Genomic DNA, 72,089 nt, shown 5'->3' on the forward strand with positions numbered 1-72,089 from the left:
CCACCGGAAACTGTGCCACCTACCGCTTCCGTACCAAGCTCTGCCCCTTACTCACAATGCAACTCGGAATGCCCAGAGTGCCTGCGCATACACTCCCTGGTGACGCCTACTGCCATGTGATTGGTTCCCACCACGAGGACCCTAGAGCCCAGGAAGGCTATCTAGCCAATGGGCTCTCCCTCACAATTTCCGCCCTTAGAAAACGTCATAGCCCTAGTGCGCCTGCACAGACAGGAATGCAGGTCTCGTCCAGCCAGGCTCGAGGCGGGAGCTGTAGCGAGCCCTGGGCACCCTTAGGCTGCCTAGCCACGAGCCCGTGACTCCACCCCAGTGCACTTGCACAGAGAGACCCCCGCACGCCAGCTCCCTGCAAGGTCATGCTGCCTCAACTCCCAAGACCATATGGGCCACGAAAACTGTGGGAATCCAGAACAGCACACCCTTTAGTGTGTGGTGCACCGCGGGCTCCTGTGCAGACAGGCCCTGCTGCCTGCCCCTGGAGACCCTGGTGAGGCCCCGTGGTGACTGGATCCCACCAAGCCTGTCCTGCCCGAAGCGTGCCCATGGGCCTGGAAGACTGTGCCCCTGCTGGCCTGGAAGGCTGTGCCCTGCTGGTATGGCCAATGCCACACGCAATCAGCTGGCTGACCAACAGTGCCCTGTCATCAGGTTCTAGGAGGGACTCGGGCACCTCTGGGCCAAGCCCATCCTGTCCCGTCCCTCTGGTTTCTGCACATGGCCCAGCCCTGGGGACAGGAGGTCAGGGATGTGGGGCCAACACTTCCGGGCCCTACCTGTCCTACGGGAGCACCCAGGATGGAATTGTCACCCGGTACACCAGAGGGCTGGGCCTTGGACACCGGTGACCGTGTGGGGTGCCACCTCCCCTTTCTGGGCACTTCCCAGACTCGTGTCCCGTTTTGCCACAGCCTCTTCACCCCTCTCCATTCCACCCTGCTCTTTCCATCAGGGACCTAGAGGCGTGGTCTTGGCATAACTTCCTGGCCGGGGTCCCTCCTTCAGGGCCTTCTGGAAAGCACAGTTCGTCTGGTTGCATGGGGAGCACAGGGCTGCCTCTGCACTGAGGCCTGGCTTAAGGGACTGACCCCAAAGCCCCCCAAAATGTGCCACTGGGTGACCAGGGCCCGCTCAGCTGCCCACAACATACACATGGGCTTCTCTCCTCGGTGGCAACTCTGCCCTGCTCCTCTGCCAGGAAAGTGGTTTTGCTCAGTCCCCAGTCCCTGAGGAAAGGAAGGCCTGTGCCAGTGGGCATTCCTGCTGCAGGTTACAGCCCCTGCCCAGGAGGCTTCTTTTGCTTCCTTCTGGAGCTCATGGTCATGTCCATTGTCTCCCCTTCTTGGAGCCCCTGCCCCACCTATAAGTCTCCCTCCTGTAGTCTCTTTGGGACGAGGCCGCCATCCTACTCAAATATATGCCAAGTCCCTCTCCAGCTCATCCACCAGCCACTGGGATGGAGAGCAGTCCGCCTTCCCTGGACGGGGGTCACTTTCTCCTGTCCACACACAAAGTCCTCCGTGCGTTTGAAGACTCCCCTAGGAGCTGCGGGCACGCAACAGACTCCAGTCTGCTGCACGGTCCAGGTTAACTGAGAGCGTGAGCTCTACACATGCACGCACTCACACACACACGCGCAGCTCTAACTGCGTGTGACAAATGTGCACACATCATACACGTGTGAGCACACGCATACTTGCACACTAATGTACACCACAAAACTGGAGGTGTGCAGCAGGGTGAAGGCAGTGAGAAGACGCCAGCAGCACTGTTGGAAGAATGAAAACGGAGAAGCTTCAGGGACTCCTAGGACCTTGGGAACGCAATTCCCAGAACTACTTGCTTGACACAAACTGTGTAATTGGCCTTCGGGAAGGAGAATTCTGTCCACGTTTTCTGGTCTACTTCTTCCCATCCCACTGCCAAGCAGGGCTTCAAATGAGACTGTACTTAGGAAAAGTATTTCCCATTACAAGCACTGGTTTGAAAGGACACTGAGAGGTGCCTTGGGGCAGGCTCACCTTCAACTATCCAACAAAGTCAGAAAATGCCCCTCTTTCTCATACATCCACTGGCTCAGCGATCAGATTGAATAAAGAAGTAAAAGGAGGCCACTTGAGTGAGTTGATTTCCTAGCAGAGGATGGTTAGCCTCACTCTATTCCCCATTCACGTACCTCATCTCCAACCAGTTTTTCTCACAGTGGGGTCCACGTACCAGAACTGCTGGTATCATTAGCTAAATCTTAGTGCGGACAGTGAGCTTTGTGGCATATTAACTTTTTTTTTCCTAGCCCCTTCTCCCCAACTCTGCAGTAGCCTTGCAAACAAGCAGCCTGCTATCATGGTGAAAACCAGGAGCCTAGTAGCCACTGGAAGTGGAAGAACAGGTTTGCAGCTCCTTCAAAGCCCCATTCTGAAACAATCGTCATTATCTGATCTGTCTGTTGGTTCCCCAGAAAAGCCGACCCGAAGGCTGTCTTTACGTGACCTGAGTCAGAGCTCACCCGGTGCAAACAGCCTTTCTCTGGGGGCTGGGTGGAGGGTGCCAAAAAATAGTCAGAGGCAATTGTTTAACATTGTGACCACCTCAGGCTTTGGATAACAGTTGAGACAAACAACAGGCTAACCTAAAAGCTTAAAGGGAAAAGCTGGGGAATGAGATGTCCACTGGGAGCTTTGAAAAGCTCTGACACATTCCTGGGAGTCTAGAAAGCCTGGAACACTCATAAGGCTGGGCTCCTGCTCAGAAAAGAGCTGAGGAGGCCCTAAGCTCTCAATTCTGGCTAAATTTGGAGCTCTGCCCAAGGAGGAAGTGAAGGCTAAGGCAGAGTTGTGAACTGCAAGGCTGAGAGGTGAAGGTTTGCCCCAACACACACACACACACAGACACAGACACACACACACACACACACACACACACAGAGCCCATCAGCAAAGACTTGGAGACAAATTGGTTCCAGTTATTGGAGGAAATATCAGTGCAGTCATTATCTGACCACTCAACTAACCAACCACAGACTCCAGTGGCCACACACAAGAAAGAATACAGATTTTACAAGGTTAGTTTGGAAAACTCATGAAACAAACAGCAACAAAAACAAATCTAGTGGAGGGGGCAGAATCTGATTTCTGAGTCGCCACATTATAATATTTAGAATGTCAAGTTTTCAACAAAATGCTATGAGACATGCAAATACACAGAAAAATTATGTGAAAGTAACTATAGAGGTAAACATAAAAGACAGCATAATTGCGTTTATGTTTATAATGTTTTTTTCCTCCTATCTGATTCCAGAAAACCCTTTATAATGTGATAATCATAAACCTGTATTGATGGGCTTATAATGTATAAATATGTGATGCATGTGATAAAAAGAGCACAAAAGAGGGGGCAGGGAAGGAAAGGAGCTTTATAGGAGCAAAATTTTATATGCTATTCAAATTAAATTGGCATAAGTCTGAAATAGAATGTTAGAAGTTAAGGTGCTCTTTGTAATCACCAGGGTAACGCCTTAAAAATAAAACTCAGAAAATCTGGTAAAAGAAAAAATGAGAGAATTCGAACGGTCACTAGAAAATACCTATTTAACACAAAATAAACAGTAATGGAGGAATAGAGGAACAAAAAAGATGCAACATACAGGAAACAAATAGCAAAATGGCAGATGTGAATACTACCTAGTCAAAGTGAATGTAAAAGATTAAACACTCCAGTTAAAAGGCACAGAGTGACAGAATGAAGTTTTAAAAGCACACGATCCAACTATATACCATCTACAAGAGACACACTTTAGAATTCAAGGACACAAAGAGGTTGGAAGTAAAAGAACAGAAAAAGATATACCATGCAAAGAGCAACCAAAGAGAGCTAGAGTGGATGTATTCATATCAGGCAAAATAGACCTTAAAATAAAAATTGTTCATACAGACCAAGAAAGACATTTTATAATGATAAAGAACTGAAACTATATGGCTGCAATAAAACATGTACTTAAATGTTTATAGCAGCATTATTCATAATAGCCCCCCCAAAAAGTGCAATCGATCCATATAATGGAATATTATTGTATTATTTGTCCATAAAACATGAACGGTGACAATCAGCTTTGTACCCCGTGAATAGTGGTAAGCAATAAAAAACTAAATAAATAAAGTTATATTCTAGCAGTGGGGGGGGGGGGGGAAGGAATGAAGTACTGTTACATGCTACCAAATGGATGAACTTTGAAAATCTTGTGCTCAGCCAAAGGAACCAGTCACAAAAGGCCACATACCGCTTTATTCCTTTCATATGAAAAGCTCATAATACGCAGATCCAATGAGACGGGAAGCGCTGAGTGAGGACCAGGGGCCGGGGGTGCGGGTTATGGGGAGTGACTGCGAATGGATATGGGGTTTCTTTTTAGGGTGATGGAAATGTTCTGGAACTAACTGGTGGTAATGGTCGCGCAACTCTGTGAATTTTATGTTATGTGGATTATATGTCAATTTTTAAAATCTCAGGAGGAAAGTTCTATTACTAAAAGGAAGGAGCAAAGAAGATACATGGAATATGCCATCTCTGCCAGATCGTGCCTCTCTAGCCAAGCAACTCCACCAAGGACACACTAGAATACAGTCAGAAGATGAAAGTGAACTTGTCCAGTGGCAGCGAGTAGGCAGGCGGACCCTGGCAGGTGGGAACCTCTGATTAACGAGGTCATGCAGAGAAGCAGGCCGATGGAGTGGCTGTGCCATACCTGACATGAGACTTCCACCCCCAGCTCCAAGACAGCTTCAGCTGTGGCTGTTTTCCCACCAATGGCGGGAAGGAAGGGGACGGAAGGGGCAGGTGCAGCAAACAGCAGAAGACAAGCATTTTCCTTTATAAGGAATATGAGCCAGCAATTGCACATATCGCTTATGCTCCTACCCCTCTGGTAGAACTTAATCACACGCAGGGCTGGCTGCATAACTTGGAGGGCCCAGTGCAAGATGAAAATGTGGGACTCTTTGTCAAACAGCCAGCGGCGGGGGGATGCAGTTAAAGGCACTAAAATAGGTGGTTTTAAAAATGTTTTATCACCCATAAAACAAATAAGAGAACTTGGTTGATCATGAGTAACGACATAGGCATAGAAATTGCAGAGAATAATATTGTGGTGTCTCCTAATTGTAGGTAATAAGAGAAAAGAGAACGCCCTCACTTAAGATGTGATTGACTCCCTAGGCTAAGACTTCGACGCTGTCTTGAAAGGCCATATCTTGAGGGGCTAACCCAGCAGGCTGCTGTGTGGTTGAATAAGTTCGGCAGAGGCTTTCCAACCGGGGTTCCTGGCTGCTGAGACGTCCAGGCAAGTTCTGACCTGGGGAAGAAGGCTAGCACCGGGGCGCTGCCCCGGGAGGCGCAAGGCCACTGGTCCTCAGGGCGGGGATGGCCAGAAGCAGGATCACAACCCTTGCATAGAGTGACATTGCTGTACATGTGCACCACGGTCTGTGGCTCAGCACGAGCTTTCCAGTCCCAGAAGCTGGCCAGGCTGTGGACGAAATGGGACTTTCATACGTTGCTGGGTGGGGCGCAAAATGTTGCAGCTCACTTGTTTCTTAAAAGGTTAAACATACCTTGCCAAATAAGCTAGCTACACCATGCCTAGGTATTTATCTAAGAGAGAGAAAACCTGTACTGTCCACACCAGAACTTGGACATGAATGCACACAGGAGCTTCATTCACAGTAGCCAAGAACTGCAAACAGTCCTAATGTGACATGCTCACATGGCAGCAATAAAAAGAACAAGCTACTGATGCATATTGTCAACCAAAATTCAGGCTGTTGAGGCAAAATAATTTTATAAGGTTTACTAGATGCCAAATGGGAGGATCGGCCCAGCAAAGGCCAGCCAACAGAGTTGGGAAGTGCTCTGGGAGTCTGTTACGACTAACAAAGATTTTACAGGGAAGGTGACAGAGGAGCGGGGACCACGTCCGGGTGGAGTAATTCCATTCTCGTTGGTGGACCAAATACAGAAATGACAATCACCGGTTACAAGTGACATCAGAAAGTGAACAATGTCTATGTGCAGTTTCAAGCAGAAAATCTTCATGCTTCAGCTGTTTAAAACAATGATGTGACTGCTTTCAGTCAGCAAATTTACACTAATCGTGTGTTCCAGCTGACCACTTTCTATCCTTAGATTAAGAAAAAAATGTCGACCCTGAGAACATGACACTTGACACACGGCAGAGATTGCTTGTGAACCTGCTTCAGTTGCTCCATCAGTACAAAGACATGGACGAAGTTTAAAGTCATTATGCCAAGTGAAAGTAGACAGACACAGAAGACGACATGCTACGTAATTATATAAAACGCAAAGTAATCTAGAGTGACAGAAAGAAGGTCAGGGGGTGCCCTGGTTGGGGGTAGTGAGAAAGAGCGACCGCAAAGAGCCACGTGGGATCTTTTGGGGATGATGAAAATGTTCTACTGTTATCCTGGTGGTGGTTTCACAGGTGGGTGAAATTTCCAGAACTCACTGATGGACGATTTCAATGGATGCAGTTCCTCGAATGTGAATTATTCCTCAGTAAAGCTGCTAAGATTAAACTGTTGCCTCCCAGGGACCTTGTAAGGCAGAAGACATGCTGTCCAATGCCAAAGTGCTGGGGGAAATGGTAGAAAGAATCAAAATGTTGGGGAAGAACTTCGGCGAGAGCTAGCAGTCTGCAAGCAGAGCTGGGAGGGAATGCCGTTCTTCTGAGGGTGGTGCTCTCTGCCTGAGACCCGCAGTCCTTGTTCAGTGATGGCCTGGTCATTTAGAATTTTACACGTTGAGAGAGCTGACCACTTCTGCAGCCCCAATTCCAGCAGTTTGTGATGGTCGCTTGGAATCAGCCTCCTGAGGAAGAGACAGAGACTGCAGGAGTCCACCGAGCCGTTAAGGCCAGTTTCTTTTCTTTTTCTGTTTGTCTTTTTCTTTCTTGTTTTTCTTTTGTTTGTTTGTTTGTTTTTTGTCAGCTGGCCAGTACGGGGATCCGAACCCTCGACCTTGGTGTATCAGCACCACATTCTAACCAACTGAGCTAACCGGCCAGCGCAAGGCCAACTTAAGAGTGTTGCATCCCCATCTGAGCCCAACGTTTAAGATGAGGCAGATGGCCTCAAGACAGGTGCCATTCATTGTCAGAGAGGGGCACAGGCCAGCGGGGAGGCCACTAAGTGAAAGGTAAGAGACTTCATGCTTCAGAACCAAGTCTAATCATCAATTTTTGTATGTGGAACTGGCTGGAAGCCAACTAATCTTTTGAGGGAATCATACTGGCAAAGACAGTGCAAGCTGGGCCTGCCAAAGCCAGTGACTGCTCCAGCCCTCAAGCCACCCTCCAGGGGCCCCCAAACCTGTACCAGTACGTAGCAGGCTGATAATGCCATGTGGCCTCCAAGAAGGGCATACTCCCCAATTGTCACTTCAGGAGTGGCCCAGGGGGACAAATGGATAAGGACAGGCCCCCGGATGGCAAGGCCACTGGCTATAGAGGGCAGTGTGAGAACAAGTGAGTCTTTCCTCTTTCTCAGAGGACAGATCTGCAGGCTGCCTGCTGGGCCAGCCACGGGCTTTGCTCCGCTGCTGGGGCTGGTGCTCGTATTACTCCTGCCTGGAGCGATTTGTTCCATTGCTGTGGACCAGAGACTGCCGTGTGTCCCCCGTTCTCCACTTCTGGCCAACTTTGAATTGTCCTCCAGTAGTTAGTCTCCCCTCTCTCCTTTTAGCAATAAAATTCTTTCAAGTTTTATCTGTGCACATTCCCATCGTGCTAGAGACTTACACCCAGCCTCCCTTGTAGTTACATGGCATTAGATTTGACCAGAGCCAGCTTCCTGGGCGTGTGACCGCTGCACGGGGCCTTGCTCTCAGAAGGGCCTCATACTTGCTCCCAATGCTCTCCTGTCACAGTCTAAACTCCTTAAATCACTTTATATCTGCACTTCTGCTACATAAGTGAAGTCCATTGGGACAGCACGGCATGTGCGTGAGCAAAGATGATACACAGGTCTCGGCCTGTGAACATGCGGACCCAAGCCCACAGGCACGTGGGCAGCGTGTGTGCCATGCCTGGTGAAGTCTGGGGGTGACACGAGGCCCTGAGAGCGTGGCCAGGGTGAGACCTGGGCCCAGATTGGCAGAGGCAGTGGAGGCTGGGACACGAATGCTGCAAAACCCCACCCACTTGATCATGCCAGTTCTTACTGTCTGTGGGCAATTTCCCACAAGTTGGCCCCAAGTCAGCAGAAAGGATTAATGTCCCCCCTTTTGATCCACAACCCACTGTTCTGTGACTCCTTCCTCCACCCTTCTACCGAAACTAAGGCAGGAGAAGTGGCAGGTGAGGGCAAAAGAGGAACTGAGGACAGCGCACAGATTCCGGCTGAGGTGTCCATGTGCACAGTGGCCCCAGTGACAGACAGTGACTCCAGAGAGAGAAGTGGGCCCGAGAAGGAGATGAGCTCCCTCGTGTGCTGTGATCGCTGTGGAAGTCAACGCGGAGGACAGGCTGACCGACGTCGAGCCAGGGGGGAAATGCAGGGGAAAGAGGAGAGAACTAGGGTGAAGCGCCCGGGGAGGGGAGGGAAGATGGGCCGAAGCTCTGGAAGGGCTAATTGGCTCCTGCTTAGGGGCTGGGGAGCTAGTGCTGATGCACGGGAGCCACGAGGACACGGAAAGAGCAGACGAGGGCAGAACGGCTTCGTGCATGGAGGGGCAGAGCCACATGGTCCCCAGACCCAGGTCACTACGGCCAGTGGACTGCAGGGCTCTTGCTCAGAGGGTGGCCCGGACTCCCCGACAGAGAAAAGGCAGCCAGAGAGTCTGAGAAGGATTTTAATTACAACCCGCAGCGAACTGAGGGACAAAGCTGTGCTAAGCTTCAGGAAAGAAAGGGTGCCCTGGCAGGGCAGCGCAGCAGGGCCTTCAGATGAGATGCACACAAGGCAGGGAGAAGCGGTGCGGCCGCAGCTCCTCGTCTCAGCGGGGACCAGCTGCTTCTGTACGTGCTCCACGCAGCCTGTCAAAGACAGGAGAGTCAGGCAGGAGCCTCCCGTTGGGGCCAGCCCCCGACCTCCCTGATGGCCGAGACTGTGACTAGGGCTATGAGATGTGTACCACTGACTTCAAAGCATCCGGAACGTGTCAGTCAGGCACTGCACGGCCACCGAAACACAGAGAGGCATCACTGGGCACTCCAGGCACACAGAGATAGAAACTCTCCTCTCACCCACGGGACAGGCCCAACCCAGCAACCCAAACACCCCATCCAAACCTGGCAGTACCCAGCCCTGGGACTGGCCCACCCACCTGTCACCCTAATTAAGTGCAGACGTGTTTTCTAAATGGGAACACAACGTACGAGTAGTTCTTAAACCGGTGCGGATCAGAACCATTCACAACCTATTAAAACATGTACACTCCCTGCCCAGCAGCGGCTGAGGAGAAACGCAGTGTCTCCACATGTGCTAAATCAGATCTTCAGGGCCTACTGGCAAAGTGGTTCAAACAATGTATTATCTACATGGAGACAGATGGGTGAATGGGTGGATGGGTAGGTGGATGGATACAGAGATTAGATAAGTTAGACAGGTAGACTGGATGACGGATGGATGGGTGGGTGGACGGATGCACGGACAGATAGCCAGACAGACAGACAGATACGTAAATGCACAGAAGGCTCCAGGGCCAGGCCTGCCAGACTCTCTCTCCCACAGAGATGGTGGTCCCTGAGCGGCTGCCTGCACCCCCAGCCCCAGCCCCACAGTGTCGCAGGTTCTACACTAAGACACCCAGGTCCTCCCCCGCCCCAGCCTACCACGTTGACCTCTAAGGTTGTCAATTTCTTTCGGCTGCACACGACACTAGCACAGCAGGTAAGAGGGAGAGTGAAATGGTTACACGTCCTTGCCTCCTCTCCCTCCTCAGCCCTCTCTGGCCCTGCCCACAAATCCCAAAGCCCAGTGGCTCGACTGGAAGGGAATGTGCAGTGGGAAGGAGACACCCTCCCTCCAAGTGGGTGGGAGGCGGACAACACGAGTCAGTGTAACTGACTGAGTCAGTGTCACTGCTGAGCTTGGAGGGCAACACTTGAGGGCAGCACCGCACTCCAGGCGGTGGCTGCTGGCTTTCTTGTCGTGGAAGACGGAGAGGTGTCTGTGCTCCACTACAACTTTATCGGCAGGCTGGGTGGCGGCCACAGGCCGTAGTTTGCTAACCCCCGAGTGAATTCAAAGGACAGGGAATTCCAGTGCTCACCATTGCTAATCTGGAAATGCAAACTGAAACCAGAAGTAATTTATCCCACATCATATTTGCAACACTTAAAGAAGATAACATTCCAAGGTTATGAGGAAACCAGTATTTGTGCACATGGCTGGTGGGCGTGGAAACTGGGACAGCCACTTGGCAGGGTAATCTGGCAGAATCTGTGGACAGCAAATTATACACTTAATTAGGCTCCTGGCACTCTTGTAAATGCTGCAGAGAAGTATTACCTGATCCCCACAACAGTCCTCAAATTAAAATATGTACTATTATCGCCACCTGTAGGTGAGGAAATGGGTGTAGAGAGGGCCCACGGCTGGCCCAGGCCCCTTCCACTTGTCAGCAGGAATGAAATGAAGCAGTCTGGCTCCAGGTCCTTGCTTTGAATTGGAAGTATTAAGAGTTTCAATGCCCATACTCTCGGTGCCCCAGCAGATCCATTGCCAGGTCATCTCCTGGAGAAACATGGGTACGTGATGTACATAAGGATACATGCCCAGGGATGTTGATGGCAGGAAAAACCGGGAACAATCGAAATTCCCATCAGTAAGGAAATGGACAGATGCAATGAGGCCTGTTAATCCAGCAGATTAAAATGCAGCAGTAAAAAGGAACGAACGAGCCTCTGTTCACGTAAATGTCAAAAGCATTCCGATCACTGTATAAAACTAGGTGCAGAGCAAGATACAGAACAGGCTACAATTTGCAAGTTCACAGCCCCTGCCCCCCCAAGTCCTGTATGCGGTGTGTGGATACATATATACATGTATGTAAACATCTACACATACTTTTAAAACATCTGGAAGGACACACACCAAGCACCTGACACTGGTTGGGGAACGGCAAGGGGTTGGGTGGGGTGGGGATGCCAGTTGTTCGTAGTTCTTTCCCCTGAGCTTACGGGTTCCAAGCTTCCCAGAGCTCAGTGCCCTGACATCTGAGGAGCGGCCCTTTCCTGGGTTTCTGTAAGGCCCTCGAGTGTTAGAATTTCTCATCCCCAACAGGCCTCCACCCTTTACATACCTCCCTTCCTTTCTTTCCCATTCACACTCCTGTCCTCCCTTGCCTCTCCCCCACACATCCTGTCCGGGCTGATTTTGCAGAACAGAGGACCGCAGTGTCTGAAGACCTCTTGCCTGCAGGAAGTCGATGTCTGATTTCCCCGGGCCTGCACCCGAGAAGCCTACGCTGCTGCCGAAGATTACAGAGCAGGGCACATGGGGTGCAGCATCGATTCACACTTTCCCATCATGGGCCAAGTCTGGCGAACTCCCTCGTGTCCCTCGATGTCAGGCATACCGGAAGCGATAAAGGAGGAGATGGCAAAGTCAGTGGCGTTGGTGACGTACCTCTCCTTTGCCATGCCCTCCTTCCCCTCGCCTCACCTCAGGCCCCATCTCTTGCTGCCCTCGCTGCTGACTACCTTCCCCTCCTGGACACTTAGCCTCTCCCGTTCAACCACATCCTTCCCGTTGTTTCAAAACAAGAGAGGATTTTTAATTTTTACCTTTGTAAGAGTGACGTGTGCACATGGTAAAAATAACCTGCAGACCTACGCGAAGGTGCACAGTGGAAAGTGACTCTCCCTCTTACCCTTCACCTGCAGTCTTCCTCCCCAGGCCATTAACCAGGTTGCTCTGTATCCTTCCAAAGTCATGCCATGGAGATATAAGCAGGTAGGAATAGACATCCTTTTTTGCTTTGCACAAGCATAGCAAACTATATTTGCTGTCTTGCACCTTGCTTTTAAACGACATACCTCAGAGCGTGTCCCATACAGTCACATGTAGGTCTAATGAGTTATGTGTCACATCCATCCCGCCGAGGACACACTGCCCGCCATTTCAGGACAAAAGGGGCCCAGTGTAGTTGACTGGCACTGAATGTCCAGTCGGTCGCTTCAGGGAGTCCACGTCGGGGACTCAGCGTCAGTCCCTCTTGCTGGCAGGTTGGACATCCACAGGCAGCAGTAGACGGATTAGCCTCAGTAAAGGGAAACCTTTACTCTTGGAGCTTCACCTGGGCCTCCTGGGCCACTCCGTGCATGTGCCCACAGGTCATTTTGGGGTCACCCACGGCAAAGGTTGGCTAACATCAACTGACCAAGTCATTTTGTCTACTTGCTTGTTCAGCGCCTCTTCCATGGTGGGTACTTTCTGCTGGGTGTTTGCACGTGGTTCAAGTCTTTACACTTCATGCCCACTCCCAGATGTCCACCCACAAGCCTCCACTCCAGACCTCCTCCTTGTTCATGACCTTCCAGTCCTTTCCCTCCAGGCCACTGACCAAATGACCAGGCCATGCTTGACAGTGTCAACTCAGACCTTGAGCCCAATAATCCTCAAGATGTCTAGGTAGAGTCCCCTCTCCACAGCATACCGTCGCCTGAGTCAATGGCCGCAGTCCCTTTGGAGAAGAGTTGGGAATATCATCGTATGGTTTGCTTGCCACGGTGTTACAGTGTCCTTCCTCTGAGGGACCCAGCCACCTCTTCAGTGAATGGGTTAGGGCTCTGAAAATTCGGCTCAGGACTAGGAACTGGGCCAGGGATAGAGACTTTGTGTGCTGGTGGCTACTCCGCCATCCTTGCCTTCTTTAAGTGGTATATGCCACAGCTCGTTCATTGGCTGCCTGTGTATGGTGCCCCTAGGGATGCCAGGTTCTCTCATCCATCTCCACAACTCCCTGCAGCTCAAGCTCCCTCCACTGGCCATCCAAACTTGACAGTCATTACGGGAACAGCAGCCTCCTGACTTCCGGTGTCTATGGTCTGCCGCCTCGCCTCTATGAAGCCTGGGCCCATCATCCCCACGGATCCTTGACCCTCTGCCCTGCAGTTGAACATGGCCTGCAGAGGAGGCCACGGCTGGGCTTCTGAGTGATGCCGGTGCCCTCTCACCGGCGCAGTCCTGACAACCTTCATGAAGTGGAACGCAGTCCTCTGGCAGAGACGTCTCAGCCTCGTATAATACACACATTCCAGCCCATGGTGTTGTCTTAGACAGAAGCAGCCAGTTCTGGGATGGGGCCTGACATTAGCATCGGCTGCCGTCTAGAAGATAAACACCCTAACCCAGCTGTTTCAAGCTCTCAACATGACACTTGAACTTGGAGGTGGGAAGTGACGTTTTCAGTCGCCGCCAGGCTAGGCAGTTCCCACACCACTGATTCCAGTACACCCACGGTCCTTGGCCTCTTTACACCTTTCTCTACCACCTGCTGGGGCAATTTCAGTATTTCCATGTCATTCGACACAGGCCATGGCTTTCTCCAGGCTTCTAACAGCCACCCTGGCAGCAAGTCTGCCCCAGCCCCTAGGGTCTTTGCCAAGATATTCAATCCCGTGTCCTGAAAAACAGCCCCCCAAATCAGTCAGTTATTGCTTGTCCGGTGCACGCTAGCTAATTCCTGCCACTCTTCCTGTGCACCTCTTTCCTCACTTACCAGGCCTGTGCCAAGCAGGGGATGCAGCTAGTGAACCCTGGCTACTGGCCTCTCAGCCAGGAGAGGCAGTGGGGGCAGCTCGTCTAAGTGTGCATCTGTTGCCTCGCAGGGGGGAGGCCGCTGGAGCATCTTCCAGCATGGAAGAAATGCTAGCTCTACTGGGAAAGGGCAGCCCCAAGGAGCCCAGGACTCTGCAGGGCCAACACCCTCGGGGCCGTCCCTTCATGTAGCTCCATCTCGAATATTAGAGTCCCAGGTTTTCCAACCAGGCCTCTACCTGAGCATGATAGACCTGCCCTGGCTGAGCAGTTCCCACGGCCTGGAGTCCTGCCACTCTGATCGTCCTCTTCCTGACTTCTCTGCCATCAGGCCCCCTTGCTCTTGGCTGCTATTAACTGCTTGTTAGCAGCCCTCTATCTCTTTTTATCCCTCTGCTGTGCACCAGCATGACTTAGCAGACAGGCACGTCCCAGAAGAACAAATTGAAACGCCAACAAACATCAAAAGATGTGCAGACTCACTGCCAACATTTAAAAGACCAGCAACTCTTATTGCTGTCAGGGATAAAGTGGAAAACGTGCTCTGGCCCATTCAGGAGGAAACGAGCGAGCACAGTCTTTTGGGGAAAGCAACCAGGCAACACCTATTCCCAGATAAAGAGAAAGAAAAGCCCCCAAGACAAAGATATACGTGAAAAGGATGTTTATTGACACTTTTCTCGCAGTGGCAAAAAACTGGAAATAATGTGAATGACCAACAGGGGGGAATAGTTCAATGCACACCCTCCAATATTATGCAGACATTAAAAAGAATGATCAGAGCTACGACAACTGATTGGGAGAAATTCACATTAACGACTAAGTGAGAAAAAAGTTGTCAAAAATGTGTGTAATGTGAGCCCAATATTATGAAACAGAAGTGACAAAAATACCTACGTATTTATATAAGTGTACGTATACAAACGTCTGTATTTGGTTATGTGGAAGGACACAAACTACGGTGTTAACACAATTTACCTGGGGTTGGGGTTGGATACAGGGGCCGGAGGGTGGGGTGGGTAAGAGTCAAAACAAAAAAGCAACTAAAAAATCTGCACCACACCCCCCAGATATTTAATGTGAGCACATTTGTGTATTATTGTATTCAAAAACGAATTAAATAGTTTCCCTCACTCACTCACTCACACACACACACACACACACACACACACACACACACACACAGAGAGAGAGAGAGAGAGACAGAGAGACAGTGAGAGACAGAGAGAGACAGAGAGAGAGACAGAGAGAGACACAGAGAGACACAGAGAGAGACACAGAGAGAGACACAGAGAGACACAGAGAGAGACAGAGAGAGACAGAGAGAGACACAGAGACAAAGAGAGACAGAGAGAGAGACACAGAGAGAGACACAGAGAGACACAGAGAGAGACACAGAGAGACACAGAGACACAGAGAGAGACAGAGAGAGAGAGAATGAATAAGGACAAAACAAAGACATTTTCAAACACAGAAATATTAAAAGGATTTCCACCCACTGGCCTTCATTGAAAGATCCATTCAGGATGCACTCGGTCAGGAATACGATCCTGAGGGAAGGGCGTCAATGATCGGCCCACACGCTAACTATGATGTGCTGGAGATTTCAATTCACTTGTGACAGGAGGAGAAGCAGGAGGAAGAAACTCTAATTCTTTAATATTTTAAAAAATAGACATCCAAATACAGCTCTAGCAGCAGTCACAACATGAGGAGAGATGTCTGATTCATAGTGAAATTATGTCAAGGTCCATGTCGTGTTTGAGAGGAGGGTAGAAATACTGAATAAGTTAAGATCGCCTTAGAAATAATTATGGCCGAGTATATCTGTTAAAACTTTTAAGGGAAATTACTAAAATTGCAGAAATTGAAACTATAGCTTCCAAGCAAGCAGAGGGTGGCAAAATTAAGTGAATAAAAAGATAAACAGATACCACTACATAAGATCCTAAAAATACATTCAAATAGATCAATAAATACTAAATATAAAGATATGAAAATCACCTACTAAAAGACACAAATAATTGTGCAGTTTGTTTTAGTAATTTTTAATTTTTATTTTTATTGAATCAAAACTGATTATACATATTTCGGGGTTCAACATTGAGATATGTGGATCAAATCAGTATCTCTAGCATATACATTGTTACAAATTGTAATTATTCTTTATGCCCCTTGTCCAATCTCTCCCATTCCCCCTCTGCCCTCTAATTATCCTAGATTTCTTCTGTCCTTCTGAAAGAACAATGGTTACTCTGTTGATTTGCTGCCCAAATGATCTGTCCAATGCTGGGAGGCATGATCAGGTCCCCCAATATTATCACAGAGCAGATGTCTCTTCCATCACCATGAAATGGGCTCTGCAGAGACAGACATCCTCCTCCTTTCTTTATCTCTGCTGGTGACTCTCCTTGTGTCAAGGCACTCCACTGGCTGGCGGACCATCTGCTTGGTGGTTGTGGCATCAAGCCGCCTTCGCGGCAGACATGGTTATCGTGGTAGCTATGGTGGGCCACCCACATGGAGGAGATGTTTTTGGCCTGCTCTACGGGGCTGGCAGTGTGGCTGGTTGTGGAGAGTGTCTGATCCACAGTTCCATGCCCCGGGTCACTGAGTGTGTTCCAAGGCACTGGCACGGGGTTCCTAGTTGTGGGAGGAGTGCTCGGGTCCCAGGCTGCAAACCCTGGATCCATACCCTGGGTCCCCGGGTGGGCCCTGAGGTGGTGGCATGGGTGCCTAGTTTGGGAGGGGAATCCAGTCCCCTTCTCCATGCCTCAGGTCCACGGGCACACCTGAGGCACTGGTGCAATGTGCCTGGTTATGCGATGGGGGTACGTTCCCCTTCTCCATGCCTCGGTCCATGGGCAGGGCCTTGATGCACTGTCCCAGAGTGCCTGGTTGTGTGGGGATCCAGTCCCCAGCTCCATGCCTCAGGTCCATGGGCAGACCTGAGGCACTGGTGCAGTGTGCCTGGTGGTAGGAGAGGGATCTGGTCCCCTTCTCCATGCCCCGGGTCCCAGCGCAGGCCCCAAGGCACTGGTGCAGTGTGCCTAGTTGTGGGAGGGGTTCCAGTCCCCTTCCCCATGCTCTGGGTCCCAAGGAAGGCCCTGGGGTGCTGGCATGAGGTGTGTGGTTGTGGGAGGAGGCTCTGGTCCCATTCTCCATGCTCCAGGTCCCAGCACAGGCCCCAAGGCTCTGGTGCAGTGTGCCTAGTTGTGGGAGGGGTTCCGGTCCCCTTCCCCATGCCTCGGGTCCTCGGGTGGACCCCGAGGTACTGGTGTGGTGTGCCTGGTTATGAGAGGGAAGTCTGGTCCCCTTCTCCATGCCTTGGACCCCTACGTGGGGCCCTGAGGCACTGTCACAGCATGCCTGGTTGTGGGAAGCTGGTCCAGTCCCTGGCTGCTAGCCTCGGGTCCCCTGGCAGGCACCTAGGCATTGGTGGTGTGCTGGAATGTGGGAGTGGGGTCCGGTCCTTGACTCCAATCATCAGGATCTGGGTGGGGCCCCGAGGTGCTGGTGCTGTCAGTTGTTGTGCATGGGGGTCCTGCCCCTGGCTCCATGCATCACGTCCCTTGGTGGGCCCCAAGGAATTCATGGTGTGCCTGGGCCGGAACTAAGGTTTTGTCCTTTGCTTGCTTCTAAAATGGGAACTTCCTGTGGGAACCAGTACTTGAGCTGTGTGGTTGACGTAAATTGCCGCCTTGCTGCTGTTTCCCTAGAGAAGGCTTTTTGTACAGCTCAGGGTTTAATGGCTGACCTTATAGCTACTTCCAGCTCTCCAGATACTCAGTGCACCTGGGTTGTGTAGAAACTCTGATCTGGGCCTGAGTTTTTTCATGAAACTTCACCCCATGCAATTCGGCATTCCCAACTCCTCTGAGTTATTCTGTGCAGATTGGGGTGTGGATCGGCTGTACTTGCTGTGTCCCAATGCTCTACCGGTGGGCCTGTCTCCCCCACCGCCCGTGCTCCAAACACTTCCCATGGGATGGGCCCTGTGCCTGTCCCTTGTGATGACTCACCGGCCTCTGAGTGGTTCCCCTTTTTCAGTTGTTCTGGCTCCTCACTCCTGTGTGGGTCCACAGGAACATGCTTAGTGGTCTCGCTGTCCTGGGAGCCACCAAAGTCCTCTTCTCCCCTTCCACCTCCAAGCAACTGCATCTAAAGGGCACAGCTGTGGCGTTAGCCCTCTCCTGCTCCATGTGCTCCAGCATTAAAGTGGCCAAGGTCTGAAACACTGAGAGCAGCTTTTTCTTTCTCTCCTTGTGCGCTCTCCTGCCTTCATGTGTTCCATAGGTCTCTCCTCCTCTTCCTGTGAACTCCAGCAGAACCAGCTTGGCTGATGCTACATTTTGTAGTTGTAAATTCATTGTTTTGTGGGGGAGAGTGAGGCTGGGGACCGTCTATTTCGCCATCTTGAGCAGAAGTCTCTGCAGAGTTTGTTTTAAAGTCAGCCCTATAGTGCTTACAAGAGACATACCTAAAATAAAGCTGTGCTAAAAGGTTGGAAATAAAAGGATGGAAAAAATATACCATTGAAATACTAAGAAATGGAACCAGGCAAAATAGAACTTGGGGCAAAAAATATTATTACCAATGAAATTAGGACACTACATAATAAGGAAGAAATAGTCTACTAAGTATAAAATCATGAGCTTAGATGCACACAATTACGTAACTTTAAAATGTATAAAGCAAAAGCTGACAGAATTACAAGAAGAAACTAACAAATGCGCAATCATAGAGGAAAATTTTAAGCCACATCTACCAAAAATGAGCAGACCAAGCACAAAATATTGGTAAGGGTATTGATGACTTGAACAACAAACTTAGATCAATCAGAAAGACCCGCTACATAAAGAATATAGGCTTTTTTCAAGTGCACGTGGGACAGTCATGAAATTTGACCACATAACTAGGTCACAAATGAAGTTTCAAGAAACTTCAAAGAATCATTATCGTACAGAATACATACACATTCTCTGACGATATAGAACAATTGTTCTACATTATATGTAAAACAAACTTAAAATGATTCCTTAAAATCAAACACACGTGTATTTGGAGCCTTAAAATGCCCTCCTAAATATCTCATTGGTAACAGAGCCAATAATGGCAGAAATTGTGAAATATTTAGAGCTTGATGACAATGAAAGTGTTGCATATCAAAACTTATGGAAGGCAGTGGTCCTGAGAGAGGAAGTTTTAGCCTGAAATACATGGATTTAAAATCTGCGGGAGTGCACCTGGGGTCCTCCCACAGACCCAGAAGGAGAAGGGACCGACAGGGTTACCCCCGGTGTTGGGACTGCGGAATCTCGGGGAAAAGTGAGCCTGCTGCCCGCCAACCCAGCCCCGTGAAAGAGACACTCAGACACGGCAGGGATTCTGTCAGGGCAGTTCTACTTTATTGCCCTTACACTGCAAATTATATAAGCAAGCAAGTAGGGGCTTTCCATGAACTAGCCAATCAATTAAAGGATCACGTGGGCATGCATTTTGTACTAACATGTTGAGCATAGCAATCACACAGGGTTCACGAGTGCGGAAATACTGGAGGACCAATAAAACCTTTTGGAGCTATCTTGGGTTATGCCTCCCCTACTTCCCGCAGGTGCCATCTTCATCCTCCACCCATAGGCACCATGTGGCTCACAGATAATGTTTGCTCCTAAAAATGGGCCCAACAAAAATCGTGAAAGACTGGAATGGGGGAAATAGAAAATCACCATCTCATCTCTAGGATGAGAACGACAAACCACTGAAGAGAGAAATTAGAGAGGACACAAGAAGATGGAGAGCTATGCCATGCTCTTGGATTGGAAGAATTAACACTGTGAAAATGTCCATAGTACCCAAAGTGGTCTACAGATTCAATGCAATCCCCATCAAAATACCAATGACGTTTTTCTCAGAATTTCAAAAAACAATTCTATCATTCATATGGAATAACAAAAGACCACCAATAGCCAAAGCAATCATGAGCAAGAAAAGGAAATAATAAAGCTGGAGGCATAACACTACCTGACTTTAAACTATACTACAAAGCCATAGTAACCAAAATAGCATGGTACTGGCATAAAAACAGACACACAGACCAATGGAACACAATGGAGAATCCAGAAATCAACGCAACGACCTACAGCCATCTGATCTTTGACAAAGGCACAGAGACTGCACACTGGGGAAGAGACTGCCTCTTCAGTAAATGGTGCTGGGAGAACTGGACATTCACATGTAGGAGAACGAAACTAGACCCGTACCTCTCACTGTATAGCAAAATCAACTCAAAATGTATTAAAGAATAAAATATACATCCTGAAACAATAAAACTCCTTAAAGAAAACATAGGGGAAACAATCAGGGAGCAGGAGTGGGTACAGACATCATGAATAGGACCCCAAAAGCACAGTCAACTGAAGAAAAAATAAACAAATGGAATTTGATCAAACTAAAAAGCTTCTGCACAGCAAAAGAAACAATTAACAGAGAGAAAAGACAGCCAACAGAGTGGGAGAAAATATCTGCAAAATATACATCTGACAGAGGATTAATATACAGAATACACAAAGAACTCAAACAACTTCACAACAACAAACAAACAAACAAACAAAAAAACAAGTAAACCAATTAAAAAATGGACAAAGGAGCTCAATAGGCATTTCTCAAAGGAGGATGTACGAATGGCCAACAAACACAGGAAAAAATGCTCAACATCACTCAGCATTTGGGAAATGCAAATCGAAACCACTTTGGGATACCACCTCACTCCAGTGACGATGGCTAATATCCAAAAGACTGAGAATGATAAATGCTGGCGAGGTTGTGGAGAAAAAGGAATTCTCATACATTGTTGGTAGGACTGCAAAACGGTGCAACCTTTATGGAAAATGGTATGGAGGTTACTCAAACAATTACAGATAGATCTACAATATGACCCAGCTACTCCACTGCTGGGAATATACCCAGAGGAATGGAAATCATCATGTCGAAGGGTGACCTGTACTCCCGTGTTTATTGCAGCACTATTTACAATAGCCAAGAGTTGGAACCAGCCCAAATGTCCATCATCAGATGAGTGGATAAGGAAAATGTGGCATATCTACACAGTGGAATACTACTCTGCTACAAAAAAGAATGAAATACTGCCATTTACAGCAACATGGATGGACTCAGACACAATTATATTAAGTGAAATAAGCCAGGCACAGAGAGAGAAATACTACATGTCCTCACTTATTTGTGGGAGCTAATAAAAATAAATAAGTAAATAAACAAACAAACGGGGGTGGGGTGGGGAAAGAAGACACAACCATCACAACGTTTCCTTGATTTGGTTAAGACAAGTGAACAGATATGATGTTGATGGGGTGGAGGGGCGAGAGGGAGGGAGGAAAAGGAGGGATTGGTAAAGGGACACGGAAATCAACTCTATTGTATATTGATAAATTAAAATAAAATAAAACATGAAATACAACCATTCGCAGCAACATGCATGAACTTAGAGAAAATCATATTTAGTGGAATAAGCCAGGCACAGAAAGAGAAATACCTCATGTTCTCACTTATTTGTGGGAGATAATAAAAATAAATAAATAAATATACAAAGAAATAAACAGGGGGTGGGGGCGGGAATAAAGTGAATATGTATCAACAAAGCCAAAAAAAATACACTTATATTCGTCAATAATAATCATTAAAATAAGAAGCCATAGAACTAATTAGCTCTTTCCAGCATGTGAGGATCCAATGGGAAACTGAGAGTTTGCAGCCTGAAGCAGGGAGCACTCAACAAAGCCCGACCATGCGGGCACCATCACCCTGTTCTTCAGCCACCAGAACTGTGGCGTATCAATTTGTGTTGCTCATAAACCACCCGATCTATGGTATGCTGTTATCGCAGTTGGAACTAAGACACCCTCATCATACAGCCATTCTACGAACACACCTGAAGGTTTTCTCTTCTATCTCGTGCTTCTTCCTGTGTGTCAATTGCTTTTCAAGTTCTGCTGAGAATCGTGTGATATGCAGATGTTTTGGTCATGTGTGAGCACACACGCTTCTCCATAGGGTAACCAAGAGGCCTTGCATTTTATAAACCCCATGCATGTCAATGGGTCGTCTGATGTTTCAGCCGAATTTCTTCTCAAACATTTCACCTGCAGAAAGGTTTACGTACTTCCCACTCATGAATACTAAATATCAACCATATCCTTCATCCACGATTCCTACAGTTTGGCTAGGACTGTGTTTAACATCTAATGTACTGCACAGGTGGCATATGGATGTGTCGATTAAGTCGAGTGTAATAATTATTAAACAATGTGTACTTAAATCACCTCATTGTACACCTTGAATATATACAAATTTATTCGTCAGTTAAATAATTTTAATAAAATATAATAAAAATATAAAATCAAAAAGAAAAGATTTTAAATAAAATAAAAGAACATGATTATGAGATGATTTTTACCTTCTGTCCATGTTTTCCCAGAAGTTTTCAAAGCAAAATGGAAAACATACTGGTTTCTGCCCATCCCCCATAGCCCCTGATATGTTAGTTATTGCACCTCATTACTCTCATTCCCCCTGTCCTTTGTCCTCCTCGAGACACATTTGTAGGCCCTGGGAACGCGGTTGCTGTGCCCCTAGGCCTTCAGTCACAAGTTCCCACCCCACTGTGAACCCGACCACCTGTTTTCTGCACTGTTGTCCATCAACTGTGGTGCACGGCTGGAGAAAATGAGAGGTCGGCGCTGCTGGAGACTCAGGACCCCCAATCTACTGCGCTGCCTCACTCCCCTCAGTGCTTGTTCTCTCCACAACCGTCACCCCCGCGGTCCGTGATGACCCAGACACAAGCAGCTTCCAGCTCTACTACGTGTGGCCTACCTGAAAACGCTTGCAAATCAAACGTTCGGAAGCCTTGAGCAGCAGACGTGCGAGCCATGAGTGGGTATTCACCGCCGAGCCACCCAGGACACAACTGAAAGGACCCACGCTCACCGGGGGCTCACAGGTGGAGGCCACTGCTACCCAGAGCCACCAGCTACGCGCACATCCCACAGTGGCAGGGTCGGCTACATGCCTGGAGTTTTCTTCCTCCAACACACGCATCGGCCACACGTAAAATTTCCAGCTTCGTTGCCTGCACCCACGCACCGCCTGGCACTCTGGGGTCGTTGCAGTATATTCCCCATTCCTGATCCTCCCCTTCAGACACGGCCTTAGCTGCATGAGTCTGAAGCTCTTCCTTCTAGGGACAGGTTACATTCCCCTACCCCACTGATACTGAGCTTGACCGCGTGGCTACCGCTCGCTCACGGAATGGGGACAAGAGCGACAATGTGCTCATTTGATCCTAGGCCTTAAGAGGCATCACGATCACTCCTCTTGCATGTCTTCCACCATCACAAAAAGAACATGTTCAGTAGCCAGGTGACCTTCTGGTCCCAGAGGAATGGAGTAGGCCTCCGTGGAGTAGGGCCATCCTAGCGCCATGATGTTCTATGCTATGGGTGTACGGTGATTCACTTAAACATTGCTCTCCTGCTAAACACTTAGGGCTTTTATTCAAAATTCTCACACGTCCAAAGAGTGCTTGAGCAAGAATTCTTGCACATTTATGTGCCGTGCATGCATTGAGGTGGCATGGTGACGTGAGATGTCAAAGCGGGTCTTTCCCATTTTCCTGGAATTGATGACGAAAGTCCACAGCTATGAAAAGAGGTCCTCAAAATACCTCCCATTCTAAATAGTGAGGACCACCCCCATTCAGGACCAACCACGTCCCTACAGGGATTTCCAAAAGGTGCCATTTCAAAGGAGCCCATTCTACGACTTCCTCATAAAGAGGGTGGAAGTGGAGGAGTCACGTTGGGGAGGAACCACCCTTCTCCCGAAGGCGCTCCCAGTGCTGTGAAGGGTACAGGGGCAAGTACCTCAAGGGTACCGTCTGTGGGAGTCTGCAAAAAGTGGATATTGACATCTTGCTCAGGGTTAGACATTTTCAGAGCCAGCGGGCTTGCAGATCCACCCCAGGCCTCTCGGAGCAGCAAACTCAGAGGCCAGGCCTGCTGCTAGCTGAGGGCCACCTTCCCAAACAAATGGGTCACCCAAATGCTTGGTTTTTACAGCCACTGAAACTGCCTCCCCCAGAAGCTGTAGCAATTTCCATGAACCCAATGGTATTTTCCCAGATCCTCACCAACACTATATACTATAAATGGTTTTCATTTGTGTTAATCAGTGAAAAGTGATATTTGGTTGTTGCATAAGTGTGAATGATTATTTCCTCTTACTGAATTGTGTGTTTGTGCCCCTTGGCCGTTTTCTTCTTGTATTTATCTTCTGTCTGAACGCTTTGCAAGAGGTTTTGTATACACAGATGATTGATTATTTTCTTTTTATGTGTGTTGCAACCTTTGCTCCTTGTGATAGCTTGCATCTTATTTTTATTTAAGATGCACGTGACATATAGCAGTTTTATATTTTAATGTCATCAAATGCTGGTCCTTGTGTGATTGCTTCCATTTCTCAGATGCTTTGAAAGTCCTTTCCCATTTCTGGACTCCCACTCACAGATGAGAAGTTGCCAGGGCAGCTAAATCATTTGTGCTGTCCTATCACCCAGCACACTGTCGTGTGCTTGAAGCATGAGGACTTGGCCCCACAAGATACTCTCCTGAGAGCAGCTTTTACATCCTTATTTCTCAGGGTGTAGATGAGGGGATTTAGCATTGGTGTCACTGCTGCATAAAATATAGAGACAATTTTGTCCCCATCTTGGGACTTTTTGGCCTGTGGTCTCATAGAAATATATATTAGTGTCCCAAAGTAGATGGTGACCACGACCAGGTGAGAACCACATGTGGAAAAGGCCTTAAGCCTAGCCTCAGTTGGATGGATTCTTAAGACAGCCCTGAGGATACAAAGGTAAGAGATAAGGATGAAAGTTAAAGGTACTGGCATTGAAATGACAGCACATACCATCATCATAACCTCTAGGGAAATGGTGTTAGAACAGAGCAATTTGAAGATGGCTTGGACTTCACAGGAGAAGTGATTGACTGCATTATGCCCACAGAAACTGATGGGGAAGAGCAGAATGGGCACGACAGTGAGCAGGAAGGCTGTCACCCACACAACCAAAGCCATTAAAGTGCATACTCGAGAAGACATGACCAAGTTGTACCTGAGTGGATTTGAGATAGCCACGAATCGGTCGTAAGCCATAATGGCCAGAAGGAAACACTCAGCCAGTGCCAAGAAGGCTCGGATGGCAAGCTGGGCAAAACAGGAGCTGTAGGAGATGGTGGGAGAGTTCTGCAGGGAGTGCGCCATGATCAGGGGTAAAGCACTGGTGGAGAACAGGAGATCCAGTAAAGACGAGTTACCAAGGAAGAAATACATTGGGGTGTGAAGCTGAGAACTGACTCCCACCAGGAAAACGATCATGCTGTTTCCTGCCAAAGTTAGTACGTAGAGAAACATTAGTGCCCAGAAAAGAACACTCTGGGATGTGGGGTGGTTGGACAGTCCCACGAGAACGAATTCGGTCACTTTGGTGTGGTTTCCAATTTCCTGGTAATTCATTTCGTCTATCCACAGCTACAGGTGGGGAGAGAAGGCAGACGAATCAGCTCTTTGCCAGCAAGGAATTCACCGAGTATACTATCAGGTTGCTTAAAGCACAGCAGCCCTTGACACAAGCTCACCTCTGAAGTTTTCAGCCCCTAACCTGCCAGCAGCTTCAGTGACCCACACCCGTGTCTGCATCCTCTGCGGGGAAAATAAAAAAGCAGTCCTCCAGGAAAAATGACCGGGACCCCTGGATTGTGTGAACACAGTATTGGAGGAAGAGAGAACAAAGGACCCACTCAGCCTTCTGGCCAGCAAGCCTCCCATGAGCTCCTGCTCCAAACTAAATGAGGCTTGACCACGAGAAGAAACCGGCTGCCTCTTCATTCAGGAGCAGGAGAATGACAGTGTAGCGGCACAGGGAAAGGTCCTCAGGACAATATTGGCTTGTACTCAAAATCAACACTCAAGGTCCTAAGTCCCTTCCCACACTGGGGCTGAGACCAAAAGATCCACAACGCTTTCCTCCCACCTCTTCAACCAGCAGCTCGTCACTCCTCAAGGCAGAGAAGAAAGGAGAAAGGGAAGGTTGGAAAGTCAGCATCCTCTAGGACTTGTGAGAGATACAGATTCTCAGGCCCCACCCCAGACCTGCGGAGTGAGGAACTCTGGGAGTGGGGCCCACAGATCTGTTTTAACAAGCTCTGCAGGCGTCTGTAATGCATCTAAAGTTTGAGAACCACTGGTTCGAGAACAACTTGATCATTTCCTGCTGGTTTTCAGCTTTCATCCTAAAGGAGGAATGAGAGATGTAACACAGACAGCTTTTCAGATGCTTAATAATTGCAGGGTCCCTCCTAAAGAATTTCATAAAACTATTCAAACACACACACACACACAAACACACACACACACACACACACACACACACACACACACACACACACACACATTTTCAAACTGGCATCTAAAGATTTTCATCCGTTTCAATACTTGGAAAGATGTGATCTCTGTTTTCCTGTAAATATTCATAATTTAAAACCACCCCTTCCTGAATATTCCCTGGAAAGGCTCATTTACCCTCAGTAGTGTGCATACCTGGGTGTGAAGAGCAAACACAGATTTTCACGAGCCTCTGGTAGGGCTTGCTCCACAGCCAGTTCCTGGTGCAAAGGCTGCTGAGTGTGCTACAGCACAGAACGGGTTCGTCATTTGGGAAGGTGGTCACTTCTTGCTGCCGTCAGGGCCAACTCCAATGTCATGCACATGTGGTTGAGTAAGTGGACTGACCTTGCTCTTCTGCAGACTCCACCTGGAGGTCAGAGGAAAGTGGCCTACGCTGCCTCTTTGCACGCAAAACTACCCCGCGCCACTGAGGCACTGTCAACACCACCTGCAAGAGAAAGGTCTCCGCGTGCTCTTCACCGAGACTTCCATGAGTGACATGCATTTCCAAAAATGATATCCCAGCCCCACCTCCAGCCCAGAGGGTGGAAGGCGGGATTGTCAGCAAATCGCACCTGTGAGATGGGTGGAGCAGCTGACTCAAACCAGCCAAGCTTCTTCCAGCTCTGCAGCCAGGCCCCCTTCACGGAAGGAGCCCAAACACTCAGTGACGGTGCTGGACAGAATCAGACCAGAGCCCCTTCCTGCTGAGACTCTGAGCCAAGCTCTGTTTCCCCAAGGTTAAGTCGGCTTTGGGACAAACGCGGTGAGATGTTTGTAACTCTTGTCAGACGCTGACGTGTTTGCCCGACTTCAGGGACCCTTTGGACGGCCACGAAGTCTTCCCTTGCCTGCAGTGCTCACATGCCGTCTCCCTCGTGGAGGAGAGAGCTGCCGTCTCAGCTCGGCGAGGCCTTGCCCTCACTCAGAGGCCCGCGGGCCCAGCACTAGGGAGGTGAGGAGCTCGATAGAAGAGATTAAAACAGCATTAAGGACCTAAGAACTGTGCACAGCAACAACCCATGAATTATTTCCTGATGCCTTCTTCAGAGACTGGGGGCTGAACAGCAATTGGCTTCTGCTTCTGAAAAGCAGGCCGTAGAGTGGAAAGTGAACACGTGGGCAGAGATGAGGATTTCTTCTTTCCCAGGAGTGGAGGCTAAATTTTACTCCTTTTCCATAAATACCGACGTTTCCTAGCTACTTGATCCCCAGTTTCTGAGATCCACCAGGGATAGGTGCAGAGGGCATCTCCGGAAGCACAAGATTGCCAAAGATTGCAGAGGCCTGAGCTTTGCCAAGAAAGCCGCCTGAATCTGGGTTATCTGATAGCCCTGCACTGTTACCCCATTGCCCATGACTCCGGGATGCAGTGAAGCCAGGATGGGTAATATACAAGCCCAGTCCTCTTGCTAGGGACGCACAAGGGTCAGCTCTACCCGGAACGACTCCAGCTAGACTCACACTCTAGGAAGAGTCATGTGGCTTGCAAGGTGGCTCCGGAAAGTAATTCCGACTTTCCAGTCTGCGTTTGGGTTGAGTAGGGGAGAGCTGCCTTGGGGGTTAGCTCTGCGGGCCTTATGAAGCCGACAGAGACTGAGGAAATCCAGAAGGATCTTGGCAAGAGAGCCTCAGGGGAAACAATTAGAGGTGTGCACCAACCATATATATCACTGAGGCTGTGAGTGGCCTCTGTGGGCAGCCACACTTGTAAACATGGAGCAAACACACTTACTCCTTGAGCCGGAGAATTACAGCAAGTAAGTTCATGCTACCGCCCCACAGCCCAACGCACGGGCTTCTGCCTTTTCTATACCAGGCTCTGTGCTGGCTGCTGCCAGGGAGGCAAAGGTCAGCAGGAGTGCACAGACTAATAGGAGAACGAAGACACATATCTGAAGCAGACATTAAGAATTCAGCTTTAGAACTAAGTCTGTTTACAACGCTTAGAATTAGAATTTAGCTGCTTAGAAGGAAAACTGAGGGCGAGACTTGACCGAGGATGAACTTGACCTGGAGCCAGACAGATCTCCAGAGGTCTAAGCTCAACTCCACCCTTTCCTGGCTGTGTAATTTTGGGTGAGCTATGACACTTAACCTCTCTCAGCTTTAGATTTGTTTTCTCTTCGACATGGAGCGAATAATAGCAGCTACCTCACTTCATGGTTTGGAGGAGGAACTGAGAGAATATACGTATAACTAGTCTGTAAGTGCAGGCGTCCATGCGGGAAAAACCCCAACACTCCCCTACTCCCGTGAGTGCGGGCTCACCCTGTGGGTCCCAGGACATGAGGATCAGAGCACGGTGGTCCTGTATCAGCACTTCCTGGGGGTTATCAGTCTAGGCCAGTAGGGCTTCTTCGTCTCCCCTTAAGTGCAGTCCCACCATGTTTCCCATGGACGTTGGATGTAATTCAGTGAAATAAGTCCTGGGAAATATCAATTAAATAATAGCTAACGTGATCACGAAAATTTTAGTGTTGAAGAAGAAATAGGAAGGCTGATCAATGAAACAGAATTAAGAATCCAGAAGTAGATTTTTTAAATTCATATTGAAATTTAGTGTCTGATAAGGGAGAAATTTAACATTTGTTAAATTTGATAAAGACAACATTCAATAAATGGTGTTGTGGACAACTGGCTATCATGAAAACATGCACCACACGAAAGTGGATCCCCACCTTACTCTTTTCACCAAAATCAGTCTCAGGGGATCAAAGAGTAAACGTAGACAAACGAAACACTAAAACACCTAGAAAGACACACGGGTGGATATTTTCATCTTCCGGAGTGCTGAAACCATTTCTGAGCGCAGGATGTGAGGCTAGAAGCACTGCCGTGCTGTTGATGATGGTGTGCATTGGAGCAGCATCTTTGGAGGGCAAGTTTGCTGCACTTTAAAGTGTGCACTCCGGGGGAGTAATTGCAGTTGCAGGTGGTGGGCACGCTAATAGCACTGATCTGCTCGCCGCATCGTGGGCACAGCTGCTGACGGTCAGCTCTGTGCCACATGAATATGCATAATCAATAAAAGTTTTTCAGATTAAAAAACAAAAAAACAAAATGTGCACACCGAGCTCACAAATGGGACGGGAGGAAAGATCCAGATGTCCAGAGAATCTGCTCTGGCCAGAGGAGAAAGTACTGAAGGAAAGGAAAAGACAGGCAGACATGCTAAACAGCGATTTCTGCATCTCAATTGAGAGGCTTCCTGTTATCTCACCCTGTGGGCTGCAGAGACAGCAAGTCCTGACTGTGGAACAGCCCAAGCCTCAGGGAACCTGAAGCCATGTTAGCAAAAGTTGGCTTCTCTCCCAAACCCCTACTCAGTGTCTGTCCCGTTGGGAAATCCTTTCCTGGACATAAATGCTCACGTCTGGGAGACACCGTCCTTCACCCCCAAGGCCATATGAGCACCTTTTGCCTTCTTTATTCATTCATTCAATGAATATTTATTTAGCATCTATGGAGTGCCAGGCACCTTGCCAGGCTCTAGGGGCCCATCTGTCACCACTCAATAAATGCTCATTCTACAACAGAGAGCTCATAGGCTGAAGAGGATGTGCAGAAAGACTGAGACTGAGTGGAAGGATGACGTTATATGTTTGCAGGTCAACTTCGGGTAGGTCATTTCCTTATTCTCAGGCTGGTTTTCCATGCCGTGTCATTCCTTTGTTGTTTTTCCATTTAGTGGCCTGGGTTGTGACTGGGGATAAGGGCATGGTGACACTGAGGCAGCTTTTACCACTCAGACCACACCACAGGGGGAAGGCGCAGAAAGGAGCTAGACAGACCGGGGTCTCCATTGACTACTGCATCTTGAGATGGATGTCATGTACTTCACGTGGACTGGCTGACATCCATTTGCCAGCATCTCCTCCCATTTGTCTCCTTGGCAAGCACTGCATGGAGACCACATTCAGAAGGCCCTTCTGGCTGTCTCTTAGTGGATATTTGAGACACAGAGAGAGTCCCGGGAATGTTGTATTACAGGAGGATTTTCAAGTTACCCCACACCTGGACTGGAAGCTGTTGGCCATCTTTGCAGCCCTTGCAACAGAAGGTGCAGATGAAACGTCTTCAGAGCAAAGGAAGAGCAAAGCACATCCACAGGGATGAAAGACAGGGAAGGGGGCAGTCCTGATGGTGTCTGAGTCTCTGGTTCCACTTTGCTCCTATCTGAGTTTCTGGGAGACAACTACCCCACCCCCACCCCCATCCCCTACCCCCAACCTGGTACTCATATAACAAGTTCCCATGGTTTCCTGGGCTACTTGGAATTGGTTTCTGCTACTTTGGGGTTTTTGTTATTTTACTTCTCAAAATACATTGTACTTGATTTTCATGCCCCTTTACCCGTTTCTCTCCACCCCTCTCCCGTCCCCGCTGTCGTAAGTGTGCACTTGACTTAAATAGTTCAAGGAATTTTTGTGGTTATTCCGTCCGGTTTCTGCTACTTTTGACCAATAGAACCCTAATGGTAGATCTGCTTGCTCATCTTACAGAAGAAGCTCCGTGTCTACCTGTACTGGGAGTTAAGAGGGCTCCATCAGACACTCTGTGCTCCAATCTTCCAGGCGGGATGAAGAGAGACAGAAAAAGTTTAGACTGTCTGGGGTCAACTTTGCCAACTGAGAGATCTGGTTAACTGTGAAGAGCCCAAGATGATGGCAGCAGAGAGGTTCTTTTTCTGTCTTGGGGTGGCAGCAGTGCCCCCTGACCTCTAGCTGGCACATTTTCCCTCAGAGAGCCAGTCCATGGCAGTGCCCAGCTCTTTCCCTGGAGTCTCAGCACCTAAGGGAAGAAAGCAAGGGGGCACCTGCCTGGTGAGCCTAAAACTCTGACACGTACCTACCTTCAGGCAATTCTGACTTTGCAATTCTTTGTGGTCACCCCAAATACTAGAAAATGAAATTAACCTGCCAGTCTGTAGCTACCCTTTTCAACACACAGAGAACCTGTAATTACTGAACTCAAGTGAGAAAAGAACGGCCAACCAGATTGCTTCGTCACGTTTTCACCCAACACATGAGACGGTTCCACTGAGCAGAGCTCAGTGTCCAGGTACGGGGGTGTCTGTGGCCTCCTCCCCACGGGCAATGTGGTGAAGGGGGTGGGGCAGAGTTCACCGTGGGGCAGAAGTGCCAGCTAAGAAACCAAAGAAGTCCTGAGGCCCCAATCAGGACTTTCCCTTTCAAAGAGTCCAGATAGTTAATAGGATGCACACAAACATCCACGCCGGCCCTACAGCCACCGAACTTAGGAGACAAGCCAACGTCCAGGCCCAGCACCATGATGTTCCCAGAACTCGGTTCTGTGTTGCCCCCAATCCTATCAGAGTCCATGGTCTCTAACTGGGATCTAACTGGTATCCAACTGGAGCCAGATGCAGAAAACCGGGATAATTTTGAGAGTGGCGGTCCCCGAGCTGTCACTGCTGAGAGAGCCCCGCAGTCACCATGGCTGCTCTCTCCGTTCCAACAGAAGAGCTTCTGTTTTCGAAACTGTGGCCAAGAGCAGAGGGGGCCAGAGGGCAGGAAAGAGGAAGAGAAAAGTGGAGCGGCTAGAAAACTGCCACACGCCCACCCTGGTGTCGGCAGCCCCTCTGGTGGCGGAGGCAGAGGCAGAAACGGCTGGAATGATTCAGAGGAGATTGCGAGTGATCCTAAGCTCCAGCAGAGTTGTCTGGGGTCCTGTTTTCTGCTTTGGGGTGTGGGCCTTGTCCCTGCCACCGCCTAGAGCCCATCACCCAGCACTGTGCTGGCCCTGCAAGGGACGGTCACTTGTCATATGGCAGCCGGTCTCGCTTTCAGCAGGATCTTCTTTCTGTCTCAGTCTCTCTCTTTCTCTCTTTATTTCCTTTCCTTTCCTTCCTTCCTTCCTTCCTTCCTTCCTTCCTTCCTTCCTTCCTTCCTTCCTTCCTTCCTTCCTTCCTTCCTTCCTTCCTTCCTTCCTTTCCCTCCTTCCTTCCTTCCTTCTTTCCTTCCTTTCCCTCCTTCCTTTCCTTCCTTCTTTCATTCCTTCCTTCCTTCCTTCAATCCTTCCTTCCTCCTTCCTTCCTTTCGTTCCTTCCTTCCTTTCTTCCTTTCCTTCCTTCCTTCCTTCCTTCCTTCCTTCCTTCCTTCCTTCCTTCCTTCCTTCCTTCCTTCCTTCCTTCCTTCCTCCCTTCCATTTCTGTGTATCTATCCATCGTTCTTTCCTTTTCTGTTTTTCTTCATTGTCTTTTTTCTTTCTTTGTTTCTGTGTGTCTTCCTGCCTGTCTTTTTTCTCTCTCTTTGCCTTTCTTTCTTTAAAAAAGGAAAAAGAAAAGAAAAAGAATGTAACTTCCAGGATGTGGCAATGGCTTTGACCTTGGCGCTGGTATTCCTAGAAAGGGCAAGGGCATCTGGGAGGCTTTTCTGAACAATAGGACCTGGCGTCTGCAACTGGTAGGTGAGGCAGCTTTATGAATGCAGGTGACACATGAATATAGGAATGCATGGGACGACGGAGCTTACTGGTCTGCACGGAAGCAACTGTGGCCCTACTCTACCGAGATGTGGACCGTGGTACAGGGTGGACACTGGGCTACACCTAGATCAGGAGTTGTCAGGGTGTGGATATGCTGGCCTTGGGGAGACGTAGGCATGAGACAGGAGGTTAGGTCAGCTGAGGAGCAGCATTCTCAAGGTTCCATAGCTCTTATTCCCCAGGTCACTCAGAGAAGGAAGCCACTTCGATGACTCTGATTTTGCATATTAACAAGGGAGGCCCTGAGAGCCTCCTAGTTGTTACAAAGAACCAGGGAATCTCAGTGGGGGGTGTGGGCGGGTGTCGGTTCCAATGCCCCAATCTCAGGCTCCATTGCCCACTTTGAGCTTCTCTCTAGCAAGGACTGGTCCCTGGATTCGACCCCAGCCAAACCTGTATGTTATCTGCCTCTCAAATCAGCCTGAGGCTGATTCACGTAATGGTAATGAATTCTACAATGGGGACTGCAGATTTAGCAGATCTGACTGAAATAACATTGTCAGGACCTAAACTGTATCCAAGGTTTGCGAACGAAACACAAGTCATCGGGATTGGGATTTGGGTCCAGCTGTGTGACCTGGGGAAGGCACGCCCCTCAGTGCAGGGATCCCAGTACGGCCTCCTTCCTGACCTCTCCTAGGACTTTCTCAGTCCTGCCTTCACTGCTACTTAACGCAAGTCACAGGCCGTGGCAACTCCTCTAAGGACACTCCCTTCCTAACAACCATCAGCTATACTTCCGAGGGCTGCTCCCTGTGGTCCAAACAGGCTGGAAAGACACCATCTGGGTCCTGGGAAGTGGTGCTGCCAGGTCCAGGCCCCGTGGCCCTGCCCCTGCTGCCCTGAGGATGGGCTGTTCATCGCTCTTGGGTTCTCATCAACAGCAGACGGTACCAGAACAATCTCCCACAGGGCTGCTGCCTGCATTTCTCCTTCAGCTACTGGATCTGCCCCTTCCAGGTAACCCTGGGCCTCTTCTCCATGGGTGCTCAGGGACATAAGAAACGAGCAGGGAAGAACACGCTGGCAGTCTCCACAGCCTGGCAGCTGCTCTGTGCTGTACCCCAGGATGTGCTTTGTACCATGGAACGTAAGAAGGAAACACAGGAAGCCACTTCAGCATCGAAGTCATAAAAGACTGATTACATGACAGTGCATTTTGGTCACATTTTATTTATGTTTCTTTCTGTGTGTATGTGTCTGAGCATGCGTATATGCGTGAGCGGGCAAGAGTGTACCTCAGAAAGTTCGTGGAAAGGTTTGCATTGTATTTTAATTCTACTTTTCCACAGACTTTTTGAAGAACCTCATACATGTGTGAGTGTGAGCACACGTATGCATGTGTGTGAGCGTGTGTGCGTGTGTGAGTGCATGTCCTTGTGGGTGTGTGCGTGTGCCTGTGTGTGAGTGTGTGTCCATGTGTGCGAGTGCGTGTCCATGTGTGTGAGTGCATGTCCATGTGTGTGCACGTGTCCATGTGTGTGCACGCATGTGCCTGTGTGAGCATGTGTGTGTGTGTGAGTGCATGTCCATGTGTGTGCACGTGTGTGCCTGTGTGTGAGTGCGTGTCCATGTGTGTGAGTGCATGTCCATGTGTGTCCACGTCTCCATGTGTGCGTGCGTGTGCCTGTGTGTGAGTGTGTGTCCATGAATGTGCACGTGTCCATGTCTGTGAGTGTTTGTCCATGTGTGTGCGTGTGTGCGTGCGTGCATGCCCATGTGTGTGCACGTGTCCATGTGTGTGCACGCTTGTGCCTGTGTGTGCACGTGTCCATGTGTGTGCATGTGTGCATGTGTGTGAGCGCCTGTGTGTGAGCGCATGTGTGTGTATGTGAGCGCGTGAATCTGAGTTTCTATGCACAGGACAAAGTGGGGAGCAAACGCCCCTCACTGCTATGAATGGTTCTCCGGGGAGTGCAGAGAAGGACTGAGGGAGCAGAAACTTTCACTCCGACTGTCACTTTTGAAGTGTTTGGATCGTGTGTGACTTCTACTCTTGCTTCCGTGTTTTCTGTATTTTCAAGGTTTAAGGACCAAATAAACAAAGCGATCCCCACATTTCTGCAGCATTCTCATGGGGGGACAGAGTGCAAGTGTCCGAGGAAGACAAACACGAGCCCAGCAAGCACGTTCTCACCCACAGACAGAATTTTCAAGGGAGAGCACAAGGGGCTCGTGGGAAGGCTGAGCACGGAGGGTGGGAAGATGGGCTGGGTCACGGGAGGGGTTGAGCGCCAGCTGTGTGGCCTCTGTCTGAAGGGAAACTGGCCACCCTGCTCTCTGCCAGTCCTGCCAGCCGTGGCTCACATGACCAAAGGTGGGGGAGATGGCAGAGGGGAAAGCCCGGGTTTGGGCTCCGTCAGGACAGGGGGCTTCAGGCAGGGGCTTACTGTGATTTCTGGGGAGAGGCCAGGGGTGGGGACAGGAGCAGGGCACGGGCCACCCAGGGAAGAAGACTTTGTGACCATCTGCTCTGACGTGAGGAGTGGGCACGTCGCCCCTAGGGACCTGCTCAGCTCAAAGACTCCCGGTGTCTGTTAGGTACGTGACACTTAGTGCAACTTGCAACCAGAGCTGTCTTCAGACTGGGTTTTCTGGTTTCACCGAACGCGCTTTGAGCCTCAGTGGTCCCCATAGAATTGGCAGGTCGCTAAGCAGCGAGCCCCTTTAAGGGGCAACTGGGCTTCCACAGGGCCGTGAACGCCTGTTGACTATTGATTTGCTTCATCTGCAGGATCTTTAGAAACTTTCTCCTCGTCTCCACTGCTGTGATGGAGGGATGCACGGGAAGAACCTGGAGGCTCATCGCAGGGTTGCTCCTTGTAACTCGGGTGCTGCCGAGGGAAGGAAGAAGCAACGCGTCCCCCGGAGTCTGGGAAGCTGACCAGCCGACGGCGTGGACGGCCGGCGCTCGACCCCGCGGCCCTGAGAAAACGTCCTCCCCGACTGTCCTGACTGTCCTAACTGTCCCGTTCGCGCCGACCCTGTGAGCCGCCCACCCCTGTGCCCCCTGCTTTGCTCACTCGAGGCCCGCACACTGCTGGCTGCAGAGGATGCACAAATGAGCCACGAGCCCTCATGCGTCCTCTAACTGCGCCAGCCACTGTGGAAGGGGCTGAGGGCAGACGCTTTTCGTCCCCGTGGAGCTCATAGGCTGTTGGGGGACACGGAGAATAAGCCAAGAATTACAGCCTCGGTGGTGCATAATATGACTGCTGAAGCCCAGGGAGCTGTGGGGACACTGGAAAATGGCTAGCCCACCTAGGGCGTCAGGGGAGGGGTCTGGAAAGGGGTGGCACAAAGGCCGGGCCTCCCTGCAGCTGAGGCGTGCAGGCACAGGAGGGGCAGCAGCTCGTGCCGGATCTGCCCCCTTCCTCTCCAGCACCCGCTTCACAGCCCTCGGCTGCAGGTAGCAACGTTGCAAGTGCCTGAGATGAACTGGCCAGAGCTCACGCCCTGCAGGAATTCCCTAGAGCAGCAGTGATCCTGCAGACCCCGTCTCCATCAAACTCCAGACCCCCACCGCAGACAACGCTGCAAGCGCAGGACGGCTCTGGCAGGAGGGTTGTCTTCAGGGCCTGTGAAAATCAACTGCACGTTTACAACTCGCTCGTCTTGGTTCGTTTCTGTAAGAGCACAGCCGGGGAACTAAAGCAGCATCTCACCAGCCGTTCTTTGTTCTCAGTGAACAGAGGGCGGAATTCAGGAGGCTAATCGGATGGAGGTGAGGGCTGAGCCTGGGGAAGGAGCTGGCAGGGCCTGGTGAGCCGGGTGCGCTCCCGTCCGTGCATGGAAAGGGCTCCAGGGTTTCCTGTGACTTGGACAATTGCTAGAAAGCTGTCCTTTCCAGCCAGCAGTCCTGCGGCAGAGAACACAGGATGGACACGTGCTGGAAAAACCACACCCTAGGCTCTGAGTTTATCATCTTGGGCTTTGGAGACCTGGCCCAGCTGCAAATCCCCCTTTTTGGACTCTTTCTAATCCTGCATCTTGTCACCCTAGCGGGGCACATGACTATTGTGCTCGTCACCCTCACGGACTCCTGTCTCCAGACCCCCATGTATTTCTTCCTTCGAAACCTGTCCACCATTGAAACTGGCTATGTACTGTTCATTGTCCCCAACATGCTGGTCAACTTCCTGTCCGGGAACCAGCGGATGCCCTTCCTGGGCTGTGCCCTGCAGATGCACCTCTTCGTCCCCCTGGGTGGGGCAGAGTGTTTCCTCCTGGCAGCCATGGCCTATGACCGCTTCGTGGCCGTCTGCCACCCGCTGCGCTACACACTCATCATCACCAGGGCCCTGTGCCTGCACATGCTGTCTCTGGCATGTGCCGGTGGCTTTGCCCTCTCACTCACCCTCACCATGCTAATATTCCTCTGGCCCTTCTGCCAGTCCCGTGAGGTCGACCATTTCTTCTGCAACATCCCTGCGGTGCTTTTCCTGGCCTGCGCAGACACGCGAGCCAACGAGATGGCAGTCTTCCTCGTCTGCACGCTCGTCCTGATGCTCCCGTCCGTGCTCATCCTGCTGTCCTACGGATTCATTATTAGCGCCGTCCTCAGCATCCACTCTGCTGAGGGCAGGAGCAAAGACTTCTCCACCTGTGCTGGACACCTGCTAGTCTCTCTCCTGCACTATGGCTGTGCGATATTCATCTACATTCGCCCCAAGTCATGCTACACCCTGGGACAGGACAAAATCGTGTCCTTGATCTACACCAACATCACCCCCATGCTCTACCCTGTGATCTACAGCCTGAGGAACAAGGAAGTCAAGGGAGCCCTCAGGAGCCTCCTGAGACTGAAGAGCAGCAGCAGGTGACCCCTGCACCAGGTGACCTCGGCCCCAGGTGACCCTGGCTCTAGGTGACGGGGAAGGCAAGGTGCGGCCACCAGGACTATCCCGGCCCCCTTCAAGAGCCCCGTCAGTCCTCAGATCATGCACCCTGCGGCCCGTCCTCCCCTTGAGTGCTTGGCCATGGTTCTCAGCACACCAGAACTCACTGCCCCCTTTTCTGTGGTCAGACAGAAGGGAAGAATCCTGAGGTTTTCTGAGACAGGGCAGTTCTGCAGTGTCCAACCCCTCAGGGGCAATTCCAAGACCACCTGGAGTACTGTCAGCCATGTGGACAGGCAGAAGGACGTGACATGACCCGAACAAAACGTGAAGCCAGCCACCTCTCTGGCCAAAACACCAGCAGGGACAGAAATACAAGGAGCTCCCAGATCCAAACTAGGTAAAGTTTGGATGCAAAGGCTGAGCCGGCCCCAACACGGAATTCCTGCATCGCGAGAAAGTGACCTGGAGGTCAGCCGAGATGCAACTGTGCACACCGAAGTGGTAGCATTAGCGTTAGCAGCGGCAGCACTGAAGGGCCTGTGACCTGCCCACACCACACTGCACCCTGCACACGCTCACCATCCTCACTGAGGCGTTTCAGGATCTGCCCCGTTCCTAAGCTTCCGGGCCAGCTCACGCCTCCCCGTCCTTTGAATCCCGCTTACAGGCCACTTGCTCCCGAAGTCCGTGCGGACGGCCCTTCGCGGACACGCCAGGCGGGGAGGTGCCCCTCCTCCACGGCTCCATGTGCGTGCGCTTCATCCACTACCCCCAACTGGCCTGGAGCCTCCTTAAAGGCAAGAACTGTCATGACTCTCTGTCACCCCAGCACCTGGCACATAACAGGTGCTCAACAAATGGTAACTGACCTGAACTGTGAACCCCCATTGGCTCTGGCACAGAGATACCTTTGGATCCCAGCTGCTGATGCACTGAAAACTTTCAATATCCTCCTGGGCCGAGACCTCTGTGATTCGGGGACGAAGGTCGGGTGTAGTGATCTCAAGAAAGTGTTTGCTCACCCCACTCCCACCCCACAGGCTGGATAATTGCCAGGGAGCCCTGTGGTCCACTCCACCATAGCACTTAGCAGGAAATATTTCTTGAATGAACGTGTGAATGAATGAATGAGGGCCTCGTGTGTACCAGACACTGGGCTTAGCCCAGAAAAGCTTAAGACAAGGTCCCTGCCTTCAAGAAGCTCACAAATTAGCCCGGGCCATTAGGCACTAAAACAATGCTTACTTGCTAGTCATTCCTAGGAAGGGCTGAATCATCCCCAGCACCAAACCTAGGAGCACCCACACACTATTGAAAGGGTCAAGAAGGAGGGAGCCGAGGGCCCCGACAGACCCTCCACTGAGCAACTAAACCGACACCAAGACCACCTCCCTCTGGACTTCGTGTTCAATCAATGACACATTTCCTTATGATGTGAACCCAAAAAGCATTCCTAAATGAGGCATAAAAAACAAAAACAAAAACGTAAGCGTTAGCTACTTCCAGGCTTGCCCGCTCCCCTCAGTTCACTGCTCCTAGCACGTCCCTCATTGTGCCTCGGCGAGGACCCCGCCCTCGGAGCCACCAGAGGGGCGCTCCTAGATAGGAGCGGCCAATCTTGGAGGGTAGGAACCATGTGGGCCCTTTATCCTAGTGCCCAGCCCTGCCTGCTCTCTGGTCACTGACAAGGCCACGGCAAGTCACTGAAAGAAGAGGACAGCTATGGAAAAGAATCCATGACACGCTCCACCCGGGAGCTCACAAACCAGTGTGGGAGACAGACCAGCAAATTCCTGGAGACAGCCCAGTGCTATCAATGCTATGCCCAAACATAGGCCCAGGTGCTATCACCTGGGGCAATACTGTCCCACACATGCTGGGATTGTGGGGAGGGTTGCATGGGATGATTCATGCAGAGTGACACATGGCCCAGAGCCAAGCACGCAGGTGCCAAACTAGTGGCAGTGGGGATTGGCCGAAGTTCAGGGCAGCACCGAGCCCTTCCACGTTGCCCTCCCCCGTCATGCTGCACTTGCCCACAGGGCTGGACAATGCTGCAACCCGGTCGGCGGCAAGGGGGACACCAAGCCCTTGTAGCTTGCAGTTAGCACCCATTTATTGGAGCAAGCTTAGGCGGGTGCCTCTTCTTCTTCCACCTTGAGAAACATTACCTCCCACTGCTGACATCCGTAAATCCTCCCCTACTTTCAAAATAAACTAGCAAAATGCTGACAGCTGTTGAATCTGGATGAAGGGTACCTTTGTTTTTCAATATTATTCTTACTGTTGTGTAGATACGTAATTTCCACAATAAAATATTTTAAAGATTAAAGACTACTGATTGGTCCCCCTTGCCCAGGCAGCCCCCTCCTTAGAAGGCCATCTCCTATATCCCCTATCGCGTGGGCACGGGCACAAGCACACACACATGCACACACACGCACACATGCACGCACGCACATGCGGCCTTTGGGGAAGCACAGACACCGGGTCAGGCCACTCCCAGGCAGTGGGTGGGTGTCTGGCAGCACAGGGGACCCAAGGGAGGGAGGAAGGTCACTTCCCAGTCATGGGTGGGGCGCAGATCATGCCAAGGCCGTGAGAAGGGCATGGACACCATCTGGAGGGCCGTCAATGGCAGGCGCCCTGCCTGGTCAGCGGGCAGTGCCTTGAGGATCAGCTGAGCTGCTCAGAGCAGGGCAGCCTCTCCATTCCCAGACAGGTAAGTCCTGGCCCCGCGTGACTGCCATTCACTGTCCCCAAGTGGCAGCGGGGAGGGTAGGACGGGGTGTTCAGAGAAGACCAAGGTCGAAAGGCCAACTAGGGCTTCCCACCAGGCCCCCACCCCGAGAGTCCGGGGTCCAGCACAGGAGCCCTCTGGAGGCCGGTGGCCCTCCGTGACCTGCATGCGGTGACACAAGGGCAGTCCCACCAGCCCTGGTAGGTAGGGCTGGGCTCTTCCCCGGTCCATATTAGGCCGGCCTATGCCGTCCCGATCCCCCTACTGAAAGACAGAGGGCCTCACTCAGGCCCAATCTCTAGGGAAGGGGCCCAGGAATCTGTACAGACCAGGGAGAGGCTGTTCTTGTCAGACGGGTGAGAGATGATGCCAGCCTGGCCTAGGGTGGCCTAGGGAGCATGGACAAGACATATCGAAGGGAATCGATTGGTGGAAGGTGAGATGAAAGCAGGGGGCCTGTGGAAATGCCTGTCACCAAGACAGAGAACAAAGGAGAGGAAAACACTTGGAGAGTGGGGGAGAGAGATCGGTTGAGAGCTGGTTGGGTGTCAGGTGACTACAGAGCATCCAAGTTCATGTGGCTGTAGTGATCTGAAGCCCAGGAATTCAAGAAAGATGTTGAGCATGTCTTACTTAGCAATCAACTTCCTCGAATGTATACACCTTGGCCCTGTCACCTGTGAGGCTTCATCATCAAAGACTATGCCTAATGGGTCCTAAAATGTATTTAATACATTCCCAGCAAGTCCTCTCTGATTCAGAAACACAAAGGCTTTGACTGCCAGAGCGCTTGCCGGGACTGGTGCTCTGGGGTTATTTGCTGAGCAGCCCCGTCTATGTGCGTAGTTTTTGTGTTCGCGCGCACTTGTGTTTATACGTGAGTGCATGGAAAGGGCAGAAGAAAAAACCCATTGTGTAATATTTAGGACATGCTGATGAAGGAAACTGTCACGTGCCCTCTGGAGGAACCACTGTCAAGGCAGAACGAGCACTGTGTGGAGAATTTAGAAAGGGGTGTTTCCTGGAAGCAAGTCAAAGCTGCAGACAGGGAAGCTGTGGAGCGTTGGCCCCGAGGCTCAGTGACTTCGCGGACTTCATCATAGCACAGTCCTCCTCATTGCATCAGGAAAAGGTGCCAATTAGAAGAACCTTGCGAGGAAAAATACGGTCTCCCATGAATTGAACAGGATAATTAAAACTTCAACAAAGTGGTTCTCTTGGGAACTAACTACAAGTTTTTCTCAGCAACAATTGAGGAAAAACTGTGTTAAGAATTTTTTTCTTCTTACAAATGTAATACATGTTCACTGTAAAAAGAAAGAAAGAAAATATGGGCAAGTTTGGAAAAAACAGTAAAAATCACCCGTTGTCTCAACACTTTGGTGGCTATCTTTAGACGACCAAAACTAAACGTGATGTGTTTCTGGATAAGTGAGCTAATTCCTGTCTTGTGCTTAGGACAGTGACTACAAGTACTCACCCAATAAATGTTCTTGTTGATTATTATTCATTCCTAGTAGGCTTAGAAGATTTTCACCATCCCAAGATCAATAAAGCTCATTTAAACTTCCTCCTACCGTTTTAACTTGTGCGTTATTGCGCATGTGTTAGGTGAGTGCCTTCTCCTTAGCACAGTAAGATCGTCCCCACAGGCCCGCCGTCCTCACCCAGCCCCACCCCTCCAGCCTATGTCACGGTGTGGGGAAGCCTTTCTAGGGGCCACTCGGCTGTCTCGGGATTTGACGTGACATAGACGTACATGGGTTAAAGCTGCTACACAGAAGACGGGCCATGCAGAAAGTGCATCGTCCTTAAGCTTGGAGGTGGGAGCCATGCCTGGGGTTCCTTCCCTGGGTTGTGCCCAGCCCAGGGAGCAGGGTGTGGGCAAGCCTGAGCAGGCCAGGTGAGAGCCCCAGAGCCCCGGGACAGAACCCTGCAGCCTCTCGCCCCACAGCCCCGTGGGTAGGAGTGTGGGAACAGACATGCCTCCCAGGGCAATGCAGCCCCCATCCCTGCCGGCCTCCAGCTGTACCTCTCCTGTTGATGTGCGCCCCTTCCAGACACAGAAGTAGACCAGCACCCACCAGACACAGGGTCACCTCCCAGTGCAGGGCCCTTGGCACCTCCTGCCTGCCAGAAAGCCCCAAGACTTTGCTCCAAGGGGAGGGAGAGCACCTGAGGGCCCTGCCAGCAGCGGGCCAGGCGACTGGGACCTGCCCCGACAGGGGGAGGGGTGGCTCCTCGGTCCCACAGCCTTCTGCCCACCTGGACCAGGCCTGGGGGCACTGCAGTGTGCCTGGAGCTGGCGAGGATCTGACCGGCGGGAGGTGGCGGGGATGCCAGTCGGCCCCAGGCCCCCCACCAAGTGGACGCAATGGGCAGCTGGGACAAATGTTGCCGTAGCAAACCTAGGGGCTGGCCTGGGTGCTCCCTGAGGACATGTAGGGCCCGGGAGTGATGGCTCCACACTCCTGACCTCCTGTCCCCAGGGCTGAGCCATGTGCAGAGACCAGAGGGACGGGACAGCATACGCTTGGCCCAGAGGTGCCTGGGTTCCTCCAAGAACCTGATGACAGGGCTCTGCTGGTCAGCAAGCTGGTCGCGTGTGGCATTGGCCAGGATGGCAGGGCACAGCCTTCCAGGCCCACGGGCACACTTGGGGCGGGATAGACTTGGTGGGAACCAGTCACCACGGGGCCACACCAGCGGTCTCCAAGTGCAGGCAGCAGGGCCTGTCTGCAAAGGAGCCCACAGTGCGCCACACGCTAATGGCTGGGCCGACCTGGATCCCCAGGGTTTTCGTGGTCCATATGGCCTTGAGAGTCGAGGCAGGGTGAGCTTGGAGGGAGCTGGCCGTGCGGGGGTCTCTCTGTGCAAGTGCACTTGGGTGGAGTCACGGGCTCGTGGCTAGGCAGCCTAAGGGTGCCCAGGGCTCACCACAGCTCCCGCCTCGCACCTGTCGGGACCAGACCTGCGTTCCTGTCTCCGCAGGCGCACTAGGGCTATGACGAGTTCTAAGGGTGGAAATTGTGAGGGAGAGCCCATTGGCTAGAAAGCCTTCCTGGGCTCTAGGGTCCTCGTGGTGGGAACCAATCACACTGCAGGAGGCTTCACCAGGGAGTGTCTGCGCAGGTGCTCTGGGCATTCCGAGTTGCATTGTGAGCTAAGGGGCAGAGCTCGGTACGGAAGCGGTAGGTGGCACAGTTTCTGGTGGCAGCGTTCAAGATGGAGTCTGAGCCTGATGGCGGAGGAGCCATGCTGGTGGTGAACGAAGGTGCAGGTGCCCTGGAGGCAGAGGCAGGTGCAGCGGTCAGAGTAAGGGGTGCAGACGCTCAGGTCAGGCCAGGAGACCTTGGTGGGCCACGTGGGGCAGGCGAGCCTGGTGCACCAGGCGGATCAGGTGACTGGCAACCTGGGGATCCTGGGGATCCTGAAGACCCTGACTACCACTGTGGCACTGGCGATCGTGAAGGCCCTGGCGTCACAGGAGAGGTAGGTGCTGTAGTCAGTGGCGTTCCTCAGATGGAGTGGTCACCAGGGCCCGGCAGAGATGCTGCGCCCGTGGCTGGAGGCCCAGATAACCGACAAGTCCAGTTGTATCCTATTGAGGAGCCCCTGTGCCCCGGATAGGCAGGGGGAGGTGGGCAACAGAGGCGGGCCTCGGGGAGGACAGGAGGGCTGAAGTACCGGTAAAGTGGGTCTTGTGGATGTTGCCTTAACCAGACCCCACCAGCACCCTCAGCGTGCCCTTCCCATCGCCTGAGAACGCGGAGCTCGCCAGCCTGTTCCTGACCCCACATGCTCAACGCCGACTGCCAGTGCAGAAGGAGATCAGTGTGAATGGCAAGGTCCTCACTGTGTGAGTTCTCATACGGGCCGGGGAGCTGGTGGCAGCAAGTGGCCAGGGCCGGTCTCAGCCCAAGGAGAGCTGAAAGCAAGACAGGGCTTAAGTTTCAGGAAGGGCTGCGCTGCTCTGGGTGTGCTGCTGTGCGGGAAGGGAGGCGCCCCTCCTCCCCTCTGACTTGATTTTCTCCTCTCCATGTTAGACGACTGACTGCTGAAGATCCCAGCCAACTCCACATTTCCGTCATCGCCTGTCTTGACCAACTATCCATGCTGGTGCGACTCTTCTGGCCTGTTGTGCCTCCACTTTTCTTTAAGCCTCGCCAAGAAAGAGGGATCTAAGCCTAACCTCGAGTCCCGTTTTAGGCAATGCATGCTTCCCTAGGGCAGTGATTTCTGCAGTATTTGCCACTTTGCTGTGGGGGCCTAATTTGTTTCTTGTACTTGCTTCTGGGCCTCAAGGTCCACTTGTTTTGTTGTTAATGCAAAAAATAAATCTGAGCTACTATTCGGTGTCTTGGTTCTTGTCATTGTGCTGGATTGCAAAGGATGTTGTGGGATTCAGATATTCGAGTAGTACAAGGTAATTAAAGACAATTTAGGAAATGGAAGAAAAGAATTGATTGGGTGCTGTCATTCAGCATTAACTACTTTCAACATTGTAGAGCATTTCCTTAGTGTGAAAACATTGCATTTGTATACTAAGTGCATCACAGCAGACTGTTTCTGCAGTAGGACTTTTTGGCTTACCGGCCTTGTTCCAGATATGGGAGGGAAAGTGCCGGGACAATCGGTTAAGTGTTTGGAGTGAGAGATCACCTCCTTCTAAACGTTTTCTATCCTGCAACCTTCCTAAACTCACGAATTAGTCCTAGTAGCTCTCTCATAGATTTGGTTGGATTTTCTACATAGACAATAGAGTTGTCTATCAGTAAAGGCACTTTGACTTCTTCCTTTCCAATCAATACCTTTTATCGATTGATTTCCCTCATAATAGGTTGCAATTTCTTGCTTCTTTGCATGCCTGGTAATTTTAGATTAGATGCCAGACATTGTGCATTTTACCTGGGGTGCTGGATATGTCTGTTCCTAGACATACCTTGAGCTTTGATATGGACGATATTGAGTGACTTGGAAGCTGTTTGATTCTTTTAATTCTTGCTTTCAGGATTTTGTCGGTCAGCCCAGAGCTGATTTCAGTGTAAGATTAATTTCATTCATTGACAGTCTTCAATGTTGGCAAGCCTATACATGGAAAAAGGACTTTTATACTTTGTCAGTTGAACTGTTAGTAAAATCTCTCTGAAACTTATTTGACAATTCTATTAAATTAAAGATGTACATACATGTTGACCCACCTTTGAAAGTTTATCACAGAGAAACTCTTGCGTATGCAAATGAGGCAGAATAAACCAGGATGTTATTTACACCACCACCTAAAAACTGTTAGAATGTAAGTGTGCATCAACAGGGGAGATGTTTCATAAATCCCAGGATGGCCATCCTGGTGGAATATTATGCAGCAGTGAGAGAAAGAGCAAGGTACTAAGATTGGGCACTAATACAGAAAGAGATGAACACAAGTCACAGATCTCTGCAAATGGGGCATGATATGTTCCTGTTTCTGCAGTAACCTCCCGCCATGGGAACGTGTGTGGATATGCACAAAAATTACTTGGAATGAGCCACCTTCACTGTCAAAAATGCTCATGACTGGAGAACAGCATTACAGATGGAAACAGACCATTCCCGTAACACACGTACGTGCTGTTTAAATATTTTCATCAAGCACATATCTCTTTTGCAATAAATATTATTACTTTGGGAAAAAATAGTCTGTTCTATTAAGTTAAGGAATAATGCTCCCTACACTTGTTACTAATAAAACATTGGAAATGGTTTTGACTTTGCTGAAGTGACTGTGGCGCTGTAGAAGTCATCTGTTGGTCTTGTCACCCAGCATCAGTTCCTCTTCTCCTGGTACTGCCATCCTTATTTCTTCCAATAAAACTCTCCCCACCACCATCCTTTTGCTTCGGCAGCTGTGATTCTGGTGGAGGTGACTTCATCATGATTCCAGGGGTGGGCACGAGGCTCAGGCTTGGCCAAAGAGAGCACTGCCTTCCTCTGGCTGTGGGGATCCCATCGAAGTCAGTGACACTTTGGGTGCTACTGGGGGCAGGTGTCCATTAGACACAGGAGAAGCTAAAGCAGGATGGCAGATCTCAGATCCAAATCCTGCATCCACCTGTGCCTGAAGCCAACCACTGCCCTTGAACCATCCAGTTACACACCCAGAAATTTTCCTTTTGGCTTAAACCAGTGTGGCTATTTTTGATTGTTTCTGTTTTCCTTATTCATGGGCAAAAGAAAAATGCTGGGTACTATTGAATTGAGGAACCACAGTTTTATTTCTTAAACCACTACAGTGATCTGAGAACTTGGCTGTCCTTTTCTTCAACAGAGAAACAGGTATGTTTTCTTGCTAAGGCTCCTTGCTGGAAAACCAGCAGGCTATACTTTGTGGAAAAGGAAGCAAAGGAGGTTTTGGTGGGCAAGAAGCATAGAAGGAGAGGAGGGAGGGCAAGAGGGTAGCTGGAGGAAAGAGACAAAGACGAGGGGGATCAGGACTAGTTTTTTGCAGACAGTGCTCCAGTGCACTATGTAGAGTAGATGAGTAGAAGGGGAACTATTGGGTCAAAGAGCAAGCCCTGTTAAAGTATTTCACACATATTACCAAAGTGCCCTCCCAAAGTGTTGCACCAATTTATCTCCAAGTAATTGAGCATGAAAGTGTCCATTTTCTTATATCCCACACTGTATTAGTCAGCCATACCATGTACTAGTACCAACGTGCCATGACAAAATCACATTAACTAGGTGGTTTAAACAACATAAACTTATTTTTTCACAGTTCTGGGAGTGGAAATCCAAGACCAAGGTGCTAGAAGGGTTGTTTTCCAGTGAGGCCTCTCTCCTTGGGTTGCAGGTGACTGCCGTCTAGCGGTGTCCATACAAGGCCTTTCCTCTGAGTGTTCGTGGAGACAGTGAGCTCTCTGGTGTATCTTCCTCTTCTCGTGGGGGCTCTAGTCCTGTAGCATCAGGGCCATATCCATATGATCTCATTTAAACTTCATTACCTCCTTAAAGGACCTATCTCCAAATACTGTCACATTGGCAGTTAGCGCTTCATATGAATTGGGGAGTCAGGGCACAATTCAGCCCACAACCCCGGACAGAACATTTCCAATCTTTTAAATCTTTTCACATATGCTAACTGTAGTGGATTGAATTATGTCCCCCAAAACTCATTGAAGCTTGAATTGTGTTCCCCAAATTCTATGTCTTAGAAACTTGGCCCCCACTGTGAGTGTTAAGAGGGTGGGAAATCCTTTCATGGGAATTGAAAGGTGGAGCCTTGAAGAGGTGATTGGATTAAAAATGGTGGTCACGGATGTCCTTCTGAGGGCTTTCTAAGAAGAGAAGAGTCTGTCTTTCTCTGCTCCCTCTGCTTCCACTATCTTGCCATGTGACACCCCTGGGTCACTGTCGCCACCAGCAGATGGACTTTGAATTTCCCAGCCTCAGATACTGCAAGCAATACATTTCATTTTTCTTTATAAATTATCCAGTTCCAGGTATTTTGTTCTAAGCCACAGAAACAGACTCATACACTAACCTACATCATATCTCAATGATGTTTCACTTCCTTTTTGATTTCAAATATATATGAACAGCAATTCATCTGACCTTTGTCCAGTGGTATCTCCTCTTCTGAAAACCGTCCATTCATATCCTCTTTCTTTTTCCTTATTGGGATAGTCATATTTTGCTTACTGATTGGTGAGTGCTCTTTATATGTTAAAGATATGAAATATTTGTCATAATCTGATAATACTTGCTATCTTCATTGTTTCATTTTATCTTTGTTCATGGTCCTTTTCTATATAGCATTTAAAAAATTTAAAATATATTTAGGTGATCTATTTTTTATTCTTATTTCTGGATTTTGTGCTGTATTGATGGATGTCTGCATAAGGAAACTGTGGTATATATAAACCATGGAGCACCAATCTGCCATTAAAACGAATGAAATACTCCCATTTTCAACAACATGGATGAACCTGGAGAAACTTATGGTGAGTGAAACAAGCAAAGCACAGAGGGATAAATACCGCATGTGCTCACCCATATGTGGGAGCTAAGAGAGAAAGAAGGAAGGAAAGAAAGACCACGGTAGTGCATTGGACTTACAGAGGGAGAGAACATTCCTTGGGCTGCAAAGTATTGTGGGGTAGAAGGGGGGAGAGGGAGGGAGGTTGAGGATAATTGGGTGGGGGACATGGGATACAAATGCAGTTTCTGGTAACAGGTACACAGCCAGTATGAATCTAGTCCCCATATCATGGGCACACGGGGTGACAATCAGCTTTGTATCTCATGAACATTCATAACCAATAAAAAGTTTAAATACATTTAAATGATCTATTTTTTATCATTATTTCTGGATTTTGTGCCCTATGGAAGGCCTTACCCACTATAAAATTATAATATTTGTCCCTCATAACATCTGCATTAAACTTTAAACTTTTAATCCACTAGGAATTTATTTTGGTTTGAAAAACGACATTAATATAACTTTGTTGCCCCTCAATGGTTATTTAGGTGTCCCAACATCACTTATTGAATAATTCCTATTTTCCCACTGAATTGAAATGTAATCTTCACCAAATTGTAAGTCTTCTTCTGGTTTCATTCTCGTAATTTTCTTCTTCCAGCTAAATTATGTTGGATGGTCTCTCTGAGGAAATGTCCTGAACTGAGGGATACAGTAGGTACAGTTAGGAACAGTCTGCAGGGGGCAGGGCAGAGAGAGTGACAGACACAGAGAGAGAAACAGACACACAGAGAGAGATCTGATAGCTCAGCTCCGGATTCCTTCCCAAGGATGAGCAAGTGTTCATTTCCTTAATGTTCACTGAAATCCAGGGAACAGAGGACGAATTTGGAAGACATTACAAGGACGCCACCACTCAGTCCAGACTATAAGAAATGATATAGGAGGAATGACAGATTTTTTTTTTAAACAAAATAAGAGGCAAGGGGGAAAAAAGAAAGGGGAACCTATTATAAATTTAAAAATACATAAGAGACATATCAACCCAATGCAATGTGAAGATACTGTGTGGGTCCTGATTCAGACAAATATTTCAGTGACAATTAAGGAAATGAACACTTACTGGGTATATGATGACAGGAAGGGGTCAGTGTTAATATTTTACATGGGAAAGTGGTATTTTCATTATATTCTTTCAAAAGAAACTCATTTTCTCTTCGAGATACAAACTGGAGTATTTCTGGATAAAATCATGTGATGCCTTATAATGTGAGTTGTGAGAACAGTCACAGTTCTTGTATTCTCTGTAAGAGTTTGTCTAACATTAGGAAAATTTGCCCTTTGAATGCTTGGTAAAATTGTTTGTCTTTAATGGATTTCATCCAGGTGAGGGAAGCTTTTAAACCACTGGTTTCATTTCCTCCAAGTACGTATGTGTATTCAAGTTTCACATTTCTTGAGTCAGTTATATTTCCTAGCACAATGTCTGGTTAAACACTTTTGTCATTTGCTGCAATAAATTTATCATATCATTTTTAAATGTCTGCAATACATATACTTATATGTTGTTTTGCCTGGCATGGATTTGTCACCCCGACTCCCCTGGGTGACGGAGCCACCAAAGATTGATCAAAGCCCATCTCTTCTGAGCAGTGAGAAGCCCTGAAAAAGGGTTAATCTCCTGGAACCCTCTAGATAGACGCATTCATTCCATTTGGGAAATTAACCACAAATTGGGATTCTCTTCACGCATTTATTCTCCAGACCCAAAAGTTTCAGGAAGAGAATATAGGTGGGGTTTTTGCTAAGTAAAGTTTAACAATAGAAGCTGGTAACATTCAGTAAGACAAGCAAGGTGACACTCCATAACGCAATTTGCAAGAAATTAAGCCAATCCACCACCAAAAACTTATCTTAGCAAACATTCTCTTCTTGCAGCAATTTCCCAGTATCTTTACATATCAATCAGTAACTTGTCTGTCTTTGAGCCAGCAACCCTTAAGTGTTACAATTCTTTATCTTACAACAGAGACTATAGCCTGGGGAAAATTACCTCTCTTTAGCAATGTTAATATTTGAAACTGCAAGGCTTTGGAAAACCAGGCCCTTTGAAATACATTTGTTTTATGTATACTCCACACATATATTTTTTCATTCTAGACATTTCCATTACAACTTCTCACTCTTTAAATCGATCTTTCCAGGGGTTTGCCTAATTAATTCTCTTTTTAAAAATGTTTAGTGAAGGCCAGCCCGTGGCTCACTCGGGAGAATGTAGGTGCGTATAACACTAAGGCCGTGGGTTCAGATCACTATATAGGGAAGGCTGGTTAGAACACTTGGGAAAGCGTGGTGCTGACAACACCAAGACAAGGGTTTAGATCCCTTTCCCAGTCATCTTTTTTCAAAAAGAAATGTTTCGGGCTGGCCTGTGGCTCACTTGGCAGAATGTGGTGCTGATAACACCAAGGCAATGGGTTTGGATCCCTATATAGGGATAGTCAGTTTGCTCACTTGGGAGAGCGTGGTGCTGACAACACCAAGTCAAGGGTTAAGATCCCCTTACCAGTCATCTTTTCAAAAGAAAGAAACGTTGGTGAAACCCTTTTTTTTTTTTCTCAATTTCTTGATTAATTTCCTTAATTCTCATTTTTAAATATCTCTTCCATCTAATTCTGTAGCTTTACTCAGATCTTTTTGTAAACTATAGACTTGGAGGCTTAGGTCGTTCTTTTTTCAGTCATTGTTTCTTTGTTTTTTACTGGAAGCTCTCAAAACTTTAAATTTCTCTCCAACAACCAGTTAAGCTCCATTCACTTCTTCGTAATTCTCTGTAAGGCACACTTTCAGAAGTGCATCTTTTTGTTCATTCTGCCGGGAAGGATGTGACAAAAAGTGTAGATCCACGTGAGTAAAGGGGAAGTGTATAAGAGTTTGTTCAGATGGTCAGGACTCGGAAGGAACAAGGCTGGAGGATTGACCGCAATGCAGTCTGGGGAATAGGCATGTAAACAGACTTCCAAGATTGGGCCCAGAGTGTGAGGAACTGCATATCCTGTGTGAATGTTCCCGAGGTGCATCCACCACAGAGGCGGAGGCTTTCAATACTCTAGTGGACACAATGAGCATCTCTGGGGGTGTCAAGCACCTTCTTTTCCAAGTCACCCCGAATCTTGCTCAGTGGGCTCCTGATAAAGGGGCCATGGGGAACGGAACTTGTTCATGGTCTCAACAGTATGGTCTTGACCACAGCGAGGCTGATTTGGGAATTACCACTGCTGAGCACCCAACGTACCAACAGCAGAGCCCCATGTATGGAATCACCCCACAGGGGAACTGTCAGGCTTATGGGCTGCTATAACCGAATGCCACAGACTGGGTAGCTCATGAACAACAGAAACTGCTTCTCCCAGTTCTGGAGGCTGGGGGATTCAAGATAAATGTGGCGGCCGATTCAGTGCCTGGTGAGGATAGTTGGTGCCTTCTAGCTGCGTTCTCACATGGGGTCTGTCGTTTCTAAGGACACTAATCGCATCCACGGGGGCTCTGATCTCATGATCCAATCACTGCCCAAAGGCCCCACCTTCTAATATCATCGCATTGGTGATTAGGTTTCAACATATAAATTTTGGGGTGCCACAAATATTCCGGACATAGTGGGAACCTGGGAGAAGGTGGATTATATTGGGGTCCTTCCATTCTGTAGAGGGCAGCAAGTGTTTCTCTCTGGAATAGGCATTTTTTGTGTGTCTATGTACTTTCTCTTCACAGCATCCCATTCTTCCAGCTCTTTAAATGGTTTTGGAAGCCACCAGTTCCGTGTGTTAAAGTCGCTATACAAGACCAGCCAGAGAGGTTGAAGTTACCTGCAGAGATCCCTGACTGATCCATGAAGGTGTCCTCACGTGGTTCTAAGATGCCTCTGCATCTCTACCCTTGGAGTGTTGGTCATGGCACAGCAGGAAACAGATGGCACATTCTAACAGCTTTAACTGAAGAGCATTTAGTAGAAGGGCTGCTTAGAGGGCTGCGAGTTAGAGAAAGGCACTGATCAGTGTTGGGGAGCTAGAGCTGGCTCAGATGGGGTTCCCGAGAGCTGACTGGGAAAATGTCAGAAATCTGGGAGCTGGCTGTTCATTGCTGTCCTTACTAAAACTTTAATTGCATACACTTCTAATTAGATTGCACTAAAAAGGTGATAAACATAAAACCTGATGGTTTTCTATTTATTTTAGCACATTTGACTGGCATCTGTACTCTTTGGGATCTTTAGGTGTCTATTGATTCTGCCTGTGGTGCAAATACTATGCCATGGCGTGTGACCTGGCACTGAGAGAGTAAAGGACAAACTACCTACACACAGAAAGGGCTCTGACGTGACCTTTGCCGTGAGTCCTTCCCTTCAGACCATGAACTTGCACTGGCTCCCCACTGCCTACACTATCCAGCACAAGCCCCTTAGGCTGTCCCTCAGCATGGGAGAGCCGGTCCCTGGCAGCTTCTGCTGTCACCGCCTGTCGTGCGCAGCCACTGTGCACTGAGCCCTAGCGAGCCTGCTGTGTTCGGCAGGTCCGATCCCCAGCTCAGCTGTGCCTCGTCCCTTCTTCTCATCGTGGGGCATCCCAACCCCTCTAGTCTGCGCCTCCCTAAGATGCTGTGTGGTCTGCACGTCGTCCAGGTTCCCCCTGGACTGGCGGCGGGAACGCACGGGGGCCCTCGGCCTGACGTACAGGGAAGAGGAGTTCAGGGCCGGCTGGTGCTATGTGAGGTGCTCCAGGCTGGCCTCGGCACAGCCTCACGGCCAGTTTGGGGGGAAGTCAGCACGTTCTAGGAGGCCTACCTTCGGGCCTCTTTGCAGGGACGCTCTGGGGAGCCCGGGTCGCGGCAGGCGCCAAGGGGCGTTGCCCCGCCAGGAGCCTCTGTCTCTCCAGGGCCCACGGGGTCTCCCAGGGGCCCGTGGGCAGCAGGGCGGGCTCGGCGGGAACACAGCACAGGCCTGGCGCCTCACGGGTGGGCAGGCTGTGTGCGCAGGCGCAGTGCTCCTCCTGCGGTGCATTGTGGGCGGAGGGGCGGAGCTCTGTGCGGAAGGTGCATTCTGTCAGCCGCGCTCGGGTTAGGTGGCGGGTGGAGCAGCCATGCAGGCCGCGGACGACGGGGCAGTGGGCACGGCAGGTGGTGCAGAAAGTCAGGGTGGCCCCAGAAGCCCTGATGGAGAGGGGAGCCCCAGTGGCCCTGATGGCCGGGGTGGCCCGGGAGCTGTCGGTGGTGCGGGCGCGGCAGTCGTTGGCCTTCCAGGTATCCTCGATGTCCCGCGGGCCACGCCTGAAGGACGGCGAGGTGGAAATCACGCGCCTGTGGCTGGATGGCCAGGAACCCAGCTCCATGAATTGTATCCTTTATGGGGAGCCCATTACGGCTGGGGACGGCAGGGGAAAGTGGGGTGACATAAAGTGTGGGCAGAGTTCGGTGGGGTGTTGCAGAAAGTGGGGCAAGGCAGGGAGCAGGGACCGTTGGAAGGCAAAAGCCAGAGGGGGACATGGACGGCTGCAGGGTTAGACTGAGGACATGCTCGGGGAGAGGAGCCAGGCCCGAGTTTGCAGGGAGCTGCCTGGGACTATGGTGGGCCGAGAGGGTCAAGGAGGCCCGAGGCACAGGCAGAGTCCTTAGTGGATGGAGCCTTAACCGTTTCTCCTGCAGCACCCTCAGTGTCCCTTTCCCATCTGCCTATGAGGCGGAGGTCGCCCGCCGATCCCTGACGGTTTATAAGAAATCCCATCTGCAGGCCCTTCATCAGGAGCGCACAGTGGATGGCAGCGTCCTGGTTGTGTCAGTTCTACAAGGGGCCAGGATAGGGAGGTGTGGGGACCGGTGGTCAGGTGTTCAGAGGGAGGGTCATTTTAATGGAGACACCTAAGTGTTAGGTGTAAAGAGAGGTGTGGGGTGCCGGGCACAGGCAAGAGCTCCCGCTGTTAAATTAATTTTCGTTGTCTTTCCCTTTCAGTACATGGACTGCTCCAGACCCCGGCGTCCTCCGAGCTTCCGTAATCTCCTTTCTTGACCTGCTTTCTATGGTGGTGCGAATCATGAAGGCCTTTGGACCCGTTTCCCCCTAAATGTCTGCAGGAACAATGGCACTGAAGCCCAGGCTCGTGTCTCGGGCCAGCCAACTGCGTTCATGGCCACTTTTCTCTTGAATTCTAATTTTTTGCCTCTACTGGTTCTTGGGTGCTCGGGCCCACTTGTTTTGTTTCCCTGTTGCTGGAGGAGGGAGATGAGTAAATGTTTGTTACTGTAGAAAATAAAAGTGACCTATGAATCTGTGTCTGAGCTTCTTTTCAGCTAGAGCAGCTCCCAATTTTCTAGCTTTTTTCCTCGGGTTGGAGGGGAAGTTCTGGAATTCAGATACTCAAGTAGTGCAAAGTACTTGAAGGCAGAATAGGAAATGAAAGGAAATGGAAGTCAACTGTGTCCTGCCTACTGTCAACATTTTGGACTCCGTTCTTAGCTTTGCAGTTGTATGTATATAGCAAAGCTATAACAGTGACATGAAGGTACAACTTACTTTGTAAGTTTCGTGTTACCATTTTCCTGAATTTTTTCAATCAATGTATGAGTTTTTGGTCTTTCTAAAATCCTCTAAAAACTTAGTGCTTGTGATCTGCAGTACACAATGACTCCCCAGAAGGTGTGGCCTCCCACCAGAATTCTGGTTTCTCGACATCCGTTTCAACGTTGGGTTGACTTTCTGCTGAAATGAATAATTATTTTGTGTGAGAAGAGAAAACAACACAGAAACATTAGAATATGAATTTTGTGAGTCACTTGCCTTATTTCGGATCAGTGAAGGAAAGTGCTGGGACGATTGGGTAAATGTTTGGGTAAGGGCAGTTAGATCTCTAAAATATCTTGCACCCTTGCTAAACTCACTTATCTAGTTCAAGTCACACTTTTGCAGATTCCATTGTATTTTCTCCACGGACAGTCATGTCTGCAGATAAAGAGTTTTGCTTCTTCCTTTCCAGTCTGGATGCCTGATTTAATGATTGACTTCTCTCCTTGTAGCTTGGGTATACTGAATAGTTGCATGCTGGGTGATTTTCCGTTGGATAACAGACATCGTGTATTTTACGTTGGGTGGGTGCTGTATATTTTTGTATTTCTAAACATGTTCATGAGTTCTGTTCTTTAATTTGCCATCAAATTACCTGGCAACACTTTGATTCTTTACATGCTTGCTTTTAAGATTTTCTAGGTGGGTGCAGAGCAATTCATGGTGTAGTATTAATTTTTCCACACTCCTGAGGCACGATTCTTCAGAGTGTCCTACCAGACACATCCTGAATTAGGACATTGTTTTCATTCCTGAGGTGGGGACAAGTGCTCTTCCTGACCCTCCTTGAACACTGAGCATAGTTACCTTTCATCCTTTCTAGTGGTCCTTTACCAAGCCCGGGGTAGTTTCCTCACATGCATGTGCTCTTCAGTGGTCTGCCGAACACTTGAGGGAGATCCTCTGGAGATATCCAGGGTTTTTTATGGGTTTAGGGACTGGATTTCAGTCTGGTTGTCCTTTATCACCTGGCAAAGGCCTGAATCTGTCAGCCACCTCGGCCTCACAAATGGACTGCTGATGCTGCTGGGCTGCCGAGCTGCCTTAACACCAAATCAGGTTGTGTCATTGCTCTCTTCAGAACACTCCAGTGGGCTCCCTCTCACTCAGGCTCAAAGCCAAAGCCCTTACAGTGAGTGGCCTATGAAATTCAGCGTTAGCTGGCCCATTTTCTCTCTGGCCTCATCTCCTCCCGCTCTCCCCCTTGCACGCTCTGATCCAGCTACGTTGGCCGCCTCCTGCTTTCTGAAACACATCAGGCCTGCTCCTGCCTCAGGGCCTTCATCCTGGCTCTTTCCTGTCTGAAACTCTTAGCCTGGGTTCCACGTGGCTCACTTCCTGACTTCCTTCACATCTTTCTCACATATTACCCCCTCAGGGAGGCTTTCCTAGCTACCCTATTTTTTCTTTTAATATATAAACAATAAAAAAATTATTGCTCACAGTTTTGGAGGCTGGGAAGTCCCAGATCAACGTGCCAGCAGGTCAGGTGTCTGGTGAAGGCTTCCTCTCTACTTCAAAGACAGCACCTTCTTGCTGTGTCCTCATATGGTGGAGGGAGTGAAAGAGCTTACTTGAGCCCCCCTTTTTTTTCCCCAATTTTGTTTTATTTTATCAATATACAATGTGGTTGATTACTGTGGCCTATTACCGAAACAACAATATACCATGAGCAGTGTGGCTTAAAGCAACAGAAATGTACTCTCTTACAACTTCTGGATTTCTCCAAAATCAAGGTGTTGTCAGGGCCATTCTCCCTCCAAAATCTCCTAGGGAAGAAATCTTTTCTTGTCTGTTCTATGTTCTGGTGGTTGCTGACATTCCTTGGCATTACTTTATGAGTCTGTCTTCAAATTTCGTCTTTTTATAAGGACACCAGTCATATTGGATTAGGACTCACCCTGATGAACACATCTAACTTGATTACATCTACAAAGACCCTATTTCCAAATAAGGTCATGTTCACAGGTCTGGGTGGACACACATTTTTGGAGGACACTATTCAATCCACTACATGGACCATCGTCATATTGCAAAGTTGACTTTCCATAGCCCTCACGTAAAGGGTACAAGTTTAATTTATTTTTTATCATTATTTTTTTAATTTTAATTTTATTTTGTCAATATACAATGTGGTTCATTATTGTGGCCCATTACCAAAACCTCCCTCCTCCTCCCTCCCAGCAATGTCCTTTGTGTATGCTTGTCGTATCAACTTTAAGGAATTGTAATTGTTGTGTATCCTTCCCTCCCTCCCATTGTTTGTGTGATTATTTATTTATTTTTAGCTCCCACAAATAAGTGAGAGCATGAGATATTTCTCTTTCTGTGCCTGACTTGTTTCACTTAATATAATTCGCTCTTACTCTATCAATGTCGTTGCAAATGGCAGTATTTCATTCTTTTTTATAGCAGAGTAGTATTCCATTGTGTAGATATACCACATTTTCCATATCCACTCATCTGATGATGGACATTTGGGCTGGTTCCAACTCTTAGCTATTGTAAAGAGTCCTGCAATGAACATTGGGGAATAGGAATCCCTTCGACTTGATGATTTCCATTCTTCTGGGTATATTCTCAGCAGTGGGGTAGCTGGGTCATACGGTAGATCTATCTTCAATTGTTTGAGGAACCTCCATACCATTTTCCATAGAGGCTGCACCATTTTGCAATCCCACCAACAGTGTATGAGAGTTCCTTTTTCTTCGCAAACTTGCCAGCATTTATCATTCACAGTTTTATAGATTTGCATTTGCCGAATGCTGAGTGATGTTGAGCATTTTTTCATATGTCTGTTGGCCATTTGTATATCTTCCTTAGAGAAATGCCTACTTAGCTCTTTTGCCCATTTTTCAATTGGGTTGCTTGTTTTTTTCTTGTAAAGTTTTTTCAGTTCCTTGTATATTCTGCATATTAATCATTTGTCAGATGTATATTTCGCTAATATTTTCTCCAAATCTGTTGGTTGTCTTTTAACTCTGTTGTTTCTTTTGCTGTGCAGAAGCTTTTTAGTTTGATATAATCCCATTTGTTTATTTTTCCTTTGGTTGCCCGTGCTTTTGGGGTCGTATTCATGAAGTCTGTGTTCAGTCCTACTTCCTGAAGTATTTCTACTATATTTTCTTTAAGAATTTTTATTGTTTCATGGTATATATTTAATTCTTTAATCCATTTGTAGTTGATTTTAGTATATGGTGAGAGGTATGGGTCTAGGTTCATTCTCCTGCATATGGATATCCAGTTCTGCCAGCACCATTTGCTAAAGAGGCTGTCTCTTCCTCAGTTATTAGGCTTGGTGCCTTTGTAGAAGATCACAGGGCTGTAGGTGTGTGGGTTGATTTCTGGATTCTCTATTCTATTCAATTGATTAGTGTGTCTGTTTTTATGCCAGGACCATGCTGTTTTGGTTATTATAGTTTTGTAGTATAGTTTAAGGCAGGTATTGTTTTGCCTCCAGCTGTATTTTTTGCTCAGCATTGCTTTGGCTATGCATTAGCCACCCTATGTTAAATTGCATCCAGTCTCTCCTGCTCCTTGCATTACTTCTCACCCCTGCGGCTGCTAGAACAGTGCCTGAGTGGTGTAGAGCAGCTACAGGCAAACTTACTACCAATCAGACAATGAGCTCTCTCTCTCACCTGGGTCTCTTCAAGTGCCATTTTCGTGACCCGAAGAAGGTGGCCTGTCCCACCTTCTTCTTCTTCCTGCTTTATAAGAATGGGATGTAAGGTTGGGAGGTGCATTACCATGGAGTTACAACCAGGACAGTAAGAAGATGCCAGACTTGAAGGAGTTGGGTGCAATTGAAAGCACTGGAGGGTTTGACACCTTGTGATGATAATAACACACCTTATATTCTAACAGGATCTGTTTGCCTCCCATGCTGAATGTGGGCTGAATGGTGGAAGGCCAGGAGTGGGAAAACTGGTGCCTTAGATCAGTGTGGGGGCAGTGGAGTTTGGGAGAAGGGAGCAGATTCTGAATATTTCTTGAAAGTAGAGCCACCAGGAGCTGCTGATAGATTGACCATGGCCTGGACCTCCTCAAATCCTCAGGAATCCTGCAATGAGTTGCCCTTTCTCTCATAATGGGATTTCAGCTCATCCAGAGTTCAATGTGTCTACCCACCGGCCCCAAAGACAAAATACCACTGTGATTAAACTTTCTCAGCACTTAATGAGGAAAAAACTTTACATAGACAAAGAAAAGCTCATACAGTAAAAGAGAAGACACTTGGGGGTCCAGGACCATGAGACAGGGCCAGATTCCTCAGAGGAGGCAGAAGGCTCAAAGCAGTAAAGCACTGCCACCTTGGCCCCTCTGGGCGAGCACAGGATGGGGAAGCTGAACTTGAGGAGGCTCAGGGCGAGTGCAGAAACCACTGAAGACGTTTCGCAGTAGAACTGGGAGAGGGGAGTTCCAGAGGCCCCAGGCTGAGGTTAGGCCCCAGCCAGGCCCTGGCACAAGCCTGGCTATGGATCTCCGGGTGCTCAGGTATATCAGGGTCCTGAGAGAATATAAGACCTGATTCCGGAGATAATTATAGAAGGACACTGTGGCCCGTGCTGCTCTGATAAGGGCTCTCCTCAGACTGATGTCTTGTGCTTCTTAGTACCTCAAACAAGACGCTATTCACACTTGTTATAACAATTTAATACAAGTTTATTGTAGTGAAAAAACTATTTCAAATCTATGCATAGTTCTTTCATAATACGTATTTCCGTGAACTTTTTGAGGACCCTCATACTCGTATGTAAACACAATATTTTATTTATATATTTATTTATTTATTCTTCTTATTAAATCATAATTGACCATACATATCTCTGGGATTCAATGCTGAATGTGTTCATCAAATCAATATTACTGGTATGTATATTGTTACAAATTGTACTTGTTCTTTATGCACCTTGTCCAATCTCTCCCATCCTCATCTCCCTCCCTCCTGCCGCCACTGATAACCCTAGATTTCTTCTCTCCTTCTGAAAGAGCAATGGTCACTCTGTTGTCCTGCTGCCCAGATGATCTGTCTAGTGGTGAGAGGTGTGCTCAGGTCTCCCAATACTATCAAAGAGCAGATGCGTCTTCTGTCACTGTGGAATGGGCTTTGTAGAGAGAGACATCCTCTTCCTTTCCCTGGTCTCTGATGGTGACTCTCCCCATGTCAATGCACTCCAGTGGCTGGCAGACCATCCGTGTCATGGCTGTGATTTCCAGCCACATTCACAGCAGCCGTGGCCACTGTGGTGGCTGTGGTGGTCCACCCACATGGAGGTGAAGTTTTTGTCATGCTTCTTGGCAGTGGAGTGTGCCTGGTCATGGATGGGTTGGTCCAGTCCCTGGCCCCATGACCCAGGCCCCCAGCTGGGCACCGAGGAGCTGTCAGTGTGCCTGGTCGTGGGTGGGATTCCTTCCCTGGCTTCATGCCTTACATCCTGTGCCGACTGGTGGTGCTGGTGCTGTGCCTGGGCCAGAACTAATTTTTTGTCCTTTGCTTACTTCTAAAATGGGAGAAATTCGTGTGGTAACCAGTACTTGATCTGTGTGGTTGAGGTAAATTGCTGCTTTGCTACTGTTTTCCTAGGGAAGACTTTTTGTGCAGCTCAGGTTTTAATTGTTGACGGACAGGTAATTCCAGCTCTCCAGAGACCGTGTGGATCTGGTTTGTGTAGAAGCTCTGATCTGGGCCTGAATCTCTTCATCAAACTGTACCCCATGCAATTCTGCATTCCGACCAGTCTCCTCTGAGTGGTCCTGCACTGATTGGGGGGCGGGTCAGCTGTCCTTGCTGTGTCCCAGTGTTCTCCCAGTGGGCATGTCTCCCCCACCACCCCTGCTGCAAACACTTCCCATGAAATGGGCCCTGTGTCAGTCCTTTGCACTGACTCACTGGGTTCTGAATGGCTCCTTTTTTTCAGTTGTTGTGGCTCCTTGCTCCTGCAGGGGCCCATGGAAACCCTATTACTGGTCTTGCTGTCCTGAGGGCCACCAAGACCTTCTTCTCCCCTGCCATCTCCAAGCCTCTCCATCTGAAAGGCACAGTTGCGGCTTCTGCCATCTCCCACTCCATGTGCTCAGCAGCTCCAGCCTTGAAGTGGCCACTGCATGAAATGCTCAGAGCAGATTTTTCTTTCTGTTATCGTGGCTTCTCCCTCCTTCATATAATCTGTAGGTCTCTCCTCCTCTTCCCCTGGGCTACAGTGGCCCCATCTTGGCTGTCGTTACATTTTTATAGTTGAAAATTTGTTCATTTGTAGGAGAGAGTGACGCTGGGGACTCTCCATTCCACCATCTTGACTGGAACTGTAATCATAATATTTTTTTTTAAAGATGACTGGTAAGGGGATCTTAACCCTTGGCTTGGTGTTATCAGCACCACACACAGCCAGTGAGCGAACCAGCCATCCCTATATAGGATCCAAACCGATGGCCTTGGTGTTATCAGCACCGCACCCTTCCGAGTAAGCCACAGGCCGGCCCTGTAATCATAATATTTTAAACCGTGGTGAATTCTTTCAGCCTTCAGGAATATAAACCGCCTGTTTCCTGTAGCTTCTCCTTTCCCTTGGCACACGTGTGTACACTGCTGCAGTGTGGCATTCCCACCTCAGATGGAGGACCCTGTATGTTTCAAAATATTCTCTCGTTTTAAATTTCCTTTCTTCATTGTGCATGTTTATGGGGTACAGTTTCCTGTTTCAATACACGCATTGGCTGTATAATGATCTAATCAGAATAGTGAGCATATCTATCACTTGTACATTGATCATTTCTTTGTGGTTATAACATCCGAGATCCTCTGTTCTGGCAGTCTTGAAATACACGATACAATGTTATTAGCTATAGTCAGCCTAGAGTTCCAGAACTTCCTATCTAACTTTAACTTTGCAACTTCGTGCTAGTCTCCAACATTTCCCTGAACCCGCTCCTTGCTCCCTTTCCCCACCTCTGGGAACCACTATTTTACTCTCTATTTTGCTCCTTTCATTTGATTTATCTTAATTGACCCATAATGGGAATTATGTGAATTTATGGAATAGCACGCAATATTTCGGTACATCTGTAGTGTGTGCAGTGGTCACATCAGGGTGCTTAGTACATCCATCCCCTCAAACATTTGTCGTTTCTTTGAGTTTGGAACATTCAACATCATCTCGACTAGCTATCCAAAGATACACAGTACTTTGTTGTTAACTGCAGTCTCCCTATGTTGCTACAGAACCCTAGACCCCATTCTTCCTGTCTCTCTACTATTTTGTATCTGCTGACCACCCTCTTCACATATCCCTCTCTCCCTTCCCTCTACCTGTCTCTAGTCACCAGTATTCCACACCCTACTTCTATGAGATCAAATGTCTTAGCTTCCACGTAGGAGTGAGAATATGTGGCGTCTCTCTCTGTTCCCCAATGTTCTTAATAGCTGTTTGATACTCTACGGAATGTATATTTCAAAGGCATTTGAAATAGTACCCGACATAGAGAACTTTCCATTATTTTCAATTATGTAGTGTTGTAAAAATGCTGCAATGAATATCCTGGTACATTTGCTTTTTTGCAATGCATTACATACAATAGATTTTTAGAAGGGGAATTGCTGGATCAAAGAGTAAGTAAACCCTTTTAAAAACGTTTGATGTATAATACTAAACTGTCCTCCAAAATACTTGTAACGATTTACACTCTAACCAATGGTGTAAGATAGTGTTCATTTAGAAAATTATTATTCCTTTAAATAGTTTTCCATGGGATAAGCAAATTCTCATCTCAATGTTGTTTTATTTTCTTTTGATTTTTAATGTAGTTGTACAATATTTCATGTCATTTGCCAGTGGCATCTTCTTCTGAGAACTGTCCACTTCAATGCTCTTTCTATTTTCTCTCTGGGAAAGTCATGTTTCTCTTTATATGTTCAGAATACAAAAATAGTTGTCATAACATGAACATAATTTTTCTTCCTCATTCCTTCACTTAAGATTTTTTCGTGGTCCTTTTTCATGTAGATGTTGTTGGGAAAGGCAGACATTCACAGCATGATGACCCTTGCACGGTTGCATCAGGGTGTGTCTCGGGCCTCGAAGATTTTCTTACGTGGAGATAAAGACCCCCTCACAGCCTGTGCTGGGCATAGCGTGTTGTTTGGAAACACCTTTCCCTGTTCCGGCCTTGATGTGTACTTCTTTGTTCTGCTTCAGCATGTGCATATGGCACCTGGCCGACCCCACTGCCATATCTGTTTCTGGGGAGGAAGGAACAGAGTCCATTGCCTGCAACGTTAGAGGGATGCATGCGGATCATCTCCCTGCATCAGCACTGGGGTGAGACCTGCTGGCCATGCAGGACCAATGCTCACCAGTGAAGTTCAGCTTGCTCTACCTCTTCACTTTGTGAGTAAAGTACTCTTCCATCCAGTGCCTCCTGAATCATTTCCTTCTTTGTGACTCCAACACCTGCAAACCATGCAGTGGGTTGACATCCAGGGACTGCTACTCCTGGTGGTAGCCATTCCTACACTCCACGAGGTGGGACCCCTCCCCTGGAGGTGGTAACAGGTGTCATTGTTTGACAGAATGTTAGAAAATGTTCAAATATACTTAAGAACTTCTTTTTTTAAACTATGATTTCTAGACTTTTATTTTTTACAAAAAGCCTTACTCACTATACAGTTGTGAAAATATTCACCGACAGCATCTTGTATTACTTTAAATATTTAATGTGCTGGGAATTTATTTGGGAGTTTGAGGTGACATTGTGATCTACTTCACCTACCCCCAAAAGTTAGCCAGTTGTTCCAATATAATTTATTGAGTAATCCACATTTTCCCCAATTAATTGAAATGCCATTGTCACAAATTCTAAATACCCATCTGGTTTTATTCTTGTGTATTTGTTCTTTCGACTGATTTAGGTTGGGTTGTCCTGGATGGCTTCTCTGAGAACACAACCTTAAGGATACAGTCATGAAAGTTGGAAATGTAGTGAGGAGACAGAGAGAAAGACAGAGACAGAGAGAGAGAGAAGGGGAAAGGAGGGGCGAAGAGAGAAAGGGAAAGAATGGGTGAAGAGAGGAGGAGAGAGCACAAGAAAGCAGAGGAAAAGGGAGACAGACACAGAGATACAGAGGCATTCTTCCAAGCTGAAGAAACTGATGTCTTTGGGAAAGCTAGGAGGAAGGTTTACAGAACTCTCAGCTGGGTGACCAATAGGAGGGACCAATGGTCCCTTCTGCATTGTAAAATGCAGAAGCCACTAACCACATGTGGCTACTGAGCATTTGAAATGTACCTAATGAAGCAGAGCAACTGAATTTTAAATTTCAATTAATTTATGTTTATATAGCCATATATGACTGGTGGCCACCGTGTAGGACAGTTTGGCTCTGGACAGCATCCTGACTCCATATAATGGCCACCAACGCTCCCTCCTTCTCTGTCCTCAAACATTCTAATGAATTACATTGTACTGTTCTAAAAATATTTATCTTTGTACATTTAAATATACTTATACGTCAATGACTGGATGAAGTAGCTTTAAATTATATGAGTTTATTTCCCTATTCATTACAAAATATGAAGAAATCAGTGTGTGTGTGTGTATTTATATAAAATTACCAATAACAGCAGTATGTTATGTGCCAACAGCAGCAACAGCTTTTCCAGGTTCGGCCAGTGTCTGAACTCAATTATGGAGACATCCAGCACCCTCTATTTTTAAAAAGGTAAAAAACAGAACCCCAGAACACAACAAAGTTCTGTTACTGTTGTGGGACCTGGCACCGTTTTGTTTTATTAGATTCTCAATCATCATCTGGAAAGAAGACATTCTAGAATGACATCATGAAAAACAGCTCTAAGAAAGCATGGTCACCACCACGTATCATAAAGCAGGTACAAGATATTTTAGATTCACAGAGGTATGACACAGTGCTGTCCTACATCTACAGTAGTAGAGGATACAATTAAAAGGCATTATATGAGACCTGATTCTACCTTTCCAGCAGAGGGTCCAAAGGATGGTTTGACACAACTCTGTAAAGAAATGCACCTCCTTAGGATTTCCTTTCACTACTTGTACAATTCTAGGTAGTCTCTCTGCTCTTCATGAACATCAGCTAAAAACCGCTAAAAAATAAACAAACGAACAACAGCAACAAAAACCCATTGGATTTCTACAAAGATAAGCCAGTGGAGGCAAGCAAGCCTGGGCCAGTCACCTAAAAGATAAAAGACCTCTCCCAATTTTCGATTAAGAGCAGTTCAGTGGTTTGAGAAATCTCTGCCGTTCCAACATAGGGCAGCAAACTCTCGCCTTGTACCAGTGTGCTTTTTATATCACACCTCAATGTTCAGAAAAACTTACAAATAATTCCCTTCCAATTTTACTCAACTTGATCACATAAAATTCCTTTCATGAGCATTGTATCCTACGACAAAGACTTCCTTTCCTCTTTCCTTTATCATCTTGACTACACAAATCTTTCTCTCATGCAAGAGAAAAAATTACTCTGCCTCCTACTTCCTTTACCAAGTATATATACAACTTCACACTTATATATATATGTATTTTTACACCTCCTTCTTACGGGTTCTTTCCTGCCTTGTTTTGATTTACCTCCTAAGTTCATATTTTGGGACAATCTTTAAATAACTTCTGAATAAGACAAAATTGCTCCTTCTTAACAAAAATATATATATACATCCATGGGTCTTTTTACAGTTTCTCACCAAAAACACATCTTTCTTTTCTTATATACTTTGCATGTTGGGATTATTTCCCTATCTCTAGAAGTTTTAATTACACATATTCATTGGAATTTTAAACTTTTAGTAACCTTAAATTTGTTAAAACCTTGGAAGTAATCTATTTTCAACTGTTTGTCACATTCCAAAATCTTATGAATCTACATTTTCTATTTTCCAGAAACATGTACATCCTCATAGAATAATTTTTTCATGTTTACTAGCAGACCCAATGGATATAGCTTTTCTACCCTACATAAAAACAAGATGTTAATGTATATAAACTTTAAACTTATGCTTAATAATTAATGTTTTAGTATGTAAATGACGCAGACAGTTAATGAATATCTATTACTTAATTTCACTTTAACAATTCAAGTTGCCAAAAGGACTTTAAAATTATGGAGAGGGAGGGTGGAGCAAGATGGCCAATTAGAGTTTTCTGGACCTCATCCTGCCCCCCCCAACAGAAAGAGACCAAAACAATAAATAAACATCTATATTCTGACTGGAACCACTGAGGAGATATGCTGCAGAGTACGAGGGGAGTGACAAAATCTTTGTGGAACACAGAAGATTGGGATAGCGCGACGGAAAGCAGAGCAAGGCATCCTGCCTCTGCCTCACTGTCTCCCCGCAGGGACTGCCTCAGTGTCGGGCAGAGAGAAGGTAAGCTGGAAAAACCCCAGCTGTTTCCACCAACTCCACAAATGCCAGCAACCCCTGCCACATGAGGGTCTCTTTGTCCTCACATGCCCTGAACCCAGTTTGGAGAGTAGCTGGGAGTCTGTGCAACTGCATAAACTAATAGTAATTCATACAGATTCAATGCAATCCCGATCAAAACACCAATGATATTCCTCACAGAAATAGGAAAAAACAATCACAACATTCATATGTAACAACAAAAGACCCCGAATAGCCAATGCAATCCTGAGCAAACAAAGAAATAATAAAGCTGGAGGCAGCAAACTACCTTACCTCAAATTATACTATAAAGCTATAGCAACCAAAAACAGCATACTACTGACACAAAAACAGACACAGGGACCAGTGGAACAGAAGAGAGAATCCACTCACTTGCAGAAACCAACCCACTTACTTGCAGCCAACTGATCTTTGACAAAGGCAATAAGGACATACATTGGGGAAAAGACTGCCTCTTCAAGAAAAGGTGCGGTGAAAACTGGGCATTCACATGCAGAAGTATGAAACTAGACTCGTATCTCTTGCCATATATCAAAATCAACTCAAAATGGGTATTAAAGACTTAAATATAAGACGTGAAACTATAAAATTCCTAGAGGAAATCATAGAAGAGACACTTCAGGAGGTAGGGCTGGACAAAGATTTTATGAATAAGACCCCAAAAGCACAACTGACAAAAGAAAAAGTTAGCAAATGGGATTACATCAAACGTCTGCACAGCAAAGGCAACAATCAATAGAGTGAAAAGACATCCTACAGAATGGGAGAAATTATTTGCAAAGTATAAATCCGACAAGAGATTAATATCAAGAACAAACAAAGAACTCAGACAACTTAACAGTAAAACCAAATCAAATAACACAACAACAACAACAAAATAATCCAGTTAAAAAATGGGCAAAGGAGTGGACTAGACATCTCTCAAAGGAAGGGAAGCGAATGGCCAACAGGTATATGAAAAAACGCCCACCATCACTAATCTTGAGAGAAATGCGAATCAAAACCACATTGGGATATCATCTTATCCCAGTTAGACTGACTATTACCAGAAAGACAGAAGATAACAAATGCTGGTGAGGATGTGGAGGGTGGGAACACTTCTACACTGTTGGTGGGACTGTAAATTAGTACAGCCACTATGGAACTCAGTATGGAGATTCCTCAGACAACTACATAGAGAATTGCTGTACAATCCAGCAATCCCACTGCTGGGTATATACCCAAAGGAATGGAAATCACCATGTCGAAGGGACACCTGCACTCCCGTGTTTATCGCAGCTCTATTTACAATAGCCAAGCTATGGAACCAACCTAAATGTCCTATCGTGGGATGACTGGATAAGGAACATATGGTATATATACGTAGTGAAATGCTACTCCACATTTTCTTTCCTTTGTCCTTGTGTTGTTACGGGAGGGTCTGGGATTTGGATATTCTACTAGTACAAGGGAGATGATGACAATTTCAGAAATAAAAGAAGATGAAAACCAATTGTGCCCTGCCATTCAGGACTAACGACTGTCAACATTTTGGGGGATTTTCTCAGTTTTAGGGTTGTATTCCTATATTAAATGTATAGCAATAATACACAGCATATAATTTTTGCAAGTTTACCATTAAGTTTCTTCCTGAATATTTTCATCTAGCATGTAACCTTTCCCTCATTCTAATAATTCTTCAAAAATGTAATGGATGATCCCCCTTGGACCCAGAGGGAAACACCAGGACTCGCAGCCCACCCCGCCACAGTGAGCAGAGGAGATCCACATGGTGCAGGTGACACCTCCCCCTTAGGACACAGAGGGAAGCACCAGCACCAGCAGTGCGCCCCACCAATGTGAGCCAAGGAGACCCACATGGTGCTGGGAGCTCATTCTATGGCCACAGATTCTGGAACAGGACCCAAGGTGGTGTAATATGGCCACTACCACACCTACTGTCAAGCAAGGATAGTTCACCACCACAGTTGCAGCCAGGGCCACTCCGCAGGTAACCTACTGCTCACTCGACTACACTGACATAAGAAGAGTCACCAATAAAGCTTGCAAATAGAGGAGGAAATCTTTATCCTCATAGCCAACCTCAGAGTAATAGAAGGAGAAAGTCCTCTACCAGATGACCAAATGTCAATGAAAAAATAAAAGAACTACAAACAAACAAGAGGATATGACACCACCGAAGGAATACAGTAATGCTCAAATTTCAGACCCCGTAGTACAGGGAATCCTTGAAAAATGTCTGAAAAGGAATTCTGAACAATGATCTTAAGAAAACTTGAAGAAATAAAAGAAGACTCAATTAGAGAACACAACAAAACAAGAAAAAATATCCAGATATGAAGGAGGAAATTTAGAAAGCGATTAATACCTTTAAAAAGAGCACAGCAGAACTCCGAGAAATGAAAGATTCACTCAATGAAATAAAAAACTCAACAGAGAATTTGAGCAGCAGGGTAGAGCAAGCAGAAGAAAGAATTTCAGATCTCGAAGATGGTCTTTTCAAAATAACTCAGGCAGAACAACAAAAAAAAAAAAATGGAAAAAAGAATTAAAAATACTGAGGAAAATCTAAGAGAGATAGCAGACAACCTCAAGGGCTCTACCATACTGTCTGTGGATATTTCAGAAGGGAATGAGAAAGGAAACAGTGTTGAAAACCTATCCAAGGAAATAGTTACAGAAAACTTCCCAGGGGTAGGGAGAGATACAAACCTTCAGATCCAGGAAGCTCAAAGGTCTGCAAACAAATTCAATCCAAAAAGATCCTCCCGAAGACACATTATACTTAAATCTGCTGAGTTCAAAGACAAAGAGAGAATTCTAAAAGCAGCAACAGAAAGGCAGCAAGTCACCCATAGGGGAGCCCCCACAGACTAACAGCAGACTTCTCAACCGAAACCTTACAGGCTAGAAGAAAGTGGAATGATATATTCAAAATGCTAAAAGAAAAAAGTTCCCAGCCAAGAATTCCTTACCCAGCAAGGCTCTCCTTCAGAAATGAGGGAGAAATAGTGTATTTCCCAGAAAAACAAAAACAGTGGGAGTTCACCACCACACGACCAGCCCTGCAAGAAATTCTCAAGGGAGTCCTTCATCTGGAATGTGAATAATGATGACTGCTATCACAAATATACAAAAAAGAGCAAAACCTGTCATTAAAACAAAAATGCCAGTGAGAAAGAGAAAGAAGCTAAATCACGCCATCTTAAATTTCCAACTAACATCAAAGATAAGAAATAAAAGGGGAAGTAATAATCAGAAGATTTAAATCATCTAAACAAAAAGCAATTAAATGACAGGAATTAAACAATACTTGTCAATAACTACTGTAAATGTGAATGGATTAAACTCCCCCATTCAAAAGACACAGCCTGACTGATTGGATTCCAAAGCTAGACCCGAATATACACTGTCCTTATGAGACCCACCTCACCTGTAGAGACGCACACAGACTAAAATTGAAGAGATGGAAAAAGATATACCAAGTAAATGGAAACCAAAACCCAGCAGGAATAGCTATTCTTATAATGGACAAAGTAGGTTTTAAACGAAAAAGCATAAAAAGAGACAAAGAAGGCCACTATATAATGATAAAAGGATCTATCCAGCTAGAAGACATAACAATCATAAGTATATATGCACCCAATACTGGAGCACCCAGTATATAAAGCAAACCCTCTTAGACCTGAAGAAAGAAATAGGCCCTAATACGTTAATAGTGGGTGATCTTAACACTCCTCTTTCAGTATGGTACAGATCTTCCAGACAACAAATCAACCAAGAGACACAGGAGTTTATCTAAACCTTAGACCAACTGGACCTGGCAGATATATACAGAACATTTCACCCAACAACTAAAGAATACACTTTCTTCTCATCAGCTCACAGAACATTCTCCAGGATAGACCACATATTAGGTAACAAATCGAGTCTCAGCAAATTTTAAAAGCAGGGCCGAACCCGTGGCTCACTCAGGAGAGTGCAGTGCTGGGAGCACAGCAGCACTCTGGCCGCGGGTTCAGATCCTATATAGGGATAGCTGTTGCACTCACTGGCTGAGTGCGGCACTGGCGACACTAAGCCAAGGGTTGCGATCCCCTTACCGGTCACAAAAAAGACAAAAAAAAAAAAAAGAAAATTTTAAAAGCTAAAATCATTCCAAGTATCTTTTCAGACCACAATGGACTAAAACTGGCAATTGAAAATAAGCAAAACTCTGGAAACTATACAAATACATGGAAACTAAAGAATAGGCTCCTGAATGACTATGGGTCCAAGAAGAAATTAAACAGGAAATCAAAAACTGTCTTGAAACTAATGAAAATAAAGATATATCATACCAAAACCTGTGGGATACTGCAAAAGCATTAAGAGGCAAATTTATAGCAATAAATGCTTACATCAAAAGAACAGAAAAACTTCAAGTAAACAACCAAACACTACACCTCAAAGAACTTGAAAAGCAAAAACAATCCAAACCTAAAGGTAGTAGATGGAAAGGAATAATTAAGATCAGAGCAGAACTAGATGAAATAGAGACCCAAAAAACAAGATCAATGAAACAAAAAGTTGTGTTTTTGAAAAGATAAATAAAATAGACAAACCAAGGAGACATATCAAGTTTCTTAAAAGGGTAAGTCTTATCCAGAGTGTCTACAGTGCACACCTGGGTGATAAAACTATGAAGAAATGATTACTATGATAATCAGGTGTGTGGTTACTTCTGGGAGGAAGGAAGGTGTTGCTGTGGGGATGGAGCATATGGAGGTGCTTCAAGGATGCTGGAAAAGTTCTATTTCTTGACCTGGGTGGTGATTACAGGGTGTTCACGTTGTAGTAATTCATTAAGCTATTAATTCATTGTGTGGTTTTTAACCAAAAAATAAAAAATAAAATAAATAAAATAAAATAGATAAACCATTAGCTAGGTTTAAAAAAAAAAAAAGAAGAGAGAAGACCCAAATAACAAAAATCAGAAATGAAAAGGGAGAAATGACAACTGACACCACAGAAACATGAAGAATCATTAGAGACTATCATAGACAAATGGATGACAACAAATACGAAAATATGGAAGGTATGGATCAGTTTCTAGACACATAAAAACTACCCAGACTGAACCAAGAAGAGATAGAAAACCTGAACAGACCAATAATAAGCAAGGAGATTGAAGTGGTAATCAGCAATCTTCCAACCAAGAAATGTCCAGGTCTGGATGGCTTTACAGCTGAATTCTATCAAACTTTTAAAGAGGAGTTAATACCAATTCTCCTCAAACTACTACAAAAAATTGAAAGAGAACCCATTCTCCCAAACTCAGTCTCTGAAGCCAATATAACTCTAATACCAAAATCAGATAAACACACAACAAAAAAAGAAAATTACAGGCTAATATCCTTGATGAAGACAGAGGCAAAAGTCCTCAATAGAATACTAGCAATCAGAATACAGCAACACATTGAAAAAATTACATGCTATGATCAAGTGGGATTCATCCCAGGAATGCAAGGATGGTTCAACACACAAAAGTCAATAAACATGATACATCACATCAACAAATTCAAGGACAAAGACCATATGATTATCTCAATAGATGCTGAAAAAGCATTTAACAAAATTCAACATCCCTTCATGATAAAGACTCTCAACAAATTATGTATAGAAGG

The 72,089-nt window shown here is 47.6% G+C and overlaps 2 protein-coding genes across 2 annotated transcripts; one reads left to right on the forward strand and one right to left on the reverse strand.

Annotated features, from left to right (window-relative positions):
* Nucleotides 1-22,593: 22,593 nt before the first annotated feature.
* Nucleotides 22,594-31,660, reverse strand: LOC134368652 (olfactory receptor 13H1-like). Its single transcript, XM_063085069.1, has 3 exons — nt 31,547-31,660; nt 24,429-25,400; nt 22,594-22,776 (listed from the first exon to the last, which is right to left on the reverse strand). Exons 1-3 carry the CDS (start codon nt 31,658-31,660, stop codon nt 22,594-22,596), a joined length of 1,269 nt encoding a protein of 422 aa, XP_062941139.1.
* Nucleotides 31,661-36,703: 5,043 nt separating this feature from the next.
* LOC134368653 (olfactory receptor 10Q1-like) lies at nt 36,704-37,648 on the forward strand. Its single transcript, XM_063085070.1, has one exon. The coding sequence runs from the start codon at nt 36,704-36,706 to the stop codon at nt 37,646-37,648; it is 945 nt and encodes a 314-aa protein (XP_062941140.1).
* Nucleotides 37,649-72,089: the final 34,441 nt, after the last annotated feature.

The sequence above is a fragment of the Cynocephalus volans genome, chromosome X (genome assembly GCF_027409185.1).
Source record: "Cynocephalus volans isolate mCynVol1 chromosome X, mCynVol1.pri, whole genome shotgun sequence".
NCBI classification, from domain to species: Eukaryota; Metazoa; Chordata; class Mammalia; order Dermoptera; family Cynocephalidae; genus Cynocephalus; species Cynocephalus volans.

Excerpts from the sequence above, each read along its gene's own strand:
- LOC134368652 (XM_063085069.1), bottom strand. The coding sequence starts at position 31,660 with ATGGACTCTGATAGGATTGGGGGCAACACAGAACCGAGTTCTGGGAAC. Across the intron at positions 25,401-31,546 it reads GCTGTAGGGCCGGCGTGGAT|CTGTGGATAGACGAAATGAA; the intron begins GTTTGTGTGCAT and ends CCCCACCTGTAG. Across the intron at positions 22,777-24,428 it reads CATGCTTCAAGCACACGACA|TTGTGTCCTGGGTGGCTCGG; the intron begins GTGTGCTGGGTG and ends GGGTCCTTTCAG.
- LOC134368653 (XM_063085070.1), top strand. The coding sequence starts at position 36,704 with ATGGACACGTGCTGGAAAAACCACACCCTAGGCTCTGAGTTTATCATC.